Source organism: Aedes aegypti, chromosome 1 (genome assembly GCF_002204515.2).
Source record: "Aedes aegypti strain LVP_AGWG chromosome 1, AaegL5.0 Primary Assembly, whole genome shotgun sequence".
Classification (NCBI taxonomy): Eukaryota; Metazoa; Arthropoda; class Insecta; order Diptera; family Culicidae; genus Aedes; species Aedes aegypti.
In genome coordinates this window covers 61739373-61811461 of record NC_035107.1, presented here as the reverse complement: position 1 = coordinate 61811461, position 72089 = coordinate 61739373, and the positions used below count along the sequence as shown (strand labels likewise).

The 72089-nt window shown below is 39.1% G+C and overlaps 1 protein-coding gene across 5 annotated transcripts; it reads right to left on the bottom strand.

Moving 5' to 3' along the window:
- Positions 1-28860: 28860 nt before the first annotated feature.
- Positions 28861-71447, bottom strand: LOC23687938 (ubiquitin-conjugating enzyme E2 H). 5 transcript variants are annotated; one of them, XM_021837515.1, is made up of 4 exons: positions 71243-71447; positions 71149-71199; positions 52155-52756; positions 28861-29937 (listed from the first exon to the last, which is right to left on the bottom strand). In XM_021837515.1, exon 4 carries the CDS (start codon positions 29867-29869, stop codon positions 29321-29323), a length of 549 nt encoding a protein of 182 aa, XP_021693207.1. In that variant the 5' UTR covers positions 29870-29937; positions 52155-52756; positions 71149-71199; positions 71243-71447; the 3' UTR covers positions 28861-29320. The 5 variants fall into 5 exon arrangements, with proteins under 5 accessions (XP_021693207.1, XP_021693199.1, XP_021693219.1 ...); XM_021837507.1 differs by having other exon boundaries at positions 71149-71447; XM_021837527.1 differs by lacking the exon at positions 52155-52756.
- Positions 71448-72089: the final 642 nt, after the last annotated feature.

Sequence of the window (72089 nt, the reverse complement as noted above, 5' to 3'; positions counted from 1 at the left end):
AAAAATGGTCAATCGGCAAAGAAAGCTCTCAGTTAATAACTGTGGAAGTGCTCATAAGAACACTAATCTGAGAAGCAGGCTTTGTCCCAGTTGGGACGTAACGGCAGAAAGAAGAAGAAAGATTCTCATTTGACTAGTCAAGATTGTTCTACAAATAAGCTGAACAAGACATGTTTCCCCCAATTAAAAAGCCAATATTCCACTAAACAAATGTATATGTATAGAAGGATATTCAGAAGACGAACTAACGTTTTACTTGCGTCGCACTTCAGCTATTCCCACATGTTTAACATAAGCATGAATAAGAGCTGAATAAGTATCTTATAAAATCCTAATTCAGCTTCAGTATATTATAAGAACAGTTGATCCAATAGAGGCCAAAATGACGATTTACAAACACATTGTTCAGCAATAAATAAGCCTTGTAAAAGCGATCACACTATAACTAAATTTCATAAAATGGACAAAATATCCGAAATTCGTGTTGAGTTCCGAATGCATTTCAAAGCTCATAAATTATGATTTCTTAAAACTTTTGAAATAGCTGTTCAGAAAATAAACATGGTCAGTCTCCAGAAATGCAGAATTATTGTGAAAAACAAAAATAAACATTTAAGCTAAGTATTCCGAGTAGGAGCAAAATACTGACAAACAAAGCGTGATATTGACTTGATTGACATTTGTTCCTGGAACTTCTAAACCTATGAAAAATTTGATGTACGCTTTTTTCGCCTGCTCGGGATGTTTTTTCCGTACAAGAAAAATGGAAATTTCTTTGACAGAATTTATTAAATAAATTTCTATAGCCAGCTACATTTGAAATGACATTTCTTCACAACTGAATAAATACTGCGCTCTAAGAAAAATGATTTACTTGGCCATTTCCGAAAATAAAAATCGCATCAAGATATTCGAATATTTTTCTATTCAGGTGGGTTCTGAGGATTAACCCTTCAAATGATTCAAATATATCATACAGAGAACTTTTACTTCAATGCATATGTAATAGGTTTATGAAAAATTCAAATAAAAAAATAATCAAACTATAATTTATAAAATGATTTAAGTTAATTAATCATTTTTGAACAAACTTAAACTTATTATGAAATTAGATTAATCATTTCAGACTGTTTTTACTTTGTGTAAATAAACATTATTTTGACCAACATCGACATAAATTTTCTCACTGTGCGCTAAAAATAGCCGACTGAACTCAGCTTGGATCAGCACTCAACAGCAGCTGAATAATATGCTTGTTCAGTTGTAGATTAGCGTACCATGTGTTGATTAGACGTTGTCGAATAGAAGCTCGAATATGGTCAATATTCAGCTATGAGAAGTTTATATTTTGCACTGGACGGTATAATCATCAATTCTAGGATGGCGCAGATTGCAAGGCATACCGCTGACGATTGGAAGGTCTCGAGTTCGAATCCAGTATACAGGCGATTTTTAAATAAGATTGTTATACTATCATAAATAATAGTGCACACTACATTTATAAAGTGCCTAGAAAAATAGTTTTTTGTTTTTATTAGTCTTTAATTATTTTTAGACCAGCCGTATAAAAGCTGAACTAAATGCTTGAAAAACGTTTTTAAAGCTGAAAAATAAAGTTGGTATTCAACGACATGCTTTAAAGTTTCTCCAAATTTGTGTGAACAATGCTTTAACAAAGGTTGGCCATGGAAATTATTAAAATGTTATAAAACATGATGCTGGATAAAACTGCCATAATGGTGTTTGTTAAATGAGTGAATGTTAGTTGGGATAGTAATGTAAGTATTACAAATAATCCAAAAATTTCTTTTTCTTCTCAACAGAATGCGACTGAAATTCTGGTATATTGCCAAAATTTCAATCGCATGAAAAGCTCAGCCAAAATGAAGGAAATTCATCAAAAACTTTTATCTTCTTCTTTCAATATAATTCTTGGAACCGAAACTAGCTGGGACGAAAGCGTAAGAAGCGAAGAAATTTTTGGAAACAATTTTAATGTATTTCGGCACGACCGAAATTTGCAACACTGTAATAAGAAGTCCGGTGGTGGAGTTCTCATAGCCATTAATGCAGACTTTACTTCTGAAGAAATTGAAACTTTCAAACACAAAGAATTCGAAAATGTTTGGGCTAAAGCTCTAATTAATGGAGAAACGCATATTTTTTCATCCGTGTATTTTCCACCTGAACACGCTAACAAACATTCTTTTGAATAATTTTTCAAAATTGTCGAAACTATTATTTCAAATATGGAATCTGAAGTAAAACTGCATATTTATGGCGACTTCAACCAACGCAATGCCGACTTCATTACAGACAATGAAAATGAATCACTTTTACTCCCAGTCGTAGGCGAAGACAGTACTTTACAATTTTTATTCGACAAAACATCATATTTTGGCCCAAATCAAATTAATCACGTAAAAAACCAGCAAAATTCTTACTTGGACCTCTTATTTACAAATTGCACTGAAGATTTCTGTGTGTATACATCATTATCACCTCTATGGAAAAATGAAGTATTTCACACAGCAATTGAATATTCAATCTTCATACATAAAACTTCTCTCCCCAGCGACTGGGAGTACGAGGAAGTGCCGGAATACAATAAAGCAAATTACAAAGAAGCCAAACGTAGACTATGTACAATTAATTGGCAACATATCATAAGTATTGATGGAAATGTCGACACCGAAGTAGACAAGTTCCATTCAATTATTCAACAAATAATTAATGAAACTGTGCCAACAAGAAGAAAAAGACGAATACAAAATAACAAATTACCGGTGTGGTTTAGCCCACATCTGAAAAACCTAAAGAACAAGAAACAGAAAGCGCATAAATTATACAAAAAAGAAAATACGGCCACCAACTTACCAAATTATCTTGACACATGTAACCAACTCAACTCAGCCATTAACTCCGCACATGAAGAATATAATCGTAAGGTCGAATCCGAAGTCAAATCATGTCCTAAAATGTAAACACACAATTAAAAAGTAGCAATTTCCCTTCGCGAATGCATTTTGACGGAAACGTAGGTGAAAACTCTTCCGATATCTGCAACCTCTTTGCAGATTTCTTTCAAGAAGTGTATACCACCTACTCTGAAGAAGACCGCGACCGCAATTTCTTTTCTTTTTTCCCAGAAATTTCTAATAGTATATCTATTGAAAAACTATCACAACAAGAAATCTTATCGGCACTAAAAAACCTGGACGCAACTAAGGGAGCCGGACCGGATGGCATTGCACCCGTGTTCTTCAAAAATCTCTCAGAAGAACTTACCCTTCCCTTAGAACGCCTTTTCAACATGTCTCTAAATAATGGAAAATTCCCAGTAGCTTGGAAATCCTCATATTTGGTGCCTGTTTTCAAATCAGGTACAAAATCTGACATAAGGAACTATCGCGGAATTGCCATTATCTCATGCATTCCCAAACTCTTCGAATCTCTCGTAAACGACAAAATTTTCCAGCAAGTAAAAAACCAAATTACTTGTAGGCAGCATGGCTTTTTTAAAGGCCGCTCAACATCTTCCAATCTGCTAGAATTTGTATCTTTTATTCTCAACGCAATGGACAATAGCAAGCACGTAGAAGCCCTCTACACTGACTTCAGTAAGGCATTTGACCGAATCGACATACCATTATTAATCTTCAAATTGCAGAAAATAGGAATGGAGCCAGGACTCTTGAGTTGGATCCAGTCATATCTATCACATAGGAAACAAATTGTGCGCTTTCAAAATAAATTATCAGCACCCATTTCTGTAACCTCTGGAGTACCTCAAGGTTCTCATTTAGGCCCACTTCTTTTTATTTTGTATGTAAACGACATTTCCTTTTTACTTAGAAAAATAAAATTTCTTATATATGCAGACGACATGAAGCTCTTCATGGAAGTAAGTAATTCTAGCGAAGCAGAAGAATTCCAGAATGACATTAACTTATTCTTCACTTGGTGCCAAAAAAGTTTACTTCAGCTCAATATCAAAAAATGTAATTCAATAGCATTTAGTCGAAAATATGTAACACCACCAATTGAAGTATTTTTAGGAAATCAAGTAGTGCAGAAGTGTAAAATTGTAAGGGATTTGGGCGTAATCCTAGACTCTAAACTCACTTTTGTAGAACATTATAATTCCATAATAAACAAAGCAAACAGCATGCTTGGCTTCATTAAGAGGTTCAGCAACAATTTTCAAGACCCATATACTATTAAACTATTGTATACTACATATGTAAGACCAATTCTGGAATACTGTCACCTAGTATGGAACCCGTATCATGTCGTACACGAAGAACGCATAGAATCAGTACAGAAGCAATTCCTTTTATACGCCCTTCGGAAATTGAATTGGACTGTGCTGCCACTTCCGTCGTATGAAGCACGCTGCATGCTCATCAACTTGGAAACACTTAAGCAACGCCGGGAATTCGCAATGATTCTCTTTATAAACAACATTATTTCGAACCGTGTAGACTCCGCTGCACTTCTTTCTCAACTAAACTTCTACACACCCTCTCGGCATTTAAGAACAAGAAAATTATTTTCAGAAAAATCATGCAGAACGCATTATGCTCAAAACGGACCAATAAACCGTATGATGCGTCAGTATAATGTACATTGCGAATTCATTGGCATTACTATGTCCAAAGAGCAGCTTAAAACACAACTAAAGAACAATAGAAGTAATCCATAGCATGTAAGAAAGTATTGTAATTATTGTATGTAGTCTACCTATGCTTGACGAAATAAATAAATAAACAGTTTGTTTTGAAAAAGATAAACTGTAATCTTAGGTTGAATCAATTCAAAAAAAAAAAAAATAAAAATCATGGACTTAAACAACTTTCTCGGGAAGCTCACAATGGTGGCGGATAACCGGGGTACGATTTTCAACAGATTCAGTCATATTGTTTGCTTCGCATTGTCGGCCGAGCTTTCGAAAAGGTGGCAGATCTATAGGGTGTTTCAAACATCGTTTTTGCTCCACGCCGCTTATTTGATCTTCACCCCACTCATTCGAATCTAGATCAGATTCTGAGTGTCCTTCCAAAATTTGAGCTCATTTGGATAAAAATTGAGACAGCACAATTGAAGGCTTCCATGTGAGAACTACTCTGGGAAAACAAGTAATTCGTTCAATCGGTTATAGTGTTTTCCCATGTGCTCTGAGGGTTAGTATTACTTCCAATACTGTTTGATTCGTTTATCAGCTACAAGCTTGTCGAAGATCATTCTCAAACCGGATGTCTCAGTATTATTATTGATATGTCTGTGTACTAAGACCGAGATTGTACCCAACCGAGGGAATTTTAGCGTAATAGTGTTTTTGAAATAAATAGTTCGAACTGGTTCAGTTGAGCTCTCAGTAATAACTGATCTTATCTTTTATTTTAAAATTCGATCAGACCTTCGTCTGCTAGATCATTTGACAACTGATCGTATTCTATCAGCTCCCGTTAAACGGAATACCTTCGTGCGTTGTACTCTTAATTCTCTAATGAACATTTCAGAATATGCACTTTTCTTACACGCTAATAATAATCACTTCAGTCCTACCCCTTATAGAAGATGGAATTCATTATAACTTATTTCAATTGTTTAATTATCATGTTTGTTAACTCTAATTCAATTATAAAAGAACATTTTGATTTCGAGATCAAACTACTTTAGATAAACGTATTCGCTATCACGCCTGGTCTTTCGTCGTCTCTTCGAACGCCTAAGTATCGATTCCGGCGATTTATTTGGCTCTCCGGTCATACATTCATCTTTGAATTTCCTCTTCCTGTCACGTCTGATTTCATCCTCCGAGAAACCTCGGAACTCTTCTTGGCTTACAGTGTCCAGCCCTGGCTGTTGCCGAACTATACGAATATTGGGTCTCTCGTGGGAAGCACCACCTCTAGGAACGCGAAGCTGACTTCAATGCGCCATAGTTGGCACGCTTCCAATTTGAACCTGGAAAGTATTACGAGAAAGCCTTTTTATATAATTTGCTTTAAGCCATTTAGCTTTATGATGAGGGTTATGGTTTTTGTACCATATTTCATCTCCAGGCGTCAGATTCTCAAAAGGATCAGGTATTTTTTTTGGAGCATTTTCTTGATCCTTCCTAACAATATCATAATGCACTGGGAATGAGTTTTCGCTAGTAGGTAGTTAAATCATCATGCAAAGTTTCGTTTCGCAAATACTTCTTGTAATAGTTTTTAGGGTTTAATAGATCCAGCATTGTTTTGGGCTTGTAGGAGAATATCCTTTGTGATGGATAGTTTCCTTCAATAGTCAAACAATTGTTTCTGTAATTAATCAGGAATAAATTCATCTGGTCCTCCACCTCCAAATGAGAAAATTCTGGGTCAATCAAAAACTTTTTCAACACATCTCTTACGGTTCTTACCAACCTTTCAGCTTGACCATTGCTGGATGGATTATATGGCGGGCTCTTTAGAACATTGATTCCCTGCCGCTTCAAAAAGGCAACGAATTTAAAGGCATTGAAAGGAGGACCACCATCCGATACCAACACATCTGGAAGACCATATCTAGCAAATAAGCTTACCAATTTTTTCAACACTTTATCACAGTTTGTACCATTGCTCATTAATTCAATTTCAACCCATTTGGAGTAACTGTCAACCATCAATAAATATGTCCGGTGTTCAAAATAAAAAAAATCAATATGTATTCTACTAAATGGCCTCGTAGTTGGTATCCATTTAGATTCTGACCTTAATTTTGGAACTATCATCATACTATTGCAAATATCGCAAGCTGTCACATAATTTTCAATGTCCATGTTAATCCCAAACCAATAGACACTTTGTCTAGCTAATCTCTTCATTTTAACTATTCCTGCGTGGTTGGCATGCAAAACCTTCAAAACTCGTTTTTGAATTGCTACTGGTATAACTATTCTATTCTGATACAAAAGACAACCGTCCACTAATTCCAAACCTTGCTGATTCGCATACACATCAGCGTATTGGCAAGGCTGGTAACGAGTCACTTTTTAGTGACTTGGTCACTTTTTTGAGGCCAGTCACTTTAAAGTCTCTTTTTTGAAGCCATTTCAACTAAAGTCACTTTTTTCGTCAATAAGTCACTTTTTTCAACTATTTTGAGCTAATTTTTCGGGAGAAAATTTTGAATCGGCCTTTTAATTTAGGCTAAGTTTTAAGTTAGCAGGGTGTCTACTACCTAAAAAATCCTGGAAAAACTGGAATTATCAGGGAATTTTATTCAACCTGGAATTATCAGAATTTCGGCTATACGCAGGAAAAAAACCTCGAACCAGTAAATATTATGGCAGACTATGTCCTTTTTGTAACACAACATTTCTTCAATAAAAAAAAATTTCGGCTGCACCTCTGTTACAACTTGAGGTATTCAGTCAATTCACTTTAAATTATTTTTAACATTGAGAATAACTTGTTTAAATAAGGAAGTAGGACTTAGGATTGCTAAAATGGGAAAGGCAAATACGATTCCCAGTTCTAGTTGGGTATCTTTCATGAGCATATGAAATAAATAATATTTGTAGGAAAAGATTAAAGCTAGTAAAAATAGTATATTTTCAGGTAAGCAGATCTTTTTTAAAGGCTTGGATACTATTTCAATACATATCTCTAAAAAGTGTTTATTTTTAGTTAAGGTCTCTAAAGGCATTATAATCAATATGGTATCTAAAGTCACTTTTTGCCATAACCCTCTCTTTCCCATGGTAGCTCCAGAGCTCAATTATTTTTGACGAACTTGAGGCAAACCGAACCAGAGGAATACTATGCATTAGTTTCTAAAGTCAACTCTCCATATCTCGATATTGAAGGGGCCATCGAGTAAGGGAGGTATCGAGTTACAGAACACAAAACCAGTGCAAATGCCGAGGGACCATCGCAGTAGCCATGAAAATCAACTTTTACTGTGGTTCTCTAACTCGATATCGAGATACGAAATATCGAGTAAGGGAGAGTTAACAGTAGATTATAATTCTATACTTATCAAATTAATTCAAAGTCAACTAACTTTTTGAATAGTAAAACTATTGGTAAGCAATCAGTTTACTATTGTAAAACAACCAACAAATTTTAAACTGATTTTGAAAAAAGTAGACCCTTTGAAATATTGTTTTTTGAATTACCTTTCATAAAAACGCTTTTTGATAAAGAAACTGTCGATTAAAGTCGTCGGAAATAGATGGTTAATCTTCTTCTTCTTTCTGGCGTTACGTCCCAACTGGGACATAGCCTGCTTCTCAGCTTAGTGTTCTTATGAGCACTTCCACAGTTATTAACTGAGAGCTTTCTATGCCAATTGACCATTTTTGCATGTGTATATCGTGTGGCAGGTACGAAGATACTCTATGCCCTGGGAATCGAGAAAATTTCCTTTACGAAAAGATCCTCGACCAGTGGGATTCGAACCCACGACCCTCAGCATGGTCATGCTGAATAGCTGCGCGTTTACCGCTACGGCTATCTGGGCCCCGGATGGTTAATCTGCTTGCAATGAATTCTGGTGCAACATTCTAGAGACTCCAGAGAAAACTTCAGAGACTATTTCGTAACTATTTATCCAGAGATTCCTTCTGGAATACTTTCAAGAACTCTACCAGGAATGCCACCAGCAATTTTTCAATAGAAGCTCAGGGGAATTTCTTCTCAATTTTATACTAAAAATTTTAGAGCATTCCCACGCTACTACCTCCAGTAATTTTCACAGAGATTACTCTGAAGAAAAAATCTCAGTATTTCCTCCAGATCACTGATTCTTTCACAGATTTCTTCAATCGCTACTTCTAGGATTCTTCCCACATGCCCTACAGAAGTTTTTACCCAAAGGTTTATTATAGAGTTTTCGAAAAAATCGACATTTTTACAAGAAACCCTACAATAATTCCTACGCATTTTTCATTTAATCCAGGCCTTTTTATAAGGATTCTTTCAAAAATTCATCCATAATTACTCTCCGGAATTTCTCAAAACTTACTTAAGGTATTATTGGATAAAATCTTTTCCAAGAATTGCTCGATTTCTCATTAGATACCTCTAGAAATTTGTCCTGAAATGCTCTGGGATTCCTCATTAGATTCCTCTAGAAATTTGTCCAGCATTTCTTCAAAATATTATTACTGCGGCTCAAACACTGCACTGATATTTTTTCAAATACAAGAGCTGCATAGATTCTTTAAAATTTCAATCAAGGTTCCACACTAGTTAATACTACAGCAATTATTACAGTTATTGCTCCGACCATTGATGGATTAATATATTATCATAGCAATTTATCAAGAAATAATTCATCAAGAATTCGTGAGATCTTTCAGTTATCCTTGTAGGTATTCATCATTACAACTCACACAAGTTTCATCAGAAATTACACTAGGATTTTTTTAGAAATTCCTCGTCAATTTTTCAAAATTTATCACAAAAAAATATGATTTGTTTTTAATATTTTTTTTTCGTTCGTGGTTTTTCTTAAAAAAACTGAATTGAATACATGAAGATAAGGTACCGTGGGGTAAGTGGATACAGAAAAATCAATCATTAACTTCATTGTTATGTACAGCTAACGTGAATAATGTAATTCAAACTTTTTTCTGTGGATAACAAATGAGGGACTATTATACTTCAAATCGTCATTTATTTTTATTTTTCTGATTGTTATGTATTGAGTATGAGAGACTTAAAAATTTGCGCCAAATGATCCACTTGTCCCACCATGGTGGGGTAAGTGGATCACCAATTAAAAAAATCTGTTCTCGAAACAAATGTGGTGTGATTATGTATAATAAAAATGATATTACTCTCGTTCTTGTTATTAGTGCTAGTAATGTTACATTAAAATACTTTAAAATTTAAAAAAGTTCCTCTATTTAATCAACATATAATAAAAAGTATGTATATATTAGTTCATACTAAATCTAAAAAAAAACATTGACTCTAGAAAAATTTGGAGAAAATTCATCCATTTATACGCATAAGTTATACAGAAGTATTGTTGGATTATTCCTAACGATATTTTCGAAAAACACTCTTAGTTTAAAAATATTAGTTACTTTTACTTTGAAATAACAAACTGAAATACTTCTATTTTATTTATGAACATATGTGTATCATCTGTCTAGAACAATTTCAATGGTCAAATAAGGTACGATACTAAGCGTTCAATTGGAAGATTAGTATATTTTGCTCTTTTACAACTCAACTTAGATAAAACACGAAAAGTTTCGTGTACATTTTGAAATTATTATTCTTTAATTTTTTTTATATGCCAGAAAGGTTAAAAAAACTTTTAGGTGGATTAATTCAAATTTTCTTTGGTAAATTTGACAAATTCAAGCTGGGAATGGAAGAAAATAAATGAAAACAACATTTGCGGATATTAAATCTTAATAAAATTCTCGTAAGCAGTCTGCCAATAAATGATAATAATTCTTGATCCACTTACCCCACCCCATTAAAAAGTAGGGGTAAGTGTACCATGTCCAATATATTTGTATTTATTTCTAAAAATCACATATTTTTCATTGTGATTCATTCAATTAGAACTGAAGTGCTCACCATGTGTCGAAAAAAATAATAGAATTCGATTTAAGACAGAGATACAATGGATTTTTGATTGATGGAAAACAATTTTGAAATTAATTACGTTTTGCAGCTAACAAGTTTGCTTGTGTTAGTGTACGCGTAGTACCAGTTTTTCAATAGTATTAGTGCGGGCATAAGAATATAACCTAAAACGAAGCAATGGTGCGAAAACATTCAACATATTCAAGCATTTATGCTTTATATTGACAAATGATCCACTTACCCCACTGATACACTTCCCCCACTGTACCTTATATAATTTACGGCAAAACGAAAAGTTACTTGTCGTAATTTTACGAGGAAGTCTTAGAATGTGAATACCTTCCATTAAACTTACTGATGGAAATTTTCTTCCTTAGTCGGCGTTTAAAGGACGCGATTTAAGCAGTATTCCAATCAAATTCGATCTTCTGTCATCATTTTTTTATTTGAAATATCGATTAATGCATAAATATATTGACCTTGTTAGGTAGAAGAGCTGGAGTTTAAATGGAAATGTAAAATGACAAAAATTTTAATTTTTCAAAAATTCTTATTAAAATTTACAATATAAAATTCTTTGGTAATATAAAAGACACAACATTTTGAAAGTATTGAAAATCTACTAAAAAGAATTATTTACGTAAATATAAACTACCCTGTTTGAAAAAATTCTAGGCGATATCTTGTAAATTTGGAAGCACAATAAAAATGTCCAAATATGGTACTCAACTAGACCTACTACCTGCAGAAGATCATATGGAATATTCCCTATCATAATTGATATTGATCGTAAAACAGTATACTAGTATTGAAATAAAGTTGATTACGGCTTGCTTTTCAAGTCACTTTTAGTCACTTTTTCGAGAATAGAAAGTCACTCTTTAGTCACTTATTTCTCAAATTTGGTCACTAAAATAACTTTTTTCGTTACCAATTCTTGCTACCAGCCCTGCGTATTGCTTATTGACTTTTGTCGGCCAGCCATTTGTCATAAATGAAATAATGTTTTGTAAGAACTTATCTTCTTTAGTTTTGCTAGCTACCACGATAAAGTCAATAGGAAACTCTTTGCCAAAGTTTATACCATTAATCAGCTCAATATCACATTCAGTGGGAACAGCATTATCCAAAGGAAAACGAGAACAAAAATCAGCGTTTCCCATGCGCCTCGGTGGCCTATATTGAATCTCGAATTCATATATGGATAGTTCTAGCACGAATCTCTGCAATCTTGTGGTGTAAATCGAATTCTTTCCGTCCTTGCCGAATATTCCAACAAGTGGCTTATGGTCAGTGTAAATGTAAAACCACAGACAAACAGACGTAACACTTAGAACAAATCATGATCAAAATCATAGTCACGAGAACATGTGCGCCCAATTCTAAAACCAATGTGATTGGCCGATGGGCCAACAGATCTTCTTCTTCTTTTCTGGCGTTACGTCCCCACTGGGACAAAGCCTACCTCTCAGCTTAGTGTTCTTATGAGCACTTCCACAGTTATTAACTGAGAGCTTACTATGCCAATGACCATTTTTGCATGCGTATATCGTGTGGCAGGTACGAAGATACTCTATGCCCTGGGAAGTCGAGAAAATTTCCAACCCGAAAAGATCCTCGACCGGTGGGATTCGAACCCACGACCCTCAGCTTGGTCTTGCTGAATAGCTGCGCGTTTACCGCTACGGCTATCTGGGCCCCCCAGATTAAAGGGCCTACAGATGGCGATAGTGAGTAAACGTCAAACACGAACAAAAACGGCGCGAGCGCTGCGAGTGGTGGATTGACCACCTACTAAATATTTGAATAGATCGTTAAAAAGGTTGGCGATGGACAACGGTGAGAGTGTGACGTCTGCTTGTCTGTGGTAAAACTTTGTACCATATAAAAATTTATGAAACTTTTTTACTGTGCACACTAAAGCCAGTGCCTCCAGATGAAGTATTGGATATTTTTGCTGGGCCGTGTTTAGCGAAAAGGACGTGAAATAAATTGGTTTTTCGACTCCGTCCACCAAATGTGCCATTACACCACCTAAATCATATCCGGAAGCATCAGAAACAATAACTATTGGTTTGTTCGGGTCATAAAATTCTAAAAATCGTGCTTCCGTCAATGATTTTTTGCTCCCCTTGAAAGCCTCATCGCAGTTGCGGTCCCACTTGAATTTAACATCTGATTTCAACAAATTATATAAATGGTACAGCTTTGAGGAGAGATTTGGAATAAATTTATGGTAATAATTGATCAATCCTAGAAAAGATGTTAGTTCAGTCTCATTACGTGGTGCATTTGCTCTTTTAATTGTTGAAATTTTGTCCACACACGGCTTCAATCCCTTTTCACTAATAACATGACCAAGATGAACTAACTCTGATACAAAAAAATGCATTTGTCCCAATTTACTTTTATATTAGCATTGTGAAGTCTCTCAAGAACTGTTATTAACTTATTCTTACAACCCTTTAAATCTTTTCCAGCAATTAACACATCGTCTAAGTAAACTGAGACATGCTCAATTCCATTTAGAACCTGGTCCATCACTTGTTGAAAAATTGCAGCACTTGATGATGCACCCTGTGGCAAACGATTGTATCTATAAAGTCCTTTGATAGTATTTATCACCGTAAATCTTTTTGATCTTTCCGATAATGATAGTTGGGTATAAGCGCCCTCAAGTTCTAATGAACAGAAAATTTTACATCCTGCCAAACCAGCAAAAACATCTTGAGCAGTTGGTAAAGGATAAGTATTTGGAATAATAAACTTGTTAATGGACACTTTACAATCTATTACCAACCGTATTTCATTATTTTTCTTCATCACCACTATTACAGGGGAAGCCCATTCGCTCGTCTTAACTGGTGTTATAACCTTTTCACTTTCCAATTTCGAAAGATATTCCAGAACTTTATCACGCAATCTATACGGCACGTCGTAAGCTTTCTTGAAAATTGGACCTTCAGATTTCAAAACCAAATCTGCTTCAAAGCCCAAAATTGGAGAAGAAAATCCTTGATAGAAACATCTTTGTATCCAATCTTGATTACATCAATAATTGCTTGGCTTGGCTCATTGAAACTAATTGCATTCACAAAAAAAATCCTCCAATCCGGGTAAAATACATCTAGCCATGGCCGTCCTAATAAAGGAGTAAAATAATTGTTGCAATTCAGGACCAAAAGCTTCAAATTTGTTGAAGTTCCTTTTAAATTAACTAAAACCTCAACTTCTCCCTCTATCACAAGACTGGAGCCATTAACAACAATCAAATTTCTTTTACTTTTTGATAAAACTTTAGTAAAATTGTTAAAATATTGCATTCTACTCATTACAGTCACAGAAGAACCACAATCCACCTCCATATCAAACATAACATTATCTATTTCTACTTTTAAAAGACAAGGTTCACTTATTTTACCAATACACGATACATGCATACATTGAAGAACATTCTTTTTCTCACCATCCGCATCATTTTCACTATCAGAATCCGTTCGCATCCTATTCACCATATCGCTCAAAAACTCGTCCGGGTTCGATCCTAAAGTATTTGGATCAATCATGTGCACGGCATCTCTGTGCATGTTCTTCAGTTTGAAGCACTTCCGCTTAATATGTCCCTTGACACCACAAAAATCGCATACCATTTGGGAGTAATCAGGCCGGCCATATTGACGACTCCTTTCTTGTCCTTGGTTTCGCGATTGTCTATTTTGCCATTGCCTTTGTTTCCAACCTTCTTTTTGATATGGAGTATACCCTAATCTGCTCTTGACTGGTCCACGATTTCGATCAACCCCTGAACTTCCCGCCTTCTCTATTGTAGCTGCTAATTTTTTTAGTCTTGCCCCAGGGAAACCAGTAGCCTTTAAGCCGCTATTTAATCCGCACCGTTGCTATACTCCATGTTTTTCGCATTATTTTTGGCAATTTCCCAAGTTGCAATTAACTTTTCCGCTGTTTCTAACGTTAGTTTTTCTTCGTTTATCAATCTCTGCTGAAGAGATTTGTCCCGTATGCCAGCGACGATGCGATCACGAATAGCTAATTGCTTAGTTTTCAAATTTACAAAACTCGGCCTGAAGCTTAACAGACAACACGAAATCCTCTAGCAATTCATCCGGCTGTTGCACTCTCAAATTAAACTTCAGTCTTTGCACAAGGTCGGATTCCGTATTGTCCAGCCTTGCCTTCAATTTAGAAACCATTTCTGTGTAAGGAACTTCTGCTAAATTACTATTGGGGAATAACAGTTTAAGTTCCCTGAAAATTATAGGGCCACTCAATGTTATAAAATGGTCCCGTTTATCTTCGTCAGGAATTTTGTTCATACTGAAAAAGAAGCCCAATCCAGTCCCCAAAGGAATTTCCCTTGCGAAAAGGTTCTAGGGTACAATTCATGTTGGACTGAGACATGTTAATATAAAAGTTGCAGAAATTGGTTACCACTGGTAAGCAAACCGATGATTTCAGTGATAAAAGAACGTTTTCTGATGTAATTTACTGGTGTGTGTGTGTTTGTGTGTGTGTGTTTACAATCCACCGCCCACTGACCGGCAGTGCTTTTATGGAAGAAATTTGTGTGCACCTATTTATCGAGACACTTAGATGTCTATATAGATGCAGACAACTTTAGCCCTGGAGATGGAAGCTCTACTGCAATTCCAACGACCCATTTCTAGAATGGCTGTTCATACACACACATTCTGAGGTCGTTTTCATCACAGCAAGCCCCGCACGAAAGCACCCAGATATCAATTGGATATCTGAAATGATTTCACACTTCCCGAATCGAAAATTAGATTTTCGACCCTGGCACGTATTTAGTGGTTACAAATGGTCATATAATTTTGAACGATCTCACCAGTTTGTTGTTCTTTCCATTGCTGCTTTAAACCACTCATAAACATCTATAAGCATTTTTTTTTTACATCACAAGTAACTTTTTTCACATTGTTTTCCGAGTGGCATAGCACCATCAGTCGATTCAATTTTTCATCGGTCGAACTTTAAAATGACGCGTAATCAAAATAATTTTCTGCTGAATCAACACATTCTTCTCACAATTTAATACTTTTCTTCTTAATAGCTTCGGGTGGCATAGCACCACTCTTCGTTTTGATATTTTCACCGGCCGAATATATGAAGAATCAAGATGAAACGTGGCAGCAAATACAAAACACGTCAACCCGCGCGTACAGCCTGCTGCGATCTCCAACTTTAAGTAAAAAATTAGTATACAAAATTCAAAAAATGTTTTTGGAAAAATACATACGAAGTAAGAATAACTCTTTGCCTTTCGAATGCGGCTTAAAGAGTTTCAATTGGACGTGTAATCACAGAGATATGGACAGAACACTTTTGTATGTTTTTGAGGGGGTGAACCCAAACTTTTGCACGGGAGTGTACCTTTTCTGATGTAATTTACTGGCTCCCAAAAGTAAAAAGGAGAAAAAAAAACTCACCGGAAGGCCCTTCAGCCTTTGCTGATCTGGTTTAGGGACAGAGTTTCGCTACTCACGATCTTCGCCCTTCGGCAACCTCGCAATCGTCAGTTGACGTCGTGTTTTTTTTTTTGGATCTGCCTGAGCAGGAGCTGCCAACAAGATGGACCAAAACCAGCAGACGATCGAATTTGAATCACCCTAATTATGCTGAAGAGGTCGTGGAACACCAGCAATCCAGCGTGCAGTAATGGATACTCCAGTAGGTGGCCGGAAGCACTATCTAGTTGAATAAACGAAAATCACTCTTAATAAAAGAATATAATACAGTTATTGTTACGCACAATTTCTTTTCAGTTCTGTAAGTTATTATTTCACCACTGAAAAAATATGAAGATTTACAAAGGATGCCTTTCAACCGATTGTTTTACAGAATGGCGTTCAACCAAGCTTCCAAAATCTCTAATTTTAATTAATCAGTGATTTACCTATGAAATCTTCTGATTTATAACTCACCTTACCAATTTGGATTAACAACCTTTCGCAATTTGCCTGCGGATGCCATTCACCAAGAAAAATGAACGATGTCACCAAAGATTTCGGCAAATTTTCTTCCAGTGCGATGGCGTCTATACCTGCGTCTAACGTACTAGGAAAACCGCCGCCAGGATGGTGCCCGCCTAAACTGTTTCGCTCGTGATGAAAATTAACCGCTCTGCTATTGGATGAAATGGCTGCTTCGTCGATCACCTAATCGCTTCACTTTCCGGCACCTAGTCACTTTTTCACTCGTCGCCAACTGATATGTCTGTGTACTAAGGTCACTGACCGAGATTGTACCCAACCGAGAGAATTTTAGCGTAATATTGTTTTTGAAATAAATAGTTCGAACTGGTTCAGTCGAGCTCTCAGTAATAACTGATCTTATCTTTTATTTTAAAATTCGATCAGACCTTCGTCTGCTAGATCATTTGACAACTGATCGTATTCTATCGGCTCCCGTTAAACGGAATACCTTCGTGCGTTGTACTCTTAATTCTCTAATGAACATTTCAGAATATGCACTTTTCTTACACACTAATAATAATCACTTCAATTATTATTATTTATCTTTTTCACACATGGCGAGTTCGTGATTGGACGTCACAGTAATCAATCGTAGAGTTTTTCCGTTCAATTTTATCGTCTGCGTATCCGACACCACAATACAACGTGCATGTCGGCCGGAACATGACTGTCATCACCGAAAGAAATCTTCGCTGTTGGGCGTAATTTTCACGTCACGATTTTTATTCAATATTGTTTAAATATATGCGACTTTTTGTTTTCCATTTTTTTTTCTTCATCATTATTTTGTCACTATGTAGTTCTCAAAGAATAATTTTCATTCATCGAAATTACAAACATCACTTAATTGCTACCGGATTTTTTTTCTTCAGTTTTTTTTTTGTCATTTTTTATTCGATATTTTTTATCATTTTTATTTTGTTCAAAATTTATTCCGTTTTCGTTAGCTTTCACATTGGTATTGTAGTCATTTTGCTTGTATTTTTTTCACTTTTCAAATGTTATCATTACTTTTTTTTTATTTCATTACATTCCTACTTTAATATATATAATTAATAATAATATACTAATTATTAATCAATAATAAACAATTTTCTCCCGCACGCACAACATTCAGTTTTACTTTGTTATCGAGTAATGGGAAATTACCTCTTGTGAATGAAAAACTAAAGCGCCCGGGTATAGTTATTGCCACACGCACGGTTTAAAATAGAAGAACTAGGAAAATTAAAAGAAAAATATAAGGTGAGTGTATTCGTTCTCTATATCATTACCACACTATTGTTACTGCTACAGGTGAAAGGTGTAAATAAAATTTGACTAAACTCAAACTGCACGGTGAACGAAGAATAAAACGGGAAATTAAAACGTGGTGAGTCTTCTAGAGCACACACGCGAATGAAGCCAATTTCGAACGCGGGATACGGAGCTTAAGGTAAGTGGTCCAACCATTGTCGTCTACAACGAAACTCGGAGAAGAAACTAGCTAAATTCGTAATGATTCGTGTTTATACTCTGATCTAAGAGAGATGATGGCCAGAGGGTACCAGGGAACACAATTCAAGTGTGTCTCACGGTGCCTGTTTGTGGAGATTGGAGTCTCCAATTGAAAATTGATTACACTAGGGGGCAAAATCAAAACTGTTTTCACGCACTTTGCACGACAATTTAAAAAAAAAAATGTTTTGTTTGGTTTACAAAATTTTCGAGGAAGTTTTACTTGTTTTGTACCACAACATTTAATTTCGTCTACACATCAAAATTCATGTGGAATGTGTTTGATAGTTCGATTAAATTTAAACACTGTCTTTCAAAATCTCGGCACGAATTTTAATACACATCTTCTGTTTTTATAGTGCCCTGGAAATGTATTTATAATGTAGTTCTTTTTTTACGATCAATTGTATTTTTATTACCAGAATTTCGTATTTTGAGATTGAACTATTTTGTTCTAGGAGGACGGCCTAGTGTAGTAGTTAAAACAGACGCCTCTCACGCCGAGGACCTGGGATCGAATCCCATCCCCGAGATAGTCACCTATGACGTTGAAGGTTTTAGTGACGAAGGGAAGTAAAGCCGTTGGTCTCGGGATGAACTAGCCTAAGGCTGAAAATCTCGTTAATAAAGATAGAAAAAAAAAGTTCTACATATAGGGTCGATGTACTTAGATAAATAGCTCCTGACCTTCATGTCAAAAAATATTATGAAACGATTTATAGCAAAACAGCCGTAAAAGCCACTAGTGCGACTACAGGGGACTGTCTACTAAGGGAGCACCGACCCTATGCATTTCCCATGATTGCTCTGCTCCTTGATTACATTACACTTGGTACACATTTGATAACATAGAAGTTGATATGCAACATTGCTGTTGCGTTCATGTTTTGTATAGTAAACATGAAAATATGCTAGGTTGATAGCCAGACATCGCACGCGTCGAACGTCATTCTTTACCTCTCGCTTTGTTTCGCAGTTTTTGGAAAATGTCCGGTGCGCGAAAAAACACCCTAGTGGTTGATTTTAGTGTGCTACCTGTTCGCCCCGAAGTGGCTAGAGTGCATCAATTTTTGGAGAGTGAATTAAAACTCCAATATGAGGATATTAGGAGCATTCAGTTGCATCACTCACGCAACTGTGTGCTCATCGAAATGAAGTCACATGAAATCGTTGCGCGCTACCAAGCAGAACACAATTGGAAGCGATCAATGATTTGTGGAAACACAAAATTTCGGATTCCCGTGTACGTGGATTGTGAGGCAGTGACGGTTCGTGTCCACGATCTTCCCCCGGCGATGAGTCACGCCACCGTCGCCGACCATATGTTAAAATATGGAGAGGTAATCTCCATTCGGAATGAGAAATGGAAGCATTATTTCCCGGGACTATCCAATGGAGTGCGAGTTCTCAGGATGAATCTGCTTAGACACGTACCTTCATTCATTACCATTGAAAATGAAATTACAATGGTGTCTTATTTCAACCAGCCTAAATCCTGCCGCCTATGCGCGCAACCGCTCCATCCTGGCAAGAAATGTCCAGATTCAAGCATCGCTCCTGCTGGCAAAACACTTCCAGAATCAACAGCATCGACATCTTCCGTCGGGCTGTTCACTAAGGACGACTTCCCGCCGATAAACATCGATCATCAATCTCCTTCTCCAGTTAACGTAGAGGAGCCAGAAGAAACGAATCAAAATAACGACGACGTGTGGACTGACGATGACAAAGCATCCAGCTCATCCACAGAACACAATGGGACGACAAACAAACGACGGCGATCGAGGCGGGTCAACAAAGAGAGTGGAACGAAAAAGACTTGTTCTGATCAGTGTTCCCCAAACACTGATCATGCGCAAATCAATACATCTTCTGATGGAAAAAATGCTATTTTTGAAAATAAATGTAACAATGGTTTTGAACATTCTACGCATAGTAGAAATCAGAAATCGGCTCTGTAAAGCTGGATACGGCGTGTGAGCCTTTAAATAAACGAACTAAATAAAAAAAAAAAAAAAATGAAAATATGCTAGACGTAGAACATAAAAGTTCAATTTTCTTTGTAAATTTGAAATTTTGCGAGTAATTTTTACTTTTTTCGCAGAAAGCTTAAGAATAATGTAAATTTTTCAATGTCTCAAACGATGTCCACGATCGAGATATCCAGCCGTGAATTTACAGCAATGTACAGACTTTGATATTGTAAAATTTGCACCCTATCGGACGCGACGATTTGTAATCGTCGCCAGTGAAACCGTCGCCAAAATTATCGCCAGCCAAGCAATCACTGTGAATTTGACGTTTCACCAGTCTTGCCAACACAAAGGCAAAGCACCTCCTTTGATTAGTTTGCTGGCGACGATTTTTTCAGTCTGTTCGAAAGTTGGCGGCGCGTTTTGTTGTGAATGAAACAGACAATACTGGTCACTGTTTGAAAGTGCAGCTGAATCCTTCTCCTTTAGCTGGTAACCATGGTCCATTGGGATTTCCGACCCTTTCGCATTTGTCTGACAGAACCGTGCAGCAAGCTTGGTGATATACCCCTGCTGATTGATGAGGTACCCATGTTGATGCCTGGTCACCTTGATGCCAAGGAAATGTTTTATGACATCCAACACCGTCAGCTTGAAGCATTTTGGAAGATCTCGACGAATTCGACTTCACTAGAACAGGCCCCCAAAATGTCGTCCACATTGATCAGGATGAACGCTTGTTGTCCATTCGTCGTCCGAACGTAGAGGCACATATAGGCTGATGACTGCACAAAGACAGCTCGCTTGAACACACCGTCGATCGTTCTGTTCCATACTCGTGCCGATTGTTTTAGGCAGTACAGACTCCGCTTGAGACGACTCACACCGGCGGTGTTGCCAGTTTCGTTACCAGGGGCTGCGTCATACAAGTATGCAGTCTTGATGTGTACTTGCTTGACAATGAGATTTCGTTCAGCCACCACCGTCAGCAGCGAACGCATAGTGATTTGCTTAGCCACCGGCGCGAAAACCTCGTCATAATCAGTTCCGATTTTTGACGACAAGCCTTGGGCGACTAGTCTGGCTTTATATCGCACGACGTCACCGGATTCATTCTCCTTGCGTTTGGAGACCCACTTACAACCAACTTTCTTGCGGTCAGCTAGTAGTGTGGTGATCTCCCAAGTGTCATTTTTCGTCAGAGAACGGAATTTTTCATCCATCGTAGTCTTCCAGTACTCACCGTCAGGACTTGCTAAAACTTCTTCATAACTGTGTGGTTCAGCAATCGAATCCAACACCGGTAACGGGTTGGTAGCATACTCTTAAAAAAAAAAAAAAAAAAAAAAAACTACAAATGAACTTTAACACTTCACTTTTTTGCAAGTCTGTAAGTCGCAGACGAAATAGGCCTATCTGTCAAGATAAGCAACACATATTAGAGTTTAAAGGTATTTGCTCACCTTAGTGATTTTAGTATTTTATTTTTTTTTTGCAAAAAAGTGAAGTGTTAAAGTTCATTTGTAGTTTTTAAACATACTCTAATAATCCCTCCCTAAGTTTAATATAAAAAAGTGTAGCATACTCTTGTTTTGACGATTTGATCTACGAGGGGTCGCAGCGGCTTCATCCAACTCGGAATCGTTCAACGTTGATTCACCATCAGTGTCATAATTGCAATTTTCATCGTCCAGGTGATCATCGGTCATCTCTGCCCGACTCATCCAACGGTTCTGAATTGAACGCCGGCGTTACTTCAATAGCGGTCTTCATCATGGCCACGTACTCCATTATCTTTTAAGGAAATTCTTCCTTCCAGTTCTTCCAGTCACATCCCTCTCGCACACCGCAATCGTATACCTTCAGTCAACTCACCAGGTCGTTCTGTACCATTTCTCCGAGAGCGTTGGGGTCACGATGCCCAAAACGCCGATGCCACACGTGTTGGCAGTCCACGTTGGGGTGATCTTTCGCAGCCATCAAAACTTATTTCGAGGTTCTTACCTTACAGAGAGTCACCAGTCTTGATCGCGGCCCCTGCCAATTGACCACCGGCGAGAATCCGGCACCCTACTTCATCGAACGTCACTTCGGCGCCTTTCTCAATAAGCTTCAATACAGAGAGTAAGTTGATTTACAAACTTGGTACGAACAGCACGTTGTTGACCGTCGGAAGAAGAATGCGTAATACATCGTCGGTTAATGAAGATCGAGAGAGCTCTCCTCGGTGGATTATTGATTTCGCTAAGAAAGTTTGTCCGGATTCCGTTCCTGTTGATCGCGTGCGACGAGATATTCCGGTGGATAGGGACGCCATGGATAGACCATTTTCGATGGTTGAATTCTCATTTGCTCTCCTTTCATGTAACAATTCCACTCCAGGAATGGATCGAATCAAGTTCAATTTGCTTAAGGGCCTACCTGTCGTCGCAAAGAGGCGCCTATTGAACTTGTTTAATCACTTTCTGGAGTGTAACATTGTTCCGGATGACTGGAGGCAAGTGAGAGTAATAGCCATCCAAAAACCCGGGAAACCCGCGTTGAACTATAATTCGTACCGTCCAATTGCGATGTTGTCGTGTATTCGCAAGTTGTTAGAGAAGATGATTCTCTTTCGACTGGGGTTGAATCGAGTGGCTTGCTGTCAGATACGCAGTTTGGTTTTCGCAGAGGCAAAGGAACGAACGACTGTCTTGCGCTTTCTTCAGAAATTCAGCTTGCCTTTGCTCAAAAAGAGCAGATGGGTTCAGTATTTTTGGATATTAAGGGTGCTTTTGACTCAGTTTGTGTTGATGTCCTTTCAGACAAACTCCAATCAAGTGGCCTTTCATCAATTTTGAACATTTTTTTTGTACAATTTGTTGTCCGAGAAGCGTATGAATTTTACTCATGGCAACTTACCAGTTTCACGAATTAGCTACATGGGTCTCCCCCAGGGGTCATGTCTAAGTCCCCTTCTTTATAATTTTTATGTGAGAGACATTGATGACTGTCTCATGGAAAATTGCTCGTTGAGACGGCTTACAGATGACTGTGTTGTTTTTGTCACAGGACCAACAGCAGCCGAACTACAAGGACACTTACAAGATACTCTGGACAATTTGTCTACTTGGGCCTTAAAGCTGGGTATCGAATTCTCTGCGGAGAAAACTAAGATGGTTGTCTTCGGTTAACACCAATCGTGATAACTTCCTAGACTTCGACTGTTCCTCTGTAGTATTTGATTTGTCCATGAAGCAAGATATCCATGGTATACCAGATCACTTTCGTTCCCTCCCATGTTTGCAAGTAAATTCGGGCATGTTAGCGAGAACCGGCAATTCTTCACTGATGGGTCAAAAATGGATGATATCACTGGTTTCGGTGTTTACAACGTTTTTCATAGCGCCTCCTTCATACTTCAAAAGCCATGTTCTGTATATGTTGCTGAGCTAGCAGCTATACATTACGCCTTAGAGTACATCAGTTCTCTCCCACCCGAGCACTTCTTCATTTTTTCCGACAGAAGCTCTCTGGAGGCTGTTCGATCAATGAAGCCGGCGAAGCACTCAGCGTACTTTCTGAATAGAATTGGCGTATTGAGTGCTTTGTCAAATCGCTCTTACACTATTACCCTAGCTTGGGTCCCTTCCCATTGCTCCATTCCGGGCAATGAGAAAGCGAACTCTCTGGCTAAGGTAGGCGCTAAAGAAGGCGATGTTTACGAGCGTCAAATCGCCTTCGATGAATTTTTTGCATTGGCCCGTCGGGAGACCTTGATCAGCTGGCAACAGAAATGGAGAGACGGAGAAATGGGTAGATGGCTGCATTCCATATTTCCACAGGTGTCGAAAAAACAATGGTTTAAGGGGTTGGGCATGAGCCGTGATTTCATTCGTGTCATGTGTCGGCTTATGTCCAATCACTATTCGTTAAGCGCGCATACCCACCGTATTGGGCTCTCAGAAAGCAATCTCTGTGTTTGCGGCGTGGCTGACCAGGATATCGAACATGTTGTGTGGGGATGCAGTGAGCATCGTGGCATCAGATCCGAACTGACTGAAACTCTCCGGATCCAAGGAAAACAGCAGAAACCTGTCAGGGAAGTGTTGGCGGGCCTTGCTTTAGAATATATGAATTTAATCTATCTGTTTTTGAAGCTTATCAATATCCGAGTTTGATTGTGTTCGTTCCCTGTCTTTCTTTTTCCCCTTCAAATTGTCCTTTTCTCGTCATGTCTCCCACAAACCGTTTCTGTTTAGTTTCATTACAGATCTGGACATCCTGTCCCTTCTAGCTTCATCAGCTTAGTAGTCTAAGTAGCTTAAGAAATCCCGATAAATCCTTTCCTTCCCTGTTACATATGTATTAACTAACCTTAAAACTTCCGCAAACTAACATAGTTTTTAAAATAAGTTCAAATTTCAAAATGTAAATAATGTAAAATGCCAAATAAACGAGATAAGTAAAAAAAAACAGCACGTTGCCAAGGGTAACCGTGGTTATGGTAACATAACCGGCCGGAACCGACCATCCACCAGTCTGACAGATTTCACAACGCTTTCTTCGAGGTCTTTGAAAAATCCTCGTTCGCCAGACATATGCCGGGATGTTCCTGAGTCCACAATCCACTCACTAAAATTTGCTTGAACACCGGCCATCAGGGCAAATGTTACCTCGTCTTCATGGCGTGCAGTTCTTGCTTTCGGTGAACGACCTTTTCCCGATTCCGCCTCCTTGGCATACAACTTACACTACTTTTGCTTGTGGCCAGTTCTCTTGCAAAAATAACACACCAGCGGCTTATTTTTCTTCATCGCTAAATCCGCCGATCCATGGTCCCGTTTGACTACTTCATCCACCAGCTTGCTTTTTACCAGCTCCAGCTTCAGGTCATCGTCGGAACGGCTTTCTAGGGACGTCCCAGCGTGTCGAAAGAATCGGGGAGGCTCCTAAGCACCAATGCAATCATCACACATGTTTGTATTCTACAAAGTTGTTGAACATCTTAAAACGCGTGTTTTTGCTGAACATCGCACCTCTCTATCTCTTAAAGTTAAAAAATTATCAGTCGAATTCATTTAAATAAGGCTTATTTGTTTGATAGTAAAAACCCATGCAAAGACGCTTATAGACAAAAGTTTTTATCAACTGCCGAAAGGGGAGATATGATACTTTCATGATTTGTAAGAGGTGTCTGCGCCATTTTGCGCCGAAGCCAGTTATAGAGGCCTAAACTGCCCCTTGAAAAAAGAGTTATTCATGAATAACTTTGTTACTTCAAAAGATAGAGTAATGATATGTTCAGCAAAAACACGGGTTTTACTATGACAAACAACTTTGTAGAAAACACAAAAAATGTTAAAAATCTTGGAAAAAAGTTATGATAAAAAATATGATTTTTAGGGGTCATTCACATACAACGGCATATATCTCAAAAAGTATAAGAGATAGAAAAATCGTGTCTTCGACAAAGTTGTTTAAAATTGCCAATTCTACAACTTTGCCGAAGACACCATATGCCTATCTAAATGTTTTGAAAAAAAATAGTTTTTCTATCTCACTGCTAGGTGGATTGATCACAAAACTTTTTTCCTCAAAAGTTGCGCTTTAATATACCAAGAAACTTCTCCGAACAAACTATATCGCTAGAATCAACGGTATGGGCGCTATTCAAAAAGCGCATGAAATCGAGAAAATAAAACACAGTGCATCAGTGGCTCACCTAGGCCCAGTCCAGCACACGACAGCTTCCCAAACAGCTTTTCCAGCTCGAATAGCTGGTGCTGCATGTCGTCACCGTCCTTACACGCCTTGTTGCAAATTTGCTTCAGAACTGCAAGCTTCGAGCAGAGGGACATCTTCTGAAGATTTTTCCACGCTTTCTTGGCTGTCTTTGTATTGCGAATCAGGGTATATTGCTGATCCTCCACGAGCTGTGCAATCGTCGCTCTCGCTTTGCGGTCACCACCCTTTCATTCGTCCGTCATCGGCTCCAGGGCTTGATCCTCGATATACTTCCACGTGACTTCTCGAGTCAGCAGCATTTTGGCATTGAACTTCCACACAGCACAGTTGGAATTGTTCAGCTTCACGATCGAAATTTCGCTTCCCTCCATGGTGTAGGAAGAGTGGAATCTATTTTATTAGTTATGAAGGAAACCTGTGCGATTTCCTACACATGGTACTCCTACTTCCAGAAACTTGTACTTCGGCACCGGAAAGTGAAAAAAATCAAATTCGCTCAAGCGGATTGCTTTGACTGGGGCCACAACCTATTGGGTATTCAAAGGTTTGGGGAAGTTTGACTGAACTGATTGACGATTGACTTGAAATTAATTTATAACAGGTTCAATTAAATTCAATATAATTCATTGGGTGCTACGATTCCTAATCTCTTACACTAAGATCACTCATTTGGCACTCACCGTATCAAAACAGCGGCACCACCGGCCGCATTTACTGGATGTGCTCTGACTGCCCTGCTCAAAGCCGCTGCTTCAAAATTGGGGGACAAATCGATCTTGTGGACAGCATACTCATCTCCAGAACCACCTTGAAGTAGTGGCAGCTGGTTATTCGGGTCAAAAGTTGACTTTGACCAAAAGACTTGCGGATAAACTGCTACACACGCTTTTCAGGCATTCCTCAATGTGAACTTGGGATGTCATCATCCAGGATGTAACGAATGATGTCATTTTTAGTTAACAGCTGTTAATCGCTTGTCAAATCTTGGCCTTTTTTCCCACTCCAATCGCATCCATCTAAGTGCATCCCTTAAGGCTAAGTAGTCCGTCATTCGTTTTGGCATCAATGATGACTTTTCAGCTTGCATTTCAAAGTGATAAAACTCAGTCTTGATAGTTTATATTGACTTGAAAAAGTATCACTGTACGCGCTAACATGCATGAAGTATGCTGATACTTTTTCAGATGTGCCAGTGCAAAACCAACTGATTTTCTTTGATTCGAAATCGTGAGATGAATTAGCAACAATCATCAACGACGCGTACAAATTTCAATGACGGCCTACTTCGCCTTAAGTTTCGTCGAAACCAAGGGGGTGGTCACTCTACACACTTTGGCGGCACATATTTTTTTGAGTTGTGCCTTCTGAGCGCCAAAGTGTGCCAAGCGTGCCAAGCTTGCTATTATTTCATATGCTATAAAAACCCTATGAACTGAAATTATGGGAAAACATTCTCAGCAAACATTGACATCTTTAATTTTCTTGTTTAATTCACTTCACCAGGAAAGACTTTTTATTGTGCGGCGGTATTCCGGGATACATTTTACATAATCACAGGGGAAAACTGGCCGTGTTACTAGTGTGAAAAATATTGGGGTTAATGGAAATTTTTGGGAAACGATCACCGAAATTTGGGTGGTGGAATGGAAAGGGGTGTAGCCCACATCTAAATAACGATGTGAGTGAACAATAATTGAAAAATATTGTGTATAGAGCAATATCATCATCCAATTCGAAGTAATTTAGTCATGCTCCATGGTAATGGGTTGACACAACAGTCCTCGGTTTAGATCACGATCAATTGTTCCAACCAATATCTCATCGATTACGATGAGGAATACTAGCGGCACTTGCCGCACTCCAGCTACGACCAGGATAGATTCCCATTAGACGCCGTTGTACAAAACTCTACACGTGAATGCCTAGTAAGGCCGAGGGTTTTCTCAGAGATACCTTTGCGTTTCAGGGAACCTCACATTATCGTGATTGAACCGGTCAAAAGCTTTTTCGTAGTCAATGAACCCCTATACTCTTAGAATTCGATGACCTAACCCTACCTTACCAGTTAGGCTAAGTTCTGGGTGGCCTCTACTGTACGTAAGAGACGTACACCTTCCGTTCGAAAACATCAAGAGCGCGTTGATCCTCTGAACGTAGGGTCCATGTTTCGTGTCCATAGAGGAGAACCGGTTTTTGCTCGATCGAAGAATACTGCGGAGTCCAAAGTAGACACGATTTACAGCCACGATGCGCCTCTGGATTTCTCTGGTGCCGTTGTCGGCGGTCATCAGTGGGCCCAAGTACACGAATTCTTCGACCATCTCGATTTAATCACTGTGAATTCGAGGTGGGGGTCGTGCCGTGACCCTTCTTGAGCCCCTCGCTATCATGCGGTCTTCGAAACATTGATGGTCAGTCCGATTCGACTAGCTTCAGCCCTTGGTTGGATGTACGCATTCATGATCTTCTCAAAGTTCTGTGCTACAAGACCAATGTCTGTCGTCGGTGAAACCAAATAGCTGGACGGACATTCTGAAGATCGTGGCACTCGTGTCTATCCACGCTCTTTGGATTTATTCTACGAGTGGCGTGAGGTGAGAATTGTCGGTCTCGTATGAACAAATGATGTGTGGGTACATTGTATTCGCGGCCTTTCGGCAATACCTGATGGATGGCGAATATCATCTGGTTCGTTGTACCTCGTTCGCCCATAAATCCTACCTTATATTGCTCAACGAATTATCGGCGACTAGAGAATCTGCCCACGCTCGCTTGTCCCATCTGCACCAGCGTTTCACTTCCTTTTCTAGAGCCGAGTTTGCTTATATAAAAATGTTAAGTGTTTGATTGAAGTCTATTGAACACATGGATTTTGATAAGCAGACCATATAATCAATTGTTGTGCAACAAATACGTTAATTATCCTTTAAAATATAAGAATATGCGACTAAAATTTTCAAAAAAGATACGAAATCAACGGGCCATAATCCATTTGAATCCATCGCAAATGTTCAAAGTACGTTAAAAAAGTTTTGATTTTGTTTCCTAGTGTTACACATTCTGTGAGTGTATTTCTGTTTGCAGATGCGCGCACACACATACATACACCCTAACCCTGACCCAAAATCGAAATGTGTCTTGCTTATCTCTGTTTTTGTTCCACCGGTGTGTGGGTTTTTTGGTATTCTGTTAAGTGTTATACTCTAATATAGTTTTGTAATAGATTTTAATCCCCCTCGGCTACCATGCGGAGTAGAACCGGGGAGCGCAGCTGAGATGATGAGTGATGAGAGTTGGTGTATCTTCATTTTCGCCCTTTTCGTTTCCCCTACATGTACGACGATGATGAGAGTACGTGTGTGTGTGAAGTTCATGTGTGTTTGTTTGTGTTCTATGTTCAGACCCTACGCGTTAACATTTAATTCAATTAAAAGATTTCGCTTTATCACCTTCGGCGCACTTCCTCCGATTAATCTGTAATAGCTTTTTAATAGTAATAATTGGTTAGTATCGTGGCTAGCCGTTGTTATAACTCCATATCCTGCGCTTCGTCTTCGCTGAAATCGGACATGCTGGATTCGCTATCGGTGCTTTCGGTAGGTTCCTGATCGCGGAGGGCTTCCTCGGTCGCGTACCGCCGCACGTAGTCGGCCACCTTCTTCTTGTACTCCTCCGGTTTGTGGAGGTACATGGCAGCGGCGTCCCCATTGAGCGGGTCCACCGGATTGGGGTAGGTCAGTAGTTGCGGCAGGAACGACTCGAAAATGTTCGACAGGTCGTACAGGGCCGTCCACGCTTGATTGATCACGTCCAGGCAAACCGTGCCGGACACTTCGTCAATGTTGGGATGATAGATTTTGTTCATAAAACCGATGCTGGGCGATTTGAAGGGGTAGTGTTCCGGCAGGTGAACTCGAACCTTCCACACTCCGCCCTCGTACGGTGTCGCCTTGGGACCGAAGAATTTAACACAGAACTCGTTCAGACCTCCCAGGATGGTGACCTCGTGTTTGCTCTCGATCAGCTTGATGACGTCGGTGTCCATCCGACGCTTACCGGCACTAGGGGAGGACATGCTTGCTGCTGCGGGAGTGCCGGCGCACGAGGGATGATCGGGTTGATTGCGGTGCTACCAGGTGAAGTCTGGAAGGAGAAAAAAAAAATCAGATATGATAATAATGGGGCTTACGTTTATCCACTGGAAATTATTTGAACGCTTAGGACAGGCCTGCGGGGATTTTATTTGTTTGTTTATTTAGTTAACATCTAACAGGGAATCAACAATTTCATACCACAATGCTCGTTTCGGCGGCATTTCTCGGTTCTAAAGACTGGACTCGGAAAAATGATTCATTTTAAATCGGATAATTCTCAATTTTTCATGGATTAAATAGCTATATATTATCCATATTTTGACATAATTTATGTATTCAAATTTCTCCCCCAAACTGAATGCTCGTACATTTCTCTTAACACTGCTCATGAGCTTCTGCAAAGCTTCATCGGTTTTGAATGTTTTTCCGCTTTTCTTCAACTTCTTCTTCATTATCGCCCAAAACTTTTCGATCGGACAAAGCTCTAGTGTATCTGGCGGGTTCGCCTCCATTAACGCCCTTCGCTTGGTACCAATCCATTACAGGCTTGGCGTAATGGCACGAATCGAGATCCGGCAAGAACAGAGTAGGGGCCGGGGATTTGTTTGGTGTCCGCCTTGATGTACACTCAGGCAAATGGACTATCGATAAACATAGAAACCTCTTATGAAAATTCGCCACAAGGAATCGGGTTGAAATTCATATATTTGCCTTATGAAACGGAAATTTGAAAACAAAAATAGTTTTCACGGCAAGCTGGAATTGAACCAAGGACCTTGCGATCGATAGGCTCGTGGGTACACCCTGCGCCTGTCGACGCCTTGGTGTGAAGTGATGCTAAAACGATACATAAAGCGTTCGTATTGCGATAATGCACAACACGTGTAGCAAAAGTAGCCTAGGCAAACTGCTTCTCCTAGCCGACTTAAACAATGTAACAAGGGACCAGCCTCGGCAGGGCTAATCCTCTGCAGCCAACTCCGTAGTGGGTAAAAACGACTTAACGTTAGGTAAACTCGAAAGAACCCAAATTTGGCTTATTCCATTGATCTTCAACGATGGGTCGGTGCATTTCTCTCTGTATTTGACAACATTTTTGTTGCGAGAGAGGCAAAACAACCCAACCGTGGGTAAAAACTAAATGCAGTTTACCCAAATTTAAGTATAAAGAACTTATTTTCTGGGTAGTTTGATTTCTCCGTGTAGCTCTTCTTGTTTAAAATGCAGACTATTGACATGCCCTATATCAACTGCAGTGATTCGCAGTAGACAGGATGTGCTGGGCCCGATCCACATATATAACATGGTGTCTTCATCCATGTCGATAGCTTGTTAAAATGCATCTTGAAAACTACTTGACGTCGCTATAAAATGTTGCACACATAAACATAGCACTCTAGTAGGGTAATTTGCCCATTATTGCGGTATTCCCTATTATTGCGGTATAAGTATTAAACCCTCATTATTAATCAAAAACTGTATTTTCTATGGATATTATTGATGATGATGGAAGCTTATAGTACTCCCAAGCTGTACCAGATAAATGCTTTGAAAATTAAACGATTTTGATCGTTAGAAGAACAGTTTTAAATGATGCATCAAGAAAAGCCTATATTTTTAACAAGTCCCTCTATCTGCGGACCGGTTTTCATAAGCGTGAATTTTTAGGTTTAGAACCAGAACAATTATATGCAGCGGACATATCAGTTCAGTATTGTGTAGTTACATGATAGATATTGAATTTTGAATAAAAGTTCTATATTTTTGAGAAAAAGCATATACCGCAATAATAGGACAACAAAAATAGATTTTTGCCTATTATTGCGGTATCTGTAAATCACATTCAAAAATTCAATATTTCAATAGTCATTTTAAATGTAATTGCTGGAAATACTAATTGTATCATTAGGATACTATTTTGTGACACAATTTTGTGTCATTGATACATTTATTTATTCAAACAAAAGATTTCTGTTTATCTTTACCCTGTAGTTGCTCTTTTTTACAAATATATTGCAAATAAACACAATGTTTTACCGAAAAATCACGTAAACTGATTGAAAATCGGAACACATACCAAAAATGCGTTGAAAAACTAAGATACAACATGATTGCAAGGAAGCAATCTTTTAAAATTGCATTGGATTGGTGAAAACTAGTGAAAAATATTTTTAAAAGCACCAAAACTGTGGTTATATTTGAGTCAAAAAATTCATTTCTTATATAGCGACTAGTGGTCTCAGATGGAAAAACCTTGTCTATTTACATTATCATTGTCCAGCTACGATGGAAGAAGAGACGAAACCGGCAGAAAATCATTCGATTCTGCTGATTTGTTTTCGAATTGTGACATAAAGTAATGAATTAGTTTTCTTCAAATATATGTCCAAAGTCACACAAACAGTACCGTGCAGTGTCATTAACATTGAGGTAGCATAATTCAAATGCTAGAACATTGTGTGGCATTGAATGTATACTGAATGTAATAAAATCTATGATTTTGGTATACCGCAATAATAGGACGAAATACTGCAATAATAGGACAGGGGAAGAGCTTCAGATTTATGTTAAAAAAATGTATTTTTGATTCCAAAATTTACTTCTTCACTACATTCCACATAAAGGATAGTTTTAACAGTTCAAATTGCAAAATACTACAATATTCAGGGTTTGGACACTGAAATACGTGTTAAATTTTAACACCGTTCCTAAGTCCTCCATAATAGGACGGATACCCTATTACCCAAAATGTCATTATTTTTACCCACACGATAAAAAGTTACACCCAAACAAAGTGTCGCATTTTTTTTTTTCAAGTCCAATCTTTACCCCACGCTTGCCAACTCTACGCCTATTTGTACCAACCGGATCCAAAGTGAACACACATTATAACATAGCTTAATGATCGTAGAATGTTCTTACAGGACCAAACGTAATGTTAGCGGAACGGCAATGGAATGCGAAACCGGTTTGCCAGCATGAATCATACCATCACGACCGAGCTGTCAACGAATGAAAATGAACCAACACTGAGTCGACTAGCATGTTATAGTTCATGCTGGTGAACCGCTACTGCTTTCCGTTGCCGTTCCGCTGTCATTGCGTTTGGGCCTTAACAGTAGACCTGTTCATATTTAAAAAAATGTTTGAAAATCTACCGGACAAGCAATATTCGGAATTCTCATGCCAAGAAAAATGTTTGGTCAAATTTTCAGCTCATTTGATAAAGATTTCAGGATGCTTCAAGTTGAAAATGTGTTTTTGGGCTTATTTCAAGGTTTAAAAAATCATAACTAGCATCTAGAAAATCGAAACCACTTGCTATCGTGAGGGACCGAAATCCTTACAGCACCGAAATCCGTACACTTGACCTAATTATCATTACTTTGGTATTTAAATGGCCTAATATTCAGTATTAAATGGACACATCTAATCACAATAAGTTATAAGTTGCTGGTAATGCCAACTGTATATAAGTAGGCCATGATTTGAAAATTATGAAAATCAAAACGTGATCGCTTGCCATTGTGCGTGTTGTTTGTTTGCCTTCTTAGCGATTTGCTAACAAAAGCGGATATAGTTTTCAACAGATTAACAGTAAAATTCATAATTTGTTGAGCCCGCTGCTTATCACGATGTCTTTGAATAGTAAGTATTTGTTATTCCAATGCAGTATATGCCGTTTCTGACCAGTACAATAACTATTTTTGAGGTTTATTGTGCTGTACGGATTTTGATTCATATTTTCAATTTGAAACTAAATCCGTACACAGGAAAAGTGTAACATATTTCATCATGTTCTAGCCAAAACACATGATACAATGAAGCCCAAATATAGCGCTGGGAATTTGGAGAAAGCCGTTGAAGCATAGCGCAATGACCAGCATTCTGGAAAGCTGCGGATTACACTTGTTCAAATTTGAAAAATGTTTGGAAATCTTCCGGTCAAGCAGTATTCTGAACTCTCATGCTAAGAACAATGTCTGGTCAAATTTTCAGCTCAATTGATAGAGATTTCACTATGCTTCAAGTTGAAAATGTGTTTTTAGGCTTATTTTAAGGTTTGAAAAATCATAACTCAATACTCATAAATCAAAATCACTTGCTATTACCACCTATTGAAAGCTAATTCTATTCTGTTAAAGTTTGTCAAACACGCCAATAAGATTAAATCAAGTTTAAACATCGTTTGATCGAGATTTGTTCACCACAGTACCCAGAAATCACGGTTTTCTGAATATGTATGCTCTAAAAAACACACATTGGTATTATTTTTCCAGGCCCTAGTCAACGGCAAATAAACATAATAAATCTATGAAATCATTAACCATTAACAGCTTACATGTTGCTTTAGGAAATAAATTACAAAAAAATGCCCAAAGATCGAACAACCCATCCCAACCCGATGATAGTTAAATCGTGCATGACACATGTACCGTCGAATGAATGAATTGAACAAGTTAGCATTGCTTTTTCTTTCCAAGTAATGATTGTTTTGATCGTATTTCACTGACTATTCAGAACGATTTGAAAACAATCATTATCATCGACTGTGAAAAAGCAGTGCTAACGTGTTCATATTTTACAGTGAGCTTCAATCACGGTGGTGTTCTTGGCTCACCCACAGCGGATTTACGAATGTGCTTCCTAATTGCCTATTTTTTACAATTTATTTTCTTAAGATAAAAGGTATCTTTAAACGGGATTGAGTTTTAAAAATACATAGTCAACATTGACTATGATTCAAAATCCAAAATTTTCAAACAAGCATGTTCTTTGTGATGAACACTCCCTAAAAATAGTGATTTTCAAGAACCTTGAAGCACAAACCTCAACCAAACTATGTTTAAACTTGCTCCAATCATAAAACCGTGTTCAACAAAAGTTCGTACAATTGAATAAACTATGTAGAGGTATTTCCGATAAGTTTTAATGTTCCGTTCAGTAGTTATGAATTTTCAAACTTGAAAATAGTCCAAAAACACATAATTGATTTGAAGCACATCTAAATTTTCTCCAAATTGAATGAAATTCTGACCACAAGTTCATTTTGACATGAAAAATCAAAATATTGGTTGATTGAAGAACTTCCGGACATTTGAATAGGTCTACTGCGGATGCTTTTGGTATCCCGAAGACCACTGTCAGAGATGCTGTTATAAATCGGTACGCTCAAAAAAAGGTGCTCCCAAAATTTCACAACCGATGAGGAAGCCGGAATTGTGAACTGGGTCCTTGCAACGGCCGCAGCAGGATTGCCGGTGGGTGAAAAGCAGGTATGTTAAATCTATTCATTTTGATGACGTCTGTTCATTTATGCATTAATGTATAGGTAACTTCGTACGTCACTGCTGTTATTCACATACAGTTCACAGTATACGATATGCTAATGCAAAATATGTTAATTTGCGAAGAATTACAAACCATGAAAGTGCTCTTAGAACAGAATGTTGTTCAATTTGGTATGTAACGTCAGTAAAAAAGAGAAGATAAAAATGCCATCTTTAGCATCCAGGTTTTGAATTGTAAGTAGCTGTACGGATTTCGAATCACAGGTGTACGGATTTCAATTCAAGGCAAGTCATTTTTATTCCTATTTTTTTAATGATTTCTACTAAACTTTTAGATCTTGATGTAATTATTTACATCTAAAAAGATGTTAAGGTAACTGAAAAAAGGCTGATCGATTCTCTATACAAACCCACACATTTTAAGCTTAGGCTTTTATCTTGCTCAGTGCGTACACTGAGGAAAAAAATATATCGATTTCCATACGAAACGGGTATGAAATTTTACCAGAAGAAAATATTATAAATTTCATACGATGTCGTTATGAACGAATTAGCTTGTGGTATAGTATGCTTTTTGCAGTACAGTAGTATAGATTCCATAAATGTTTCGTATGAAATCTATGAATACTTGTTATGAACATCAAATTGTACTCGTATGAATCTCAATATATTTGAGTATGACCCTTGTACGACACTTCATGTAATTTATTTTATATTATTATGACTTTTGCAGTATTTCAATTGTAACAAGACATTTCTCGTAGTTTTCTTTGTCTTATAGAATATCACTTATAGCGTCCTTTTCATTCTAAACACGGCCACTTATTGGAAAATGTTGTTTGCAACTTATTAAATTGATTAGAAATGAGCACTTCAATATATGTAAACTATTCTATATTTTTGCAAAAAATTGACAATAAAAACATCATTCACTTAAAAACATAAATTTCGATCGCTGTTTACAAATCAACAGTTTGTATCCCCGTTGAAAATGACATCCAATGGAAGTCTCCTGAAGTCTCCTGGCAGTTTGGCACCGCTCCAGAAAGTTTCTTTGAGATGTTAAACAGATTCTGAAGGAGATAGTCGATTAATAATATGAAACATAAGATAAAATCTAATAACTCAACTTACGTTTTGTTCTACCCTTCTTGATAACCTCGTATTCCCATTGTGTTCCCATTGCACGAGATAAAGCTTTACAAATTTCTTCTTTTGGCCGCCGTATTTACGCTCTACGTAGAATTATCGATAATTACTTTTTACCTCTAAACACGGCAAAGGCCTTCATCAAAACTATGAAATTCGCGAGCTTCTTCTGTATAAACGCCATTTTGTTCCGAATAGAAAGTAGACCAGACTCGATTCATAAGAAAAACGTATGAAATTTTTCAAACAAGGCTTGCATTGGATTTCATAAGCACATCGTATGAAATGTTATAGAGCCTCGTATGAATCTTGAATTTGATTCGTATGCTCTTCATAAACGATTTATGAGAATCATACGAATCGTATGAAATGTTTTTCAGCTAGCAAAATACTGTTTCATACGAAAGGTGTTATGAATAACATAACTCCAGTTTCCTCAGTGTAGGTGTACGGATTTCGGTCCCACACGGTATTACCACTATTTGAAAGCTAATTCTGTTCAGTTAATGTTTGTCGAATACGCTAATAAGATTAAATTGAGTTTTAACATAGTTTGATCCAAATTTGTCCTCCACAGTACCCAGAAATTACAGTTTTTTTTTAATATACATGGTATATGAAACACCCATTGACATTATTTTTTCAGGCCCTAGTCAACGGGAATCATATTTAGAACGAATTGAAAACATTCATCATCATCGACTGAGAAAAGGCAGTGCTAACGTGTTAATTTTTTGTATTCTATGAAGCTCACGGTTGTGCTCTTGGCTCACCCACAATGGATTTACAAATGTGCTTCATAATTCCCTATGTTTTACAATTTATTTTCGTAAGATAAATGGTAACTTTGAATGGGATTGACTTTTAGATATGCATAGTCATCATGTCTGGAAATTGAAAATCCGAAAGTTTCATGCAGGCATGCTTTTCAGTGGAAACACTTCCCGAAAAAAGAGATTTTCAAGAACCTCTAGAGACAAACCTCAACCAAACTATGTTAAAACTTGCTCCAATCATAAAATTGTGTTCGGAAAAAGTTCGTAGAATTGCATAAACTAATATATAGAGGTATTTCCGATAAATTTTGATGTTTCGTTCGGTAGTTATGATTTTTTTAAGCTTGAAAATAGCCCAAAAACACATAATTGATTTGAAGCACACCTAAATTTATTCTAAATTTAGTGAAATTTTGACCAGAAGTTTATTTCGCAATGAAAAATCAAAGTATTGGTTGACTGGGGAGTTTCCAGACATTTTTTAAAATATGAATAGGTCTACTTAACAGTAATTGGGGACTTAGTAACTTTATTTAATCAATTAGAACATAAGTCACCTTCTCAATGCTTATTTCGGTTTCAGTTTTTGCAGACATCTGTTTTGATAACTTTTCGCTTGCATTCATTGGTATTTTCACTGGATTACAGTTTCTCATACTGAATCACTTGAGAACGCTTTAAATGTAGGATTCTTGGTCCAGAGTTACTCCATCATCCGTTACTTCTATCCTCATTCGAAGACAATGTTTAGCTTGACCTAAATCTTTCATCCGAAAACGTTTTTCTAGTTGTTCCAAAACTTTATTCCATTTCTCGTCATTGCTGAATATCATGAGGTCTTCAACGTAAACGGCTGTTAATAGGATTATACCATCTTTGATTTTGGTGTAGGCGCACGGATCGAACTTCGAAGGAATTAGGCTAAAGTTTTTTAAAAGCTACATCCAACTTCTGATTCAACACACGGCTTGCTTGTTTGAGGCCATAAAATGTTTTGCAAAGCTTGCAGACCTTCAACTTGTTCTTTGAATCTACAAAACTTGGCGATGATTCCGTATATATTTCTTCTTCAAGCTCTCCTTGTAAGAAGGCAGTGCTCACATCCAATTGATCAATTTTCAGATTGTGTTCGACCGCCAGAGCAAATAGATACCGCAGCGATCTGTATCGGACTACTGGGACATACGTTTCCTCATAATTCACTCCCTTTCGCTGCAAGTAGCCTTCGATAACTAGACGAGTTTTGTGGCGAACCATTTTCCCATCCGGATTGTGTTTAGTTTTGACCAAGTAATGGTACGAGCTAATGTTTTATTGAACTTGGGTCAGATGGCGCGACCGCTGGTGCGGACTGGATTTCTTCTACGTCTTCAATCGGTGGCACAGGGCGTGTTCCCGATGCACCTTCGTCACGACAATAAACTTCGAGTGAAGCCTGGCGATTGCGACAGGAAATTGCACTTCCTCTATTAAGATTTCCCATGGTAGTTGCTGCGTTGCTGGATCTGGCACCTAGGAATCGTAGCGGGGGCGCATTTGGTTGACGTGCGATCTCACCAGCTTCGACCTCGTGTTCGTATCCAGTAACACGATATAGTGAACGGAACCTTTCCGCTGGATGACTCGACCTGGCATCCAAGACTTGCTGTTTCGGGAATGCTGTTAAACATACAACAGGTCATCTTCTTTGAAGTCCCGCTTGACTGTTCCATGCCGACGGTTGAGCTGGTCATTCTACTTGTGGTCTTTGACTGCCGGGGCTACAGTATCAGTATCTTCAAAAGGTCCAACGATTCTGCCGGAGACACCGACTGTGGTGTGTTTCGGTTTGGTGTTGAACAGTACACGTAAAGAAATGTCGCGTTTCAGCCTGGTACGTGACTTGAAGGTTGCTGATGGTGTCGTCGAGAATTGGTGGCTATCATGTAATCTCCATCTGGTCTACGTTGTGCTGACATCAGTCGGGACAGGAAACCTGCGTAGCCGAGGTTCGTTATCGAAACGTGCTTGATGTCGAAGTTGTACAGCAGGAGTGCCAAGGCCCAGCGTTGCAAGTGGTTTGCTGTGTATACCGGAATCCCCTTTGAACGGAAAACCTTGAGGAGTCGGTCTGTAAAAGAAAATGGCGTCCGTAGAGCATTTTGTGGAAACGAATGACCGCGAAGACCAGGACCAATGTTTCTTTTTCACTTGGCTATAGTTCATCTCTGCTTGTGTCAGTGAACGAGAGGCATTAGCGATTGCCTTCACCCCTTCGGTCGGGAACCGACGCATAATAACAGCGCTAAGACCGTAGCTCAATGCATCCTCTTGGAAGGGTCATAGTTGGTAAACAGCTGATTGGAGAGGAGGGTGGTCTCGAACTGTTCGAAGGAATGCCGGCAATCATCGGTCCAATTCCAGCGGGCATCCTTTTTGAGTAGATTCCCCAGGGGTGCCCGAAGCTTCATCTGCTTGAAGAACCGACCGTAGTAATTCACAGCACCGAGGTATGAACGGAGCTGCTGGAGACTTTCAGAGGCTGCATCATGGTTATGGCTTCAGTTTTTGATGGATCGGGGGTCGAATACCATCCTTATTCACTATGTGTCCGAGGAAATTGATCTGGGAGAGTGCGAAACGGAATTTTTCGAGATGTACAGGTAAGTGAAAACCATATTCACGAATACGTTCGAAAACGGCGTGCAGATTGCGATAGTGTTTCTGTTTGGTGCGACCAGCGATGGGAATTGCATCCAGGTGTGGCTTGACTGCAGGTATGCCGGCCACCATGCTGTCGATGATGCGCTGGAAAGCGCCGACTTTATTCCAGGGGGCAGTCGTTTGCACTCGAAAGCCACGATGAGTGTTCACGGTGAGCAATTTTCTTGATTCCTTCTTCACCTCAACCTGCAGGTAAGCGTCGAATAAGTCGAAATGTGTGAAGTAACATGTCCAAGCACGACGACTATTGAGCTACCCAGTCCCAAGGCGGGTCCAGCTCCTCCTAAGGTGATACATTATGGTCACTTTGTGTAGAAAACCAGGAAGGGTAGGTGAGGAAGGGCTGGCCGTTTTGTTTACAAACATCTGGGATAGGTAGTTGGACAATTGACTTCTGATTGGTTGGAGAAACAGTGTTATCAAGAATTATTCTAATACGGTCGCACCTGCTCCATGTGTGCTCTATACCTGAGACGAGACTCGCGAAGACGGTCTTATTTTTCTGTGATTGCTGAGTTTTTTCTTATTCCACTTTGTGTTTATACCAATCATGCGCAAGCCGTTCAAGCTTTCACATGAACATCTCAGCAAAAAATGATTGCGTTTGCATCACACTGAATCATAAATAGCATTTTAAGTGAAATTTCATGCCTGCAAACGTTGCAGACATTAGAAATAACTTATCTTGTGTTTAGATTTTTAGCAACTTCGGAAAAAATTGCTCCCCCGACTGAGGTTTTTAATAACAGTTTATTGTGAATACAATACTTTTTACTTTTGCAGCCATAAAAACGGCGGGCTGCATTTGACGTTTCGTGACAGTGGAATCTGGGCTGCATATGACGTTGATATTTTTCCTCTTCGCGAGTGTCTCTCAGCTCTATACTTCTTTCTCTCTTTTCTACAATTTCGTCCCCACTTATGGCAGCACGGTTAGTTTTATTTTCAGCATCTTGCGAGCAAGGCAGTAATGACTTCTGATTGGTTGGAGAAAAAATGATGTCAGAAATTATTCTAATGCAGCCGCATCTGCGCGTAGCATACTCTACTTTTTTACAGAGTAGAATGAACCAGCCTTGCCCAGTCCGAGAATCGAACGAGAGAAATGATACCGTTGTTCTGAAGCCTTTCGAGTTCTGTATCTGCCTTGAGGAGTGCAGCGTACGCCATTGGTCGCTTCGGACAATGGGAAGGACGTGCGTTAGGCTTCAGGTACAGCTTCACTTGCGATTTGGTGAACTGACCGACGTGTTCCGGAATGTCTCCGGGAAGTGTTGTTTAAGTAGACTGACGTACTGATCGGAATATTGGTCGGGACGATGAGGAACGGCATTGACCAAGCAAGTAACCTAACAGATCCATAGATTCCAAGAACGTTAAGTTCTGCGTTGTCCGAGATGAAATGCGACCGGTTTTGGTAACATTTTTTATGGTGATCTCGGCTTGGACCTCAGCGAGAAGGTACCAGTAAAACCAGATTCTTCCGACGGTTGAGTGGGTAGCTGTCCGAAACTGATCCAAGTATCTTTCGATATGATGGTGATGTCGGATGCCGAGTCGTGCTTAAGCTTGACTGCTACACCGTTGAGCTCGACCGGAATGAACTTTCGCTTACTCACTGGTTCGCAACATTGGACCGTGTGGATGCTTCTCGTCTTGACGTTATCTCTTGGCTTCGAATGCTTGGATGGCTTCGAAGCTGTGGGCTTGTTGCTGGAACAGTACCCTTCCATGTGTCCCTGTTGCTTGCATCTTGAACAAATGTGCAAAGCGAACGGACACTCACGAACATAGTGCTGGTCACCAAACTTTCAGCGCAGACAGACGTTCAAGTTAGACTCAGTCACTTGTGTAAAAACATGGCCGCCACAAATCGCCAAGTGGCAATAAGCTAACAGATGGCGTTAGTGGCGTATGCGTCCCGCCACCACCCCGATCACATTTCGTTGACAGCATGACACACAACCGCTCCCACAGCCCAACGTATTTTGACAGCTACTAAAGGTACGCTGCATTTTTGTCTATCTTACACGAAAACACTCACACAGATAAAATAGTTATGAAAATCCGTCAGATTTGTACTGAAATCGGAATATAAATTCAATTAATTCAATTGGTTTGTTTAGAAGTGTCCATTTTTTTTTACATATCATGATTCTACGTAAAAAGTAGAGCCAGAATCCAAAATGTTATAATTTTCCGTGCCCTGGAACTATTTTTAAAATAAATTTGAAGTTAGTATGGAAATCGCTTTTAAATCATTGCTCGGCAAATGTTACTACGGGACAAGCTGTTATTATGTAAATTAAAATCTCATTGAGTCTACTGATTTAAATCTTCATTAATCATTTATAACGTCAAAATTATGATATTGAAGCGCTATCAATTTGTATTATACTTAGACAAATCTACTCTTTCGATCAAGCTACGAAAACTTTTGCAGAGCCAGTTTTCACCGGTTTGATACTAGAAAAGCGCTTAAATTTCACCATCAAACTATCGAATTGTTATGTTCCGACATGCAGGAGCAAATTATATTCCAAGAAATCATAAAACAGAACCATGTAAACCGGTTACTTTCCATAGAGTTCCAACGATCAATGTGCAGAGAAACCGATGACTAACATTTTTGAGCTAAAACGTGAAAACAAATACCACGAATCTTTTCGTATGTTCCAAGCACTTCCGAGAATCAGATAGCAGGACTATAGCGGAAGAAAATAAAAAAAATCCCAATGTAAGTTTTGAACAACTATCGAAATTTAAATTATACTGAACAATAAACAACAAGCAAATGTACCTTGTGTTATTTATTTTATTATACCTATCTAAAAGACCGAAAAGGTCTATCGAAAATCTTCCGAAAACACTGTTGTAAAGCTTGAAACTTTTCAGTATACGTAACTCAAAACCGACCTAAATGTCACTCTTACTCCTTTGTATTTGGGCCCCTCATGTGATCAAGACGTTCGGTCAAATTTCCCAAATTATATCAGATTCAACTCCTGCATTCCGTACAATCAGGCCTTTCTATGTACATATAGTAAATAAATTCTTGTATATAAAATAAAAAAAAATCAACTTGCACTGCTAGTTATTTCTGAGAAAGGTAATGGGTTGTGATGAGAAACATGAAAAATACTCCTCATAAATAGAACAAATGCATTAAATGACCTCCCAATCGGATACGTAACAACTTATTCTGCTAAATTATCGATATTTTGTTATCCTAAATACCTAAATTTACTTAAATTGCATTAAAATATAACAAATTCCATACAAATCCGGTAAAAGTTCATAACTATCTACTAATACCAATGCACAGGCGTGAATAGCATACCTTCTATAGCTGTCAATATACTTAGCCCACAGCCGACGTGCTCAACGCTAAAAACTATGCACCTTTTTTTTGCGCTGGGTGGGTGATGTTCCCTTTTGGATATAATTTCTCATGTAAAAGTTAAATATATCCATTGTAATTTTTACCACAAGTTGGCGTTTAATTTACTCACAGATTCATATTCATGCTAGTATAACACCCTTGAATGATTGTTACTCATGTAAAATAAATTGGCGTGAAAGTATCACAATTGTGTGAATCATTATTGAAGTGATTGTTTTGATAGTTTTGTTCAGTGGGTGGTGGACTGGGTGGTAAGCGAGACGACCCCATTAAACATTTTGACAGTTAACAGCCGACTAAATTGGTTGAAAAATCGGTCGATTGTTGCACCGACGCTTATGGAAGTTTAACACAGCGATCAACTGACTAATCACCAGATTAAATCGGGTGGCCGACGAAATCTGGTGTTTAGTAGGTCAACTTGCTTGGATTTTACTTAAAATGCCGATTTATCCACCTATTTAGTAGGATTACGTCGGCCCACCCTATCAAATCGGGTGATATTCGGTTGATCCCTGTGTTAATCTTCCATAAGCGTCGGTGCAACAATCGACCGATTTTTCAACAAATTTTGTCGGCTGTTGAACTGTCAAATGTTTAATGGGGGATGAAGCCACGCGGTTTTACGAGCTGTCACTGTACTGCAGCAATTTGCTCCCTAGGTGACACCACGGTAGAATTTACACAGGAATTTTAAACAAATTTGTTCCTACTTAAACGTCTGTCTGCGCTTTCAGCATGGCGTTTTGGGTACTTTCTTACTTTTCACAAGATTCTTCAGGTTGCGAGAGAAAATGTTGACATTGCGTGCTTCTTTATTCTCCACCATCAGTGTGTCTTGTTCGAGGTTGGCTATGCGGTGGCATTCTTTCACGAGATTCTTCAGGGTTACCTTTCTGGTGTTCGTTGACTGCGGTTTCGTCGGCTTCCTGCTTCGAAATCAATCTGGAATCCACAGACGAAACGGAGCGCTTTGAATTGATCCGCGGTGAGCTTCAAAAGTTTAAAAGCTTCACAGTGTTTGCAGCATATACGGTGAAGTGGTCCGCGTCACTTCTGTCGACCGAACAGTTTCTTCAGCTTCGTGACGGTCTCCTCCAGCGAGTCCCAATCCGGGGGTGATTGGGAAGAATCGTGTTCACGTACTTGTCGTGCAAAGATGTGCTTAGCTTGCGAAGAGGCAACCTCACACGGGTGGCATCATCCAGAGATTGGCCATCCTGCGTGATGACGTCCTCATACCTTGCGTATCAGCTATCGAGGAAAACGCCTCCGTCCAGATGGTACTGGAAATCTTGGATTCCACTTGCCAATGACTCGATGATCTTCTCGATGCCAGCAATCGGATTGCCTCGGTGCCCCAGGTTTTCGATCTGTTGCTGCTGAGTTTCAATCTGCTGCTGCCGCGCGACGAGATTGATGAGCTGCAGGATTAATTTTCTTGATTGGCGCTTGAGTGAAAAAATCTTAAGGGTCTTCGAGTTGCTTCCAAACTTTTTCTGTCCCATTTCCTCCATGCTGGGTTGTTTCTTCCGGAAGAGGCGGTTCTGCTGTTGCCGCTTCCATCTATAACGATCCACGTTCCTTCTTCTGGTAACGCACCCTCGAGATGCTGCGCTTATACAGTTGCGACATCTGATTGCTTTAGCCGTTCTAGGTCATAGTTTTCCTACTAGTGCTGTAAAAAATACAATATACGACTACTGAATTGTTAACCTTTCGGTCGTCGCGCGAATTTTTGTAACGCGAGTAGTCGCGCGTTGTACTTTGTATAACACCCTTGGTTTCGCGAACATCCCAGAAGTCTGACCACTTAGAAAGATGACGTCTTCGGCAAAATTGTTCAGTAGCTTAAGGGCTATTATTATTATAGCCAAGAATTGCCGTTAGGCGGCGCTAGTGAGCATGAAACTTTTGTTTATCAGATCTCATGATCCTGAGCACTTAGAAAGATGACGTCTTCGGCAAAGTTGTTTGGTAACTCAAGGACTATAATTGTTTGAGCTAGTTGGTTCAAAATTTTGCCACCAGGCGGCGCTAGTGACCATAAGACATTTGTTTCGGAAATATTTAAGAAGCCTGATCACTTAGAAAGATGGTGTCTTTGGCAGAGTTGTTCAGTAGCTCAAATTCTTTCTTTGTTTAGACCCTGAGCTTCTGAACAACTTTGCCGAAGGTGCCTGTCTAAAAAGTCGAGATCCTGCAGTATTCGCAAAACAAAAATTTCATGCTCACTTGCGCCGCCTGGTGGAAAAATACCCTATTTATAGGCTCAAATAATGATAGCCCTTGAGCTACTGAACTACTTTGCCGAAGACACTATCTTTCTAAGTGGTCAGGCTCCTGAGATATCTGAAAACAAAAGTTTCATGCTCACTAGGGCCGACTAGTGGCAACATTTTGAATCAACTAGCTCCAAAAATGATAGTCCTTAACTTACTAAACAACTTTGCCGAAGACGATATCCTTCTAAATAGTCAGGATCCTGAAATATCTGCAAAACAAAAGTAAAACCTCCATGCCCACTAGTGCCACCTAGCAGTCAAACTGCGAATTAAATGAGGTGCCATCAGATAGCGCTTCACCTCCAGAATAACTTTAATAAAGACCCCAAGTTTCTATATTATCTGGATTTTAAGATATGACGATTTGAAACTATGGTTTTCTTGAACCGTACATAGTACGTTAATTATTTTGCGACTTCCATGTACATTTGTTGCTCTTACCGTATTATAAAGGGCCATACTGTAAATAAAAACTGTCGAGTATTGTTCTTAAGAAGATTCTTGAGGAATACATTTTGGTTTGGTGTCGATAGATATCTTTGTTGCAAAATGATAGCATATAAATCACAACTGTTGTACAAAGTACAACAGCGCGACAGCCCGAAGGTTAAGCACAATGTCAGGTGCCCGTAAAGACTTACCGGTTTTATAAGAGTCTTGTACATGGCACATCTAGTGTTAGCGTGAATCTTCTTTAACCGAAACTATTTTCTGGAGATTACAATAGGACCGACTCCAACCAATGATGCGCCTTTGTAGTTCAAAACTAACGTAACGAAGATAGGAAAGAACTAATCAACACAGCTTATAAGAATCCCCGTCTATCGTAATATTATTTCTTAGGCTAGTCCTGTGGCGCTTAGTTCCGCCTGCCTTGTCTTCCACGCAATTAGCCATTTCAACAATAACTAAACCTTCCTTGATAGCTACTACGAATAACGTGCAGCAGTTTGGACTGGTTAGCACCTAACTTCGTGACAGTGAGAATGGCGTATATCAAAAGATTCAGTGAACTGAGCATACATTCACAGACAAACAGACGTCACACTCTAATCATTGTTCATCGACCACCTTTTTAACGGTCGATTCAAAAATATTGTAGGTGGCCAATCAGCCACCTGCAGCGCTCGCGTCTTTTTTGTTCGTGTTTGACGTTTACACACTACCGCCATCTGTTGGCCTGTCGGCCAAATACACCGTTTTTAGCATTGGGCGTATATGTCCTTGTGACTATGATTTTGATCGAGATTTGTTCTAAGTGTTACGTCTGTTTGTCTGTGATACATTTTTAACTTAAACACAAAGCATATCTAGCAAGGCGGAAATTTTGCCCCGCCAATAAAGGAATTCAATCAAACGCATACCACTGGATGTCTAGACGAAAACATACACCAAACACAAAGGATAATGCACACAGTATTTCTGCAACAAAGATAGTCGAAAATTCCTGCTAACAGTCGTGTCTGGAGACCTTATTTTCCTCCCGCCCACCCCAAATCGAAGACACACACAGGACAGGAGCCCCGAGAAGACACGGAAACATTAACTCGATTAGAATCGACTGACACCGTTTTTTGTGCTCTGTTTCGAAGTACGAATCGATATGCACTCCGAAAGGTGAAATCGACCCTTCACTGTTCCATTCCTGTACACACAATTGCCTTCGTCCGTCCGCACTCCCCTTCCCCCTTGGTTTTGCCCCTGCTTTTTCCGATTCAAACGTCCTTCGCTCATGTTATACCTCCTACCTGTCGATACGACTCGAATCGAAAATAAAAATGCACAGCCACACGCCTTCCCTCGAATTGCGGAGTTCAAATGGTTATTTTGCCAAATCGCCTCTCGTCAGATTAAGTAATCTCGCGTCTTCTTTCGAATTGGCTGAACGTGAACCTGAACCTGATGTAACCGTGGTGTTGTGGTCGTATAGAGATGCGTTCGATCGCGAAGGAAATATCACAATCTCGAAACACTCTTCGGCCCGAGCCAAAAAAACGAAAACAATTAGAAACACAAGCACAAACCCACCGCAGAGCAGTGTCGTCGTCGTGATTCGCTCACTGATGGACAGTGTTTTAAATCATAGATTTCACGAGCGAAATAGAATAAGTTTAAACAATTGCTTTTATATATTTGTAGCCTTCCAAGAAGTTTTTCATATAATATGCTTCTTTTCGTAAAAATCTAGCATAACAGCTAACAATGAGATTTTTTTTATTATTTCGTTCTACAACAATTAACATCTTCAGATCCTGGTGCACCTGGTCAATCTTCTTGTTCCAACCGGATTCGAAGAGAACACTATCTTTACAGGGCTGTTGTCCGGCATTCTTGCAACATGTCCTGCCCAGCGCAAAATAGCGAGACAAACTCGTCAACCACCTCGAAAAAATCCCCGTCTATCGTGACACTGCTTCCTAGGTGGGCCCTGTCACACTCAGTTCCGCTTACCAGCCTTTGTTTTCGACGCATTCACCTTCAGTCCAACTTTCGTTGCTGCACGTTCCAAGCGGGTGAACAAATCTGCCACCGTTTCTTATTTTCTTCAGATAATATCCATATCATCCGCAAACCAAATAAATTGTTCGAATATCGTGAAAATCGTGCTCTCCGCATGACGCCTTCAAGCACAATGTTGGACAGCAGGAACGAAATTCCATCACATTGTCGTAGTTCCAGGCGGGATTCGAACGAACTGGAGTGTTCGTCCGAGATCTTCACGCCGTCCATAGGTGCATTAATCAATATAGTGAGCTTCCCGGGAAAGTTGTTTTCGTCCATGATCTTCCATAACTATACACGGTCAATACTGTAGTATGCCGCTTCGAAATCGATGAACAGGTGGTGCGTAGGAACCTGGTGCTCGTGGCATTTCTGAAGGATTTGTCGCACGGAAAAGATTCGGTCCGTTGTTGAGCGGCAGTCAATGAAACCTGCTTGATAACTTCCCATGAATTCGTTTGCTATATGTGACAGACGACCAAAGATAATCTGAGATAGCACTTTGTAAACAGCGTTTAGGATAGTAAATACACGAGAATTTTCACACTCCAGTTTGTCGCTCTTTTTGCAGATGGGGCATATAACGCCTTGCTTCAACTCCTCCAGTAGCTGTTCCGTCGTGACTATCTGCCTATGCAGACAAGCGGTCAACCTCTCCGGGCCCATCTTGATGAGTTCGATTCCGATACCATTCTTAACTTCGTGGGTGCTGGTTGGTTTCCATTGTCCGCAGTGCTGACGTAGTCATCACCTTCACTGTCCTGACCTGCTACGCCTGTGTTCTCTGCGCTATTCAGGCGTTTATCGTAGTACGGCTACCACCTTTCGATTACCTCGCGTTCGTCCGTCAAGATGATCATATCCTTATCGCTGCATTTTTCAGCTCGCGGCATGAAGCCTTTGCGGGATGCGTTGAGCTTCCGATAGAACTCCCGCGTTTCTTGAGAACGGCGTAGCAACTCCATCTCTTGGCATTTCGCCTGTTCCAGGCGGCGCTTTTTGCCCCGGAATAGGCGGGTTTTCTGTTTCCGCTTCAGCCTGTATTGTTCCACGTTTTACCGCGTACCATGCTGCAGCATTGAAGCCCGCGCTGCATTCTTCTCCTCCAAAACCTCCAGGCACTCCTCGTCGAACCAATCGTTTCTTGAACTTTATTCCACATATCCGACTTCGGCAATGCTTTCGGCAGCGTCGTTATTGGCTGCTTTAACTGTCCTCCAGCAGTCCCCAGGAGAGGCCCCACCCAAGTAACATTAGTAGCTTAACAATAGTTTATTAAGCTGAAATTGGCTTAAAAGTGACTTGTTCAGCTCTTATTTAGCAAAAATGTTTGTTGGGCATCGAGCTCGTCCTCATCCGGCAACGCTGACTTAAGATGCTGCGTGTACGCATAGGCTGGTTGTTTCAGTCGCGCTAAATTGTACCGAGGCGGGCGTCGGTACCGGACATCGTTGATGACGGATAATTTTGGGCGCAGTTTCACCATCACCAGGTAGTGATCGTAGTCAAGGTTAGTGCCACGATAGGTTCTGACGTCGGTTATGTCGGAGAAGTGCCGTCCATCGATCAAAACGTGGTCGATTTGCGATTCTGTCTGCTAAGGTGATCTCCAGCTGTACCGATAGAGGGGGGGGGGGGTCTCCCGGGCTCACCTAGGAAACGGAGATTGACCAAATGTTTCAGGATTCGCTCACTCGGATTCACCGACAGGGACGGACTCACCTGGGAAACGGAGAAGGACCAAATGAGCGAGAACGTCTTCTCGGGAGCTCTTGCTTCTGCACAGAGGCTGACACGGAATCGCTTTAATAGTTTCGCACCTGCAAATGATCGGAAACTATCCGACGGAACACTTCTTCCTTTTTCTTCGGGAAATCTCCGCAATGGTGTATGAAATTACAATTTGAACGGTCTCTAATTAGGACGTTTTTGCTTTATTGAACTGATTTAACAAGTGGTTTGACAAGCAATGATTTTTTTCTGTCGTTCTTTTGCATGGCCTACAGCTTTCCAACATCCTCCGGGGCATCATGAGAACAAAATGCCCTGTAACAAAATTACCGATCGTGAAGTCCTTATCGTTACTGCTCGAACTTTTCCGTCTGACCCATAGAAACAGCCAACATCCACTATGTGAGTTTTCATCGATGATCTTCACGAAATCTCCGGTTGTCTTGCCATTTTTGCCTCTTCATCAATTCGGGACTATCAGCTGACTATCAGCTGATCGGCGTATATTTGTGCCTGCTTATAAGCTGCTCTGCAATCCAAACTGCTTGAGCTTGAGCTTGATTGGCTGCCCGTGGATGCTACTCCAGTATCGCCAGATCAGCTGCACTTACACAAGGAACCAACCGAATGACTGCTTGGGACTAACAGGCATCCTCAGTGTATAAGTGCTGGTGATCTTCTATTTTTAGTGACAATGGTGCCTGCCACGTAAGAATGCAGACCAATATGGGGTAGGGGGAGGAATTGATGATGCATTATACTGGCTCCCACGTAGACCGTATATACCACTGCATCTAAGCCAGAAAGCCGGGAAAGAAAAGGCTAAACTGTTTTTTTTTGTAAAAATAAATTTACATTATTAATCTTTTTACATTGTTCGCGCACATAAGAGCGTCTATGCGGTAGTCGGAATCTGTCGGAAACTTTTCATTCATGGTCGCGGTGATAATCGGAACTGTGGCAGAATTGACACACGAAATAGCTGAACTACAACACAACTTTTATTTGATGGAGAATTGGCACACAAAGTCTTCTGTATGAATACGGCTATTTATTGCAAGCTTAGCTTCAACTACTATTCTGACTGTCTTTCGATTCAACCTCTGTACACCCGCTTCTGTTTTGGCGAATCTATGACAAAAGGTCGAAACCCGAGTAACACACATGTTATAATTAAGACATATCAACTGATATATGACTAGATCTGGTCATATAATAGTTATTCTGCATCAATTATAACATGTGTGCTACTTGAGAAGGACAGAAGGTCGAAAGACAAAAGATCGAAAGGACAAATAGTCGAAAATCTTTTTTCAAAGAAGGAAAACAATCCCACCATGCAAATCGTTTTCGACCTTTTGTCCTTTCGACTTTTTGTCCAAAAACCCTGTTTTTGCACGGGAGATGCGTACCGTGCAAAAAGTTTTCAGTTTAAAATTTCAAAAACCATGCAAAAAAGTAACACTATTTCTCGACGTTTCATGCAAAAATAAGGTTTTGGCGGAAAAAATGTATGGATTTTGTTTTGCACGGTCGTGTAAAAAAATTCGTGCAAAAACAGAATCGGGTGTACTGTTTCACATAAACTTTGAACGATCACTGTAAATATTTCTGGACGATTGCAAACTGGACGCCTACGGTCTAACTACATTGACTGTTGATCGGTTATTAAGGGGGCAGGATTCGTCATTGATTTCAGAATTTTCAAAAGCAGTTTTTTCGTTCAAAATCAAGAAAATTTACAGGAAAATGTGTTCACTGTGTTCTATTCTCCAACCGCAACACAGTGAAACAAATTTTCATCGAATTATTTTCAATTTTGAGTAGAAAAACTGCTTTTGAAGTTTTGATGATAACGATGATTACGTTGACGGAGCGTTGAACGTTAACTGTAGTTTTGACCTTTCCTATGATCTTGATGTATAGACTAATTGTTCTGAAATATTCTTAAGGTAATTATAGAGCGGTCAATCACCTTTTACTGAATGTTTGTTGCACATAATATTTAGCGGTAGTAACAGTACTGAGTGCATAACAATTCCATGAGATTTAGTTACGGTTACACTACAGTCTGACTATTCTAATTCGAATTCCTTGTTTCTATCTGAACTTGCGTAAACATATATCGAGACATCAAATATACGCTAGCAATAGTTTCGAACTTATTCTATTTCGATCGTGAAAACGATGATTTAAAACACTGTGCACTGTTGTCGTGATTCGCTCACTGATGGGAGTCAGAGCAGCAATTCTGCTCGTGAAGCTCACCTCGAAGCTCTAAAATTGAATCGGTTCGAATCGAACCCATCATATCCCCACAACCGAACAAACCCCAGAGACAATAAATAGAAAACTAAAATCATCGACAACCAAAAGCGAAAGCCTCTCCCCTCGAAAGAAACGTCGTTTGAGCTGTGGTTAGTTACCTGTTTTTTGGTGGAACTCCCGCAATTCAAAGAAGCCCTGTGCTACGGTGCGATGACGTCGTTCACTTTCCGATTTGTTTTGATCCCGCGAAACACACACTCCGCACACTTCTGGGGGCGAATATTTGGCAAAACTGAAATTCTGTGCACAACAGCCTTTCTTCTTCCTAATGTCTCTTGAACGAGTTATGTCGTAGTTTTTTAAATGCGAGAGGAGATATTGTCGTACCACGCACCCAAATTAAGCGTGTGCTGCATACGACCAACTCGACACGGATGGATCAAGAATGATGAACGTTTCCTTTCTGCGCACGAAAACACTCTGCAGGCTGGGGCCTTCCTCTCTGTCTATGTCAGCTCAGCACTCACCTCGCCATCAGTTTTATGTAGTAGCCAAGCAAAATTGGGTATCTCGGCGTTCGCTCTGCTTACCCAAATTCAGCACACAAAACAACACACCCAGCGTGAGAGTGAGCGACAGAAGCTATACCCTACTTCTGCTTCTCCGGCTTCCAATGGCCACTTCTGCTGGTTGGGATGTTGTTATTGCTGATGGATTTAAGTTTCAGAACAGGGGTGCCAATGTAGCGAGGGATAAAAACCTGTGAACAAGTGAAAGTAAAAGAACACAGATTAACATGCAATCATTAGTGAAGGATATCTATTTGGTAACATGTATGGAATTACAGTCAATTTCTCATATATCGATAGTTAAGGGACCATCGAGTGATTATTTAACTACTTATCTAATTGGTTTTACATCAGTTATTGTATCAATTATCATGACAAAACCTCGCCAACAATATTTTGTCAATGGATCATTAAAATAACCAAAACGGCCACAATGGAAAGCATAGATAGCGCCGTAGTCTAGTCGTGTGTGTTTGACAAAACAGCAATGCTGTCACAATGTTAAATCCCATATACGGTGGCGCCTTTGTTTTGATGCGGTGAGCACTGACAAAAACTACCTTCGATGATTCATTCACTCATGACGCTTTCATCCATCCTCAGCTGCGAGCTACGTTTTAAGTGCCCTGATGAACCTGGTCAATCTATCTAGCTTACTGCGCTTCTTGTTCCGACCGATTGCTGTCCGGCATTCTTACAGTATGCCTTGCCTAGCGTATCCAGCTTTAGTCACCTCCAAAATACTGGGTTCGCCTTAGCACTGGGCGTGGTCGAAGTTCATCCTTCGCCGCTGTACGCCGCCATAGTTTGTCCCAAGCACCTGGACAAACCCCAAGAGCTTGCAGGCCCTCCTCCAGCATAGTGTGGATCTTTCTCGACCGCAGATTCTTCCGGAGCCCATAGTAGGCACGACTTCCACTGATGATGCGCCTTCGTATTTCCCGACTAACATTGTTGTCAGCCGTTAACAAGGATCCGAAGTAGACAAACTCGTCCACTACCTCTAAGGTATCCCCCGTCTATCGTGACACTGCTTTCTAGGCGGGCCCTGTCGCGCTCAGCTCCGCCTACCAGCCTTTGTTTTCGACGCATTCACCACCAATCCGAGTGTTGTTGCTTCGCGTTTCAGGCGGGTGAACAAATCTGCCACCGTTTCTAAGGCGGCATCCAAAAATTACGTAACGCTCTAGGGGGAGGGGGGAGTAGGCTCAAGCGTTACGACTCATACAAAAATTTAAAAAATTTCATACAAAAAGCGTTACGTAGGGGGGGGGAGGAGGGGGTTAAACATTTCCAATTTTAGCGTTACGTAATGGACGCCGCCTAATTTTTCCCCAATAATATCCATGTAGCCCGCGCAGCAAATTGTCCGGATCTCGTGAAAATCGTACCTCGACTGTTAAGTCTGGTTCTCCGCATGACGCCTTCAAGTGCGATAATGAACAGCAGGCACGAAAGTCCATCACCTTGTCGAAGTCCCCGGCGGGAATCGAACGAACTGGTGTGTTCGCCCGAGATCTTCACGCAGTCCGCTGGGCACCCTTCGATGAAACCTGCTTGATAACTTCCCATGAACTTATTTTCTATAGGTGATAGATGACGGAAGATAATCTTGGATAGCACTTTGTAGGCAGCGTTTAGGACAGTGATTGCACGACAATTTTTACAATCCAGTTTGTCCCCCATTTTGTTGACGAGACATATAACGGCATGTGCTTCCATTCCTCCTGCTCCTATAGCTGTTCCGTTTCCCAGATTCCCAGAACCTCTCCGGGCCCATCTTGATGAGTTCGGCTCCGATATCATCCTAGTCAGCTGCTGAATGGCATCCTTTACTTCCCGCATCGTGGGAGCTGATTGGTTTCTACTGTCCGCTGTGCTGACGTAGCCATTACCTTCGCTGTCCTGACCTTCTGTGCCTGTGTTCTCTGCGCCATTCAGGTGTTCATCGTAGTGTTGCTTCCATCTTTCGACAGCTCGTGGCATGAAGTCTTTGCGGGATGCGTTGATCTTCTAATAGAGCGGTACAGCAACTCAATCTCTTGGCATCTTGGTTTGTTGTTTCCACTTCAGTCTGCATAGTTCCAAGTTTTGCCGCGTACCATGCTGCAGCATTGCAACTTCTCGTCGAACCAAATCGTTGAACTTTGTTCCACGTATCGGAAATAGCTTTCGGCAGCGTCTTTAATGGCTGCTTTGACTGTCCTCCAGATGTCCTCAAGAGGGGCCCCATCGAGCTCGCCCTCATCCGGCAACGCTGCCTCAAGATGCTGTGCGTACGCATTGGCAACGTCTGGTTGTTTCAGTCACGCTAGATTATACCGAGCCGGTACCGTGTGTATTTGTACCGTTATATGTTTGGTCCTTTTTTTCCAGGTTCTTGGCCTCGAAAATTGTCACCGTATGGGCAACAACGTGCAGGTCTGCCAGAATGCCGCTGATCCAAACGGCCTCTACTGCAAAACTTTAGTTAGTGTTCCCACCGTCACTTTTTTAGGGACTGGCAGCAGTGGTAGATACCCTTGTCCGCACTGTAGCTACTTCGACTAGTGCTACGCACGAACCCTTGTACGACATACTAATACAGGGGATCTGCCGCCGCACTGAGAGCGACGTACTCAGCTTCGCTTGAATACAATGACACGGTAGATTGCTTCTTGCTGCTCCACGAAACGGTGCATTTATACACCTTGAAGACGGACTTTCGTTCCTCAAGGTCAGCAGCCCAGTCGGCATAAGCATATCCGACTAGCACTTCTACTGATTAACGCCACCGCAGGGATCTTGGCAACCGGTTCGTACGTTTCGTCGTAGTCCACTCCCGGTCTCTGAGCGAAACCCTTGGCGACGATTCGAGCCTTGATGCAAAAAACCTGTTTACGAAGGGAGCGCGGCGGTAGTTGAGTCATCAAGCTCCTATTCCTCGGAATCGTCGGTATTTTCGTGATAGCTGTCCGGCAGGCAGGTCTAGCCTTAATCACCAGCTCGTCTGCTTCCCCCTCTTGCCTGTACGATGGTAGACTACTAATGCAGCCCACAGACGCTCAGACGGTTTGACCAACATTGACTCCGCCCCCAAGTTAGTCAAACCGATTTATGTTGCTGCAACCGTTTGACCGACTATCAAAGTTTGTTGCAACAACACCATATTTCTCTCGGCAAGCCTAGTGAATATGTAATTGTTATTTATTTAGATTTCTGTGGTTGTGGGGGTGAATACTTCTATGGCAATAATCGTTGTGAGAAAGAGCAGAACTTTCAGAATTCAAATACCGGAAGAAATGGATGTTTAGGAGGAATTACAATTACAATTCGCACGAAGTATTCCGGCAGAACTCTAAAATTATGAGGGATCTCTATCGGGGATTATTCTGAGCAGTCATCGATATGAGAAAGTCTTTCCAGAACCATTGATTCCACCAGAAAGTCTTCCTGGGATTCTACCAGGAATTTCATCAACAATTCCTCTAAAAATTTATCCACAGATTTACCCAGAAATTCCTCCGAGGAAAATTCTTCAGGCTGGCTTTCTTCCAGAGGTTCCTTCAAAGATTCCTCTGCTAATTATTCACGGTTTCCTCTACTGATTCCTTCAAAGATCAAAAAAATCCTCAAGTGATTTCTTCAGTAATTTTTCAGAGTTTACTTCAAGGCTGACTTCAAGAATTCTTCCGAAGATTGCTATCACAATTTTTCAAAGATTCCTTTATTTCCTCTAAAAGGTATATCATTATTCAGGAATCACATAACGAATTATTTCAGATACTTCTCAATAAATATATTACCAGAAATTCCCATAAGGATTTCACTAGAACTTTTTTCAGGGATCGGCATTTTTTTCCTGCGCTTTTACTAGGAATTCCTCTAGAAGTTTGTATAAAGATTGCTCAAGGAATTATTACAGGAATTCTATCAATAATTCCACCAGAAATTTCTCCTATGCATCAAAAACCTTTCCCTAGGAATACCTCCAAAAATCCTTCAGTGATTAACCCAAACATTCTTCCAGAGATTCCTACGCGATTTTTGCTAGAAATTCCTTCAAAAACTCCTCCAGAAATACATGTAGAGATTCACTTCAGGAACTCTAACAGTGATTCCACCCAAAATTTCTCCAAGGATTTATTAAGGAATTCCTCTTGAGATTCCACCAGGAAACTTTCGAGAATTCAGTAAAAAATATTGCAAAAGAATTCAAGAAAACTTCATACATGGGATTTCCTTTAGGAATTCCTTTAGAAATTCCGCTTGCAATTTTTCGAGAGGTTCCCCCAAGTTACTTTCAGGGGATTCTTCTAGGGAATCTTCAATAAATTATTTTGTAAATTCTTCCAGTGTTTCCTTACAAGATTTTTCTTTGTATCCCTTAAGGGAACCTACGAGACATTCGACCTCGAATTTTTGAAGAAATTACTTCAAGAATCTACCGGATATTTCTCCGAGGATTATTAAAGGAATTTATCCATCAATTCCTTCCAGTATATCTTGGAGGATTTTTTTCCAAGGAATCCACCAGGAATTGACTGGAGGAATTTCTGATAATCCTGAAAAATTCGAAGAAGGAAAATCCTAGTCAAATCATTGAAGTATTTTCTGGTAGAACTTCTGGCGAAGCTGTATTAGATTTTTCTGGTAAAGAATTTCTAGCGAAACTCTATTGATATTCTTAACCCTGGAAGAACTCATGGCGAAATTTCTTAAAAAACACCATTCCGGAAGAAATAGTTAGAGAAAATACTGGTGACATCTCTGGAGGAACCGAAGAATTTTTTCCAGAATGTTTTGGAAGAACTTTAAGAAGATTTTCTTGAATTTCTGGTGAAATCACCGGAAAAATATTGGTGAAGCTTCTGAAAGAATTTTGAGTGGAACCCCTATGAGAATTTCAGCTCATTCCTTGAAGATTTTCCTGATGGAAATCATGGAGAATTACCTGGGCGAATTTCAGATCCAATCCATGGATGAACCTCTGGTGGAATCCTTAGAGAAATTCCTGGACAAGTCATGATGAGTCTTGAGTCATGATTTTTAAACGAAAAGGAATGTATGGCAAATCTTTGCATTTTTTACAAAATTGACCATAGATCAGGAACTAAAGAAAAGTACATCCTAAAAGTTACCAGAATTGAAGTTTATAAAGTTTCTTTCTTAAAAATATTTTATTAAAAAATTTCCGCGAGTTCGGGCATAGATTTTCTAGCTTTTCTTTATGAATTTCCCCAACAGTGGAAAATTTTGTGGAAAACTTTTTCCAGTTCATATTTTTTTTTTGATTTTTGAGAGAATTTGCTTAAATTTTCATATAAAAACTTTGTTTCTACAATGTTTCTTTCTTGAGTTATGATTTTTCAAAGAAAAGTCTTATATGGCACATCTGGACATTTTTCACAAAATTGGCCATAACTCAAAAACGAAAAAAAAGTGCATTCCAAAAATTTCAGTGATTAAAGCTTATAAAATTATCTTCTCGAAAATAGTTTTTTGAAAATTTTCCACGAGTTCGGGCATAGTTTTTCCGGCTTTTCTTTACAAATTTTCCCAACGGTGGAAAATTTTGTGGAAATCTTTTTCCAGTTCATATTTTTTTTTTTGGATTTTTGAGAAAATTTGCTTAAATTTTCATATAAAAACTTTGTTTCTACAATGTTTCGTTCTTGAGTTACGATTTTTCGAAGAAAAGTCTGGACATCTTTCACAAAATTGGCCATAACTCAAAAACGAAAAAAAAAATGCATTCCAAAAATTTCAGTGATTAAAGCTTATAAAATTACCTTCTCGAAAATATTTTTTTGAAAATTTTCCACGAGTTCGGGCATAGATTTTTCGGCTTTTCTTTACGAATTTTCCCAACGGTGGAAAATTTTGTGGAAAACTTTTTCCAGTTCACATTTTTTTTTTGATTTTTGAGAAAATTTGCTTAAATTTTCATATAAAAACTTTGTTTCTACGATGCTTCGTTCTTGAGTTATGATTTTTCAAAGTAAGTAGTGTCAAGGGAAAACAAAAAAATTCCACCTGAGTTTTCCGGAAAAAATAGGTGACCCTGAATTTTTCTCAATTTTTTTTTATGCATATATCCATGAGCCCTGCCTGTAGAAAAAATTTCATGGAAATCTGAGTCCCTTCGGCCCAAATCCGTACGATAATAAAAAAAATCCCCTATAGCTGAATGATCAGTAGTGATAACTACTGAATTCAGTAAAATGGAAAAAAATATGGCTGTACATCGGTGATCTTACATCGAAGTGCTGAAAACTCAGTAATCTTAGCGATTTACAGATGTACATCTGTAAAAAAATTACCAAACAGAAAAACTGGAAATAAGTGTGTAATCACATGCTCTAATTTGTCGTTTGTGCTGCCGGTCAGAGGAGCTCGCACGCATTGCGCATTAAACAGCTCATTCAATCGGTCGCGATTCGACCTGATTACCACTTGCTTCTCTTGTTGTGGTGATCGTGTTCGTTGCGAACATGACGTAGGATTCCAAGAGCCTAATATACTCACAAACAGCGTTGTTAGAAGTAAGATTCAACGGGACATTCGTATATCTATGGACGCAGTCTTCTCTACTTCTATTAGCAGTAATCGAGTGTTCGATTTCCGACAAAAACCGCCTAAAATCGAAGCTTGGAGGTCTGTGCATGGCATGCATGGTTTTCCCTTGTTTTGCAACGTAACATGGATGTGATGAAAACCATTCATTTCGAATGTACACTACTAGTCCTTCATGCGAATCGTCCCTGCATGAGAAGATGCCAACATAGCCATTCAGCGAATATAACATTGTTATATCTCTCTTCGACCACGTTTCGCCAAAGACAACAATATCCATCTTTCCAACAGCTCTTCTATACAATCAAATTTTGATACATCGTTCATGCCCCTGATGTTCAATTGAATTATTCGAATAGAAGTATTTTTCTAATCGAATCTTTATTTTATCTTCATCTCAACCATGAATTGACACAATCAAAAGCCTTATTCGTATACATTGTAAACTATTATCCAGAACATCGATGTCCCGAGCAAAGTTAGGTAACAAAAAGATAACAAGTTGTGTTACCCGATAACAAGCATTTAATAACATAGTTTGTTTCCATTTTGGTTGAATAAGCAGGCAACATAACAAACGTGATAACAAAAGTTTATACTAAAAATACCATATAAATATCTCATTGTGTTATCATTTGAAACACAATGATAATAAGTTTTGTTATCAAGTCAATTTCCCTTATTGATAACTCATTATGTTATCAAATAGTTATAAAGATCGAATTATGATAACAAACATTTGACATCATTCACCCGTCGGAGGCATCCTCGATCTGACAGCTCAAAATTCGTTGATGACAAAAGTCTTCGTATTGATAACAAAAAATAACAAAATGAAATCATGATGTACATCTTGTTATCACTATGTTATGCGGTTGTTATTCGACTTTGCTCGGGGGGGCATCTCATCTCTGAGCATCAGTTGTTGATTAGGTTACCATGGTTTCCTAGACTACGATGTTGACGCCGACCCGACTGACGTGTTCGGTGTAGGCAAAACTCAGACTGCTACGATTTCAGTTAAAAACTGTGGAAGGGCTCATTGAACACTAAGCTGAGCAGGCTCTGTCCCAGTAGGGGAAGTGGTGGCAAAATGAATAGGGGTGGTAAAATGAACACTACGTGTCTTACGAAGAGCTTTTAGCTCAGAGGTCTTGAGGTTTTTTAGTGAGGTGAATATCGTTATGATATGATGTCAAATTTAATACTTTTATATTTCTTTTTGAAAGGTTTACAATCCTTAATGGATATATTTTTGGATATGCAATATAGATTTACAAAAATATTTGTTTTACTCACGTTTTTTGCATGATGTTCATTTTACCACCAACAGCTGTTAATTTTACCCACATAGTGCACGTAAAATGAACATTTGCATCGTTTTTTACTAGCGATAAAAATATGTGAAAATTTAGTTATTTTAGTTTGAATTCGTGTTGCTGCTATAGATAACATCCCTATTTTTGACGTTATGTGATAGAACTGTACAAATTCCTATCAGGAGCCAGATGATATCCTTAAGGTGTTCATTTTACCACCTTTTCCCCTAAGGACGTAATACCAAAAACAAGATAGAATAATGCTTATCGATTTTCCTGGAAGATTTTTTAGTAGTAGAAAAGTACTTATTTCCGGCCTACAAGGATCTGTACCATTATTAGGATTTCTAAACAAAGTGGACCGACATCGTATAAATGGGACGAACAATTAGAGCAAGGTCTTTAGAAAACCTTCTGAAGTAGCAACCAGGGATTGAATCCTGAGAAAATTGAGAGAATCTCTCACGTATCGCTCTCTGTAACTATCATAACATGCTGCACATTATGAGAGACTGTTTATCGTATACTGCTACAACTTTGATCAGATTGGGGGGATAGACGTGCATGATAAAACCCCTCTAAACATGCTCCAAGCCTGGGGGACACTATTGCTATTCGAAATTCGTGGATTGTTTATCGTGCCAGTAAAGAAAAACACCTATCCCCAACGGTAAACAAGCGAGTAAAATGGATTTTATCATCGCTCTCTCTTTGGGGCTCTCGCTCGCTGCTTCCATTTATCAGACTTGTTACACTTTGCGATACAATGACCATCGTGGACCGCAACAGATGGGATGTTTTTCTTTGCTTGCTTTGATCGTGCTTCATACTCAAATGAGAGCGAATTCTGCAATGCCTGGTAGCAACTGAAGAATTCTTGGAGTAAATCCTGTGATAAATTGCTGGAGAAATTTCCAAACGGTACCTATAGCTGAAAGTAGAATCTCTGACGAAAGCGCTTTTTTGAAAATTCTGTGAAGTAATTTTTGAAGAACCTGCCCAACCTTTTTGTCGCGTTCGTAAAAAAAGGCCAATCTGAGATATTTGTACCTCAAATGAAAGCTTAGTATTATATCTGACTAATCCACGTATAAAAATTTAAATGTATATCAAACTCTTTGATAGCGCTGCAGACAAAAAAGGGCGCTGCCATAGTAAACGCGTCCGCGTTTGCGAGCCCGCAAAGCAGAATATCAACAATAGGAAATCCTTTGATCGCATCGCGTTTGCGCACGCACACGCGTTACTATGGCCGCATCGAAAGGCAAAAACAGTCCGGCCCGCGTGCCGCACTAATTTTTTGACATGATTACATCTGTAACGATGAGTTTGAGATAAAGTAAAATCACAGATTACAGATGTTTATGCTAGAACAAACATTTTCTGCAAATCTGTGTAAATATTCAAATTGAAACTCTTTGCCATCACTAGCGCCGCCACACAGCAAATTGAGTCAATCAGTGGTGAGTATCAGTATCGTGAAATATTTCCGGGTTTATTCTACGACTGGCGTGAGGTGATAATTGTCGGTCTCGTATAGCGAGGTGACAATTCTCGACTCGAGTGAAGTGACTCTCCATTTGATTTACACGGCGAGTCACTTCCCTCGAGTCGAGAATTGTCACCTCGCTATACGAGACCGACAATTGTCACCTCACGCCAGTCGTAGAATAAACCCATATTCATATTCACCACTGACATCGCCATGGGAACTTAGCGATGACAGCGCCACCACTGTGTTGCTACTTGTGTTGCCATTCCAAAATGACCGTAATTGTCTTACACAGTTTTACAATCGGACTTCCAACATCTGTTATCTGTGGTCAAATTTTTATACATGGATTAGTCAGATATAATACCCAGCTTTCATTTGAGGTACAAATTTCTCAGATTGAACTAAGAATTATTACAACTCCGGTAGGGTTACCATCCGTCATGATTTAGCAGGACATGTCCTGATTTTGAGTTTCTTTTGAGGCGTCCTGATTGATTTTTCATATTTTAAGGTTTGTCCTGCTTTTTCAGCACAGATAGTAGCAATCACAGGATTTCCTATGTTCATTTCGATATTTTGATGCATCGGGATTTCCTCCATTTACTATCGCGTGCTGCACACCATGTCTAATCAAAGTTTCTGGAAGAGATCATTCGTAAAGGATGTTTTCAGAGAATTGTGTATAAAAATCTGTCAGATTCCAAAGAAAATCTTTAACGAATTTCTCCCAAAAACTTTGATTGATTTTTTGTACGACTTAGCGCCATTCTTACGAGACCTTTATGGAAACTGCGCGGAAGCTTTTTTATGGAATTCTTAAAAAGAGTTACCATATTCTCTGTATAACCACGATTCGAGGAGTGCTACCGTTATTTTATGGCATTATTATGTTTTATAAATCTCCTAAAAGTTTCTAGCTGGTTTTTATTTAAGTTTTTATCAGATTCTATGAAATATACTAGGTTGTTTTGACATTCTTAGTTATTACCTAGCAAAATCTTGTTCTGACACCATTCTTTTTTTTTTTAATTATCGGTAAATTGCTGAAATTATCTGCAGGATTTCGTGGGCTACCTAAATTAAATTTCTAAGACCCTTGGCAGATTCCTAAAGGATTCTTATTGTCTTAGCAAAAGACTACCTAGTTATATTTAAGAATTTGTATGTATACTCATACCTGTTAATCAGAAGTCAAGCGTGTGCTAGAATAAGGGCGTAAGTCGCATGATCGATTTCTCTTCATCGATCCTCTCTTCTGCGAATAAAAGTGACAAAAAGCAGGTTTGTCAGTATTTTTTCACCTCAGGGCACAAGATTGCATCGCAGCCTTGCGTCCTAAAGTGAAAAAATGCTAACAAACCCGTCTCTTGTCACCTTTATTCACAAAAGAGAGAATCGATGAAGAGAAATCGATCATGCGACTTACGCCCTTTTTCTAGCACACGCTTGAAGTGTCTCGTGATTTTACATTACAAGTCCTCGACACTAAAAATCGAGAAAAAAAAAATTTTGAAAATGCTATTGGGAATTGGGTCCTAAAATTTGTAATGAAATCTTGTTTTTATTTTATAATACGAAAAAGCATGTTACTGTAATTACTTTAGCAATTTTTCCCGCTCAAATAATGGCTATATCATGTTTAAACATTAATTTAAAAATTTGGTCCATAAATGAACCTTGACACTTTTGATCATGTTTGACGTTCGCTTAGTCGACAAAAACACCACAGGGGTTTTAGTTCGACCACTGGGGTTGTTCATATAAGCCATTTTATGAGACGTTTCGAATCATATGGTTTCCGTTTGTTTACCAGCTTTGAAAGTTTCTGGCGGGCCGATTTATTTACGTTTCTTCTAGCGCTACATTTGGAAGGAGCATATTCAACAATGGCGCTGGTGGCAATGCAACAAAGTTTTTAATATTCGCATGTAAAATGTAAATCAGTAGGCAGGGAAGATATTTTTCATCTACGTTACCTATAATACATGTAAACCGGGTAGAAACATGCGCTGAAAGAGACGGGGAAGTCATCGGCAACAAAAATGTAACCAGCGCCATTCAAATATCATGCTAGTTTTTTGAACAACAACAATGAGTGGCCCGCCAGAAAACGTCATTCGAACGTCTCATAAAATGGCTTATCTGACATTTCGTAAGGGACACGGAAAACAAAACACACCAAAAATTTGAGTTTAAGCCAAAGGATGTGACAAAATCTAATAAAAATGTTTTTGGGCTTAAACCAACGGAAAACATTAGAAAATTGAGTAAACATGTGTTTTTGGCCTAAACTTAAGCGTTTGGCACTAAAATTGGGACAGGGCTTTAGGACCCAATTGGAAATAGGATTCACATCTGGAATTTGAGCTAAAACAGAACTTTCACAGGTAGGGCAGGATCCTATTATTTGCACTTTTGATTCACTTTGGCAGTGGGTTTTTTTGGAAGCTGCTGACCTCATATTTAGCCACAACATGCATCGTATTGAAATGCTTCTTATTGCAAAGTTTCATACAAATCGGCCGAGAAAAACCCAGATGCCAAGACACCCTACACGGAGACGGAATTCAACTCAATTTTGGGTTGTTTCAACGCAATTCCGTAGTTGAGCTCAACACCTCAATTTTGGCTAAATTTCTAAGGTCCCCACTAGGTAGTTTAGCTTTATTTCCATTAGAAAAATATACTCAATTTTGGGTTGATTTAACGCAAAATTGAGTTCTTTCGACCCAAACATAAGAAAAGTTGCATATACCCAAATTTGGCTTAATGGGCCAAAGTACCCCCCATTGGGTAGATGCAGTTCTCTCTATTTTTAACAACATTCGTGTGGGAGAAAGAGAAAACCGAGAGATTTTGGGTTGAAACTATAATCGATATACTTAATGTTGGGTAAAGTAAACTCAAAAATTAGGTAAACATATTTCTTCGTATAAGCTGTGAAAATTTTAAATTGTCCTGATTTTGAGTCTTCAGGAGATGGTCACCCTAAACTCCGGCAACCATTTCGAGAGGGATTCGTGATAAGGGCCTATCTGACAAATCAATAACAATGAGAAAATAACCAATGAAATTTTCATGTGCAATTTTTAATCCCAATTGGAGAAAATATACTCAAACTTTAACTTTTCCACTTTAATACACATTTCATGGACCTAGTTTTAAAATCCTCATCAATACCACACACATCTCCTACAATTTCCCTAGCTATTTCGTACTAAAAAAAATATTATAAGGTTTCGCCTTAAACGCACTCAAGGATGCCAGTATCGCCCAATGTTATGAGCCTGTAATCGATATTATTTTCAGTGTGCCTATTACTTTTGCGCCGTGTTTACATTCTGGTTTCAATTAAGCCCGCCATGTACGCCTTGTTTATTTTTTGTTTACAGTGTCGCCGTTTACTCTCGCCGTGTTTTGATTTCGATTTCAGATGCGCCCATCACTTTGATAAACAAAAACACAGGCGTAATCAATAAAGTGTGTGGTTTGGCATGAGGTGAAGTTTCGTCTTCTACAAATTTGCGCTTCAAAATAGTTAAATTATCGATATGGGAAAAGTTCAAGTGCAGTGTATAGACAATTGAGCTACAATTCCAACGCTATATTTTCTTAAATTGTGTACATTTTGTCAGTTTCGCCTGATTCGCGAATCTTTCTAGATTTAAGCCAAAAAAAAGCCAAAAAGGTTGCACTGAACGAAAACTCCGGTCGCACATTGAATGATTTGTAATTCACATTCCTCATTTTGAATGATTATGAAAGAATATGCTGTATCCACTGTCTGTTGAACAAAAATCATCCAATTCAGAGATGAATTTTAGATTATAATAGAATGGTATATGGCAGCTAATCGAACAACGATAACACATATGAATAGAATGCAATTTATGACGGATTTTAATTTCTCCCATGTCCGAAACCGAAAATCATTCAATAACTGTCTGAAGTATCAGACGAAAAGGGGATGGTCAAATGTCAAATCAATCTTCTAAATCTTAACGTAATGAATTTTACAGGTAATTGCACTTGGATTCTTACAATAGCCTCTTTTGTATCATTTATTTCACATTTCTTAATGCTATCTACCAACCACAGGTCGCTAAAATGCAAGTATTCTGATTCCATGGAGCTCAGCGAAATGGTGTTCGGCAGGTTGGCATTTGTTCCTGAAGACTGATGAATAACATTTAATAACAGAGGCGTCGCGTGACCTAATTTTCCACCTGTGCACTGCTTACTTAACTTTATCTCTTTTTTTGCAATATGTATGCTCCACGGACCAAGTTTTTTAGTATAAAGAGCGTAATCACCATTCTCGAATATGTGTTTTTCTCAGCTTTTCAATCGAATTAAATATTTTATATTTTATTTTGTAATCAAGCTTTTTAGTTGAATTTATCAATAGAGTTGTACATGGGTATCCAATTTATATATTCTAAATCTTCGTTAAAAATTGAACTAGACTCCTGTTTCAACATTTTCCCGTGCCCTGAAACTGTTTATTCCCCTTGGAAAATTTTACTTCAGGACGACAAAATATCAAAAATAAGATGTCGAGCGTAATAATATCGTTCAAAACAAGAAAAAGTGCGCTTTCGGTCAATGGATCATTAAAATAACCAAAACGGCCGCTATGAAAAGCATAGATAGCGCCACCGTAGTCTTGTGTGTTTGACATAACAGTGATGCACAATGTTAAATTCCATATACGGTAGCGCCACTGTTTTGATGCGGTGAGTACCGAAAGAGTTACCTTCAATGATCCATTTTTTCGTAATCAAACGTCAACATCCCACCGCAAAATCGTTAGTGTTTGGAGGTGATGTTTTTCTTCCAAAATGCGAAATTATCACCTCCAACTTGGTTCTAAACCCACCGTTATATGAATAATGGGGGCGCGTCAGTCGTCGCAAGTTTCTGTTTAAGCCAGTCAATAAAAACCGGTAAATTTGTCATCGCAAAATAACCCAATAATCAGTCATCATTCAATGATGAATTCTGACGAAGTAGTGACAAATTTCAACAGCACTGGTTTCAAACTAATCTCATGTATATCTTTACATAGAATTGAACCAAAACAGTTTGCATCGTGTAAAATACTCGCTTTTGTCGCTAAAAGTCAACTAAAAAATAATCCACCTTCCGCTGTCTGAGACACACCCGCGCTCACACCACAAGCATGGTGATGCTGATTGCTGACGGCGCGAATTCCAAAAAGAGAGGCAAGCAAAATGAATCTCTCTCGTGGATTGATTTCTCTCTTTCATGCCCATCTGCACTCTCACACTGGTCGACTTGGTGGCTGTAACAAGATGTGCACTGGGTCAGAGTTGACGCTTTGGCTACTCACACACTGGCATTTGTAGTTCAAAAAGCTCTTTACCACATTGGCAGCATTGCGTGTACGATACCGGTAGCCCCGTTTACCAATAGGCCAGGAGAAGTGGATGAACTTGTCATTCTTTTTCTGTCAATTTCCATACAAAATCTACTTTTTCTCTGCTATAAATTCACTCTAGGTGAACCACATCCCCTGGCCTATAGGCCAGAGAAAGTGGATGAACTTGTCATTCTTTTTTCTGTCAATTTCCATACAAAATCTACTTTTTCTCTGCTATAAATTCACTCTAGGTGAACCCACATCCCCTGGCCTATGAAAGTGCACACGTTGGGTTTCATCGTCCCAGCCAACAATGTGTAAACGTGGGATAAAGTGTTGCGCAGCAGGCATGCTTCGCGCTGTGCGCGAGCAAAAAGAATAGTCTCAGATCGTGCGTCGCACGAAAATGCCTATTTAATTTATTTGCAAAGCAAAATTATAACAATTATTTGATGAATGTAAGTTATTTAGCAAAACTATTGATAATAGTGGATACTTGTAAAGGCTATATTTTGTTAGGTGAATGAATTATTAAATTGTCATTGATAAGTTCTACATATTGTTGGCGGTCAGGATGGCATGTGCACATGTTGCACATGCGGGACGCCGACGCCTCTGTTTAATAACCTCATTAAGGGGACACGGGAGACCGTGTTTATTTTCCCTATCTTTTCGTCTCACTCTAACAATAATCATCAAAACTTCGCGGAAGCAAATCTCGAGTTTTATTGAACCCGATGAAGCTGAAAATTTATCGGGTTGTGCCCTACATATATAGAATCATACACTCAGGCAAAAAAATTAACGAATTTCATAAATTTTCCCTTATGAAGCATTGAAAAATGTTATAAAAAACCTATTTCAAAAGGCTATTATGGATTTCATTACCGTTGAAATGATAACCATTATTGTAACATAGTTAATTATAATGAACGTTCACAAATTTCATTGCGCGCCTTATGATTTCCATTGCTGTCATTAGTCATTTCCTTAATGATACCATCTTTCATAAGACTATTATAGATTTCATATTAGTCCAATGAAAACCATAATTGCGAAGCATGTTATACCTCATTAACGTATATCAATTTCATAAGGCCGCCTTATGAAAGCTCATAGCTCTCATCAGTGTGAAAAAACTCATTAAGGTTGTTATTATGAAATTTTCAAATGGAAGCATAATTGGACGCTGATTGCGAATTCATTTACTGAAGCATCGTATTTCTCTTAGAATATTCTAAAAGGTAATAAGTTGGTAATTTTTCTGATGATTTGAAATTAATACGGAATTGAATTTTCAGGTATAATTCCATTGACAGAACAGTCATTCTACTGGAGATCAGCATGATCGTTGACATCCCACAAACTGCAGTCAACGTTTTTAGAAGTCTAGTTATGAGGAAAGAACTACGGCAATGGGACGATCGTGAAAATAAAAAAAAAACAAAAGGAACAAATATACAGATTATTAAAAAGAGAGTTAATGGTTCAATTCAATTGCATATTACATTAATATCTATTTTCCTTGGAAAATGGCTTAACCAAACGTTTAGAGATCGAATTTTCATTTTTTCGCCGCATCACTGCTCGATATTCAACAGTACAATATGGTACATTACTGCATAATACTGCATTATTATTCGAGTAATGTTAGTAAAAAGTAAAGTAGTAAAGTAATGTAGTTTATACTACTGAAAAGAAGAAATTCTTAAAATATCATATCAATATTCATTAAGGCTGTTTTATGAAATAAGTAAGACACCACATTGGCGATGACTTCAGATCAAATTCCATAAGGTGAATCAATGAAACACATACCGATTTCTTGTGGCAAATAAACATAAGGGGAAACAATGGATATTCGTAGTACTTTTGCCTGAGTGTAGTGATACATTTTCGCAACGATATATGGAGTGGTTTCTTGGGATTTGCTTCTTGAAATGGATAGGGTGATTATGATGACGTCCCGTGCGGCCTTAAGGAAATAAATAATAATGTGTATTCAGCAACAGTGTTCTGTAGTTGTTTAAGTTTTGATTTGAATTCTTTTAATTATTATCTATAATGGAATGGGGATTGTTTACATGTGTGTATGATAATCATTCAATTTGAGGCATCTATTTGAAGGATAAAAATCATTTCAAGACTGGATGATTTTCATTCGAAGTGATTTGTAAACAGATGATTTTAGCGCAGATGAAAATCATCTTGATTGTGTCTGAAAATAGGTATGGGGCTCGGATGAGTCAATAATCATTCAATGTTGCGACCGGAGTTTTCGTTCAGTGTGGGCAGGCCTGTCTTAGGGACATGCACAAATTATGTCACGCTTTAAGGGGGGTGCTGAATAGTATGATAAGTCTTACGAAATGTTTAGGAATTTTATACCAAAAGCGTGACAAGTGTGGGGGAGGGTTGAAAGAATGTCCAAATTAGAGTGCCTTGCAAACTAGAGTGACAGCAATGTGATGGATTTTAGTAAAATCCATCACATTGGAGTGACAGGTCTCGTGCTCGATTGGAACGCGATTTGTATGGAAATGACAGTTCGCCATGTTACAACTTTGACATTCAGGCCACTCTTATGAACTAATCTACGATGACGTCACGCTGCAAACTTCCAGCGGAAAGAAAACCTTTACTGCGGTCGGGTTTAACAAAAAATGAACGAATTCGTTGTACATCATCCACTTCGTGTTCATTCGGTGAACATTCGTTGTCCGGATGTTGGTCCGGATGTCATTTAATGTAAACATTGCCCGCATTTAGAGCAGAAAAGAAAAAGAAAGTAGAGGGATAAAAGAAGACCGTGGATAAGTCCATTTGAAATTCACTCTGGTCCAAAATTTAGCGTAACATAATTTGCGTATCATCCGTAAGATTCTTTGCAAGCATTTTTTGACGAATTTAATTTATGCAGAAAGATTTCAGCAAAATTTTTCTTGTTTTTCTATCTATCTATCTAGTCTATCTTCTATATAAATAAAAAGGCATGGTGTTTGTATGTCACGAAATAAACTTGAGAACGAGTCAATAAATTTTACCTGATTTCTTTCACAGTTAGGTTCTTGAAGTGTTCCGACGTGTTTGTGTGTTTGAAAAACTCAAAAATATACACGTGAAAGTCGAAAAACGAGAGTGAATATAACTGTCATTTTGTATGGGACATCACATGGCGTTTTTCAACAGCCTACTTGATCGCAAGACGAATTTGCGGACCACTATTTTTAATAAAAACATATCTTCAATTTTACTTAGTTATTGCACCATTTAAACTGTGTCTGAAGGGAACAAAAATCTCGTATGATTATTTAAATGCAACATTAAATTATAAATATAATATTTTTATGCAATTCTGCATAACTTTTAATTTCACTAAAAAGTTATTACTTTTTTCAACTTTCGCTTCAATAAACTACTGATTGGCAAACGTATATTCAATATTCAAACTTCAAATTTGCCAACACTGCTTCTACTGACCTCCCCTTCACACAAAGTTTTACCCCCGCTCACCGCTCACTCCATCCAAAAGAAGATTCGCTCATCGAAAGTCAACTCAAAACTGAGCTCACAACAGAAAAAATAAAACCCATTGCTATCCCACTCGCTCAACCGCCCAATCATATCCCCATTTTATCTCTTTTGCTCGTTTCTTTGTTCGCCAGCCCCTCGCAAAGTTACGAGAGTAGGGAAGGCAAAGAAAAAAAAATATCGAACAAGACGAAAAAACTCCAAATTTTCGAGAAAATTGCTCGCTGCTCGCAGAAATTACGCAGTAACTTCATGGGATGAAGGTTTCACGACGAGTTTCCAAGCGAATAGGCTACTTACCAACACTTTCTGGAGCAATGACTATCCAGTAAATTGCAATTTTCTGCAGCACTACACGACACAAGTTAGGTGAAAACAGCTGAAAAATTATCACTTTTTTGCTCTTCTCTCTCTCGCCTCCTGCAGCTGGCGAGTAGCACCACACAAAATAAAAACCTTTCCTCCCGCACTTCTCTTCTTGACTCGAGGGAACGTTTCTTCAATCACTCAACTCGAAAATTTTTTCTCCACCAACCGAAGACGAAATTTGAGCAAGACGATTTCCATCCAATCCGAGTGCCAAATCAAAACTAATCGAAACTCACGAGCTGCTGGCCGAAGGAAGTGGTGAGCTCCATTTCTGCTCTTGTTGTTTGTTGAATGTTATTGTTCCTTGTGTGACAAAAAGTGTTACGCGCAAGAGTGAGACACCAATATGGCAGTAAACACAAAATTGCACAACCGAACGTTAGTGAAAGCGAGATGGCAGCAAAACAAAACATGCATCGTTTTCGGCAGTGCAAGAGAGCGTTCGACTGTTCGGTGACAGATGTAGAACTCACGCTCTCAAAAAATACATCAAGGGAGCACGTGCACTCAGGGAGTGCGCACAAACGATGGAACGCAAAGTAAAAAGGGGTGGAAGTGAACCATAAGCCATTTTATGAGACGTTTCGAACCATAATATGATTATATATAAGCTTATATTATAAGCTTCCCCGGAGTCTGCTCCGATCACTTTCATCAATTATTTTCTTCTATTTGCCGGGTGGCATACTGATTTAATTTTTCACCGGCCGAACTAGAAACGCGGAATCGAAATAAAACGTACATATTATATACAAAAAAATCAAACACAAAACGCAGCCACTCCTTCAAATTTTTATTAGGGTATTTACTTCAACAAAATTTAAAATGACAAAATTCTTTCAGAGATTCTTTATAAAATTCTTTAAGTGGAC

What these genes read in the sequence shown, in the direction of transcription:
- LOC23687938 (XM_021837507.1), bottom strand. Translation starts at nt 29,869, where the DNA reads ATGTCCTCCCCTAGTGCCGGTAAGCGTCGGATGGACACCGACGTCATC.